This window comes from Bidens hawaiensis, unplaced genomic scaffold (assembly GCF_021521415.1).
Source record: "Bidens hawaiensis isolate Kalapana, Puna unplaced genomic scaffold, B.hawaiensis_p1.1 tig00002123_1, whole genome shotgun sequence".
In the NCBI taxonomy this organism is placed as follows: Eukaryota; Viridiplantae; Streptophyta; class Magnoliopsida; order Asterales; family Asteraceae; genus Bidens; species Bidens hawaiensis.
Window position 1 is genome coordinate 2,910,827 of NW_027491112.1, and position 72,089 is coordinate 2,982,915.

A 72,089-nucleotide genomic window follows, 5' to 3' on the forward strand; every position below is an offset into this window, starting at 1 on the left:
AACTTTAAAATGTTATGTAACCCTTGTTCTGTTTGTCTAGATTTTTTGTGGACGATGTGCCGATAAGAAGGTATCCAAGGAAAAGTGACGCAACGTTTCCACTAAGACCGATGTGGTTATACGGGTCAATATGGGACGCATCTTCTTGGGCAACTGAAAACGGTAGATACAAAGCAGACTACAAATACCAACCCTTTGTAGGAAGGTTCACCAATTTTAAAGCAACGGGTTGCACTGCCTATTCACCACCGCGGTGCCACCCAGTCACTGCATCTCCAGGACGATCGGGTGGCCTAAGCAGGAGGCAGTACATGATCATGAATTGGGTGCAAAGCCGGTACATGGTCTATAACTATTGCAGAGACAACAAAAGGGACCATTCCTTGACACCAGAATGCTGGATATAATAAGTTTTGACTGTTTTATTTACTATTTACCCAACACATTTAAGGTCACATGGGGAGCCCTTTAAGTTTAAGTTAAGGGCACTTTTTTTTTATTATTAAGGGTATGTTGTGATGGACCCACAAAAGTTGGTTCAGCATCCAAAGCCCTACAGAAGAGCAAAGAGATTTATTTCTATTGTGCATTTGTGTGTAATTTTAATCAAAGGTTTAAGAAAACTAGTGGTCTTTTAATAAAACTTGGTAAGCATTTATAGATTTATTATAGAAAAAAAAATATCGTTATTTCTCTATTTTGGATGTAATGATGGTTATTCTGGAAGATGTTAAAACTTTTTCCGTAGTGTTTGAAACTTGTATCGTTTTTAACTTCTAATAAAAAAAACTATATGATTTGTCACTTATTACTCTACATTAATCGGATTAATGTATTTAATAGCTGAATAATAATAAATTTCTAAAAATTTATGTGGATAAAATTTAGTCATCATAAATTTTAAAAATATATTATTATGTAGTTATTAAATACATATAATGCATCGCCGCTACCCTACGTTAGCAACATAACGCATCGTCAACCCTATGTTATACACAACAAGTCGTCGGCCATGAGATCCGGCAGGTCGTCGCCGCGATGTGAACACGGGTGTCAGGTATGGCAGTCCGTCGTTGACGTCGTTAACAAGAACACATCGTCTGTGATTAAATGGGCCGAAGAACACATCGTCGACGACCTATTTCGGCAGATTCCGGCCACATGTCGTTATCCTATTTGTTTCAGTAACGCATCGTCGGTGTTCAATATCATGTCGTCGGCGACGAGATACCAAATGGACAAAGTTGGAAACTTGAATTAGTGGGGATAAACTTGGAAACACATTCTCTAAATGAGTCATTTAGGGAATTTTCCCAATTTAAAAACTCCCACTGATTTGGGTTTCCTTATATTTAATTTTTAACAAAATTCGAAATATTAACATTATATATGTCTTTTTGTTTATATGTTATGTTTTTAGAAAACTCGTGTAGTTTCAAAAAACACTATAACATATAAGGTCAATTAATCAACTAATTGTTTATTTCTAAATTATTGTAAATACTATATGATGTCTTCGTATTACCATTGTATAATTCTCAAGCTAGTAGTGTGTGAATCTAGTTAGATTCTCCGTATAACGCAGAATTACTAAAATAATATATATACTAAAGAAATAGTTTATCTACCTATACTATTAAAACATCATTTTTCACATATCATTATTCAATTAGACTTTTCACATACAAGTTCTTATTCACAATTTCCCTTCATGAATGATAAATTAAAAAATATGTTGTTGATGAGAATTAAACTCACTACCTTGATTTTATAAAATGTTTGCGGCCTACCAACTCAACTAGAATGAATTAATATTAATCTTCATTTTTATTAATTTAAATAGATTCACAACCTTTCATTTTGATTTTTTTAGAAAGTAAATACAAATTATTCTTACTAATATATGTATTTTAAGAAATTATTTATAATCTTATGAATTCATATGTTATTATGTATATTATTAAATTTAATTTTTTTTATTTTATTTCTTAATTACTCGTGTATCACACAAGCTATATCTTAATTTATTAAATATGTTAGTGTAAATTTATTGAAAACACAAAAGTTTATATCCACCTTTATGTCTATGTCTCTAGGTTTGTTTTCATTGGTACATATGTAACATTTATTTAGGAGTCATAAACATTGGTTAATGAGCCCATAAGCCAACTAAATTATTCTGAAACATTGTCTCTAAATTTGTTCGTTGTCTAGACAGTAGTGGGGGCTAGAGGTGCACAAACCGGTTTTTTTAAAAAAACCGGTTCGGTTATTAACCGGACCGGTTTTTTTGGCCCGGAAAAAAACCGGTTCGGTTAATAACCGGACCGGTTAATAACCGGTTTTTTGCTGTCAAAACCCTAACCGGTCTAACCGGTTAGGACCGGTTAATAAACCGGTTTTTTTTATTAACCGGTTTTTTTTATTAACCGGTTTTTTTTTTTTTTTTTTTTTTTTTTAAATTTCGCGGTTTCAAATACGAATATTTGTTTTTTATATTTTGTACTTAATGAAGACAATTATTTTTTCACAGTATAAACAAACCGGTAACTACAAGGCAAAACGGTAACTACAAGGCAAAACGGACTGACCGAAGCCATTCTTTGCTTTCGTTGTTAGGGTTCTTTGCTTGGAAGATGAGTATGAGTGTGTGTTGGTGAATGTGTTTTCAACAAACCAAAGATTAAAAACACATAACTTTCATTTATAGTTTTTACATTAAAAATACAAACATTAAATCGTTATCGCATAATCGCGTATGAAATAAACGTTTAGAGCGTTTGGAGTTGTATAATCGAGTGTGATCTAACCAATACCCAACCTAAACTATATATAGATGTTTGTGGGGGTAAAATGGTAAAAAAAAAAAAACGGTCCAAAAACAAAAAAAACGGGCATATAGCCGTTATAAACCGGTTTTTTTATAAACCGGTTAACCGGTTTTTTATAAACCGGTTAACCGGTTTTTACATAACCGGTTAATAAAAAAAACTGGTTTTTCCATTAACCGGTTCGTTAACCGGTTTTGGATCTAGAACTTGTAACCGAAAGACGAACCGGCGGTTTCTAAACCGGTCAAACCGGTTTTTAAAAAACCGGTTTTCGTAAAAACCGGTTTCCGGTTTAAACCGGTAAACCGGTTCCCCAACCGGTTTTTTTGGCCATCTCTAGTGGGGGCCCTTTTCCCTCCAAAGCGCCTCAAAGCGTCAGGAGCACAGTCCCAAGGCGCTTTGAAGGAAGGGCGCTTATCACATAGTGCCGGATAGAGGAAGAAACGTATCAGTGATTGGTGGGTTGCCTTCACTCTCACTTCTAGAAAGATTAAAAAGAGTTTTTATTTATTGTAGTTTCTCTTTTAAATTTTAACGTGGGGTGTTACTTTTAATGTATTTTATTTATTTATTTTATTTTATTAAATTTTATTTATTTTGTTTTTATTAAAAAATGAAAAAAACAATAATAAGGTAATGATTGATAGGACTCCATCCACTACACCTTTTTTTTACTATTAAAAAGCCTATATAAATGACGTGGTGCTACATGGTGCAAAACGTCTTATATGAGCTTTATCAATTACACACGATCTTAGTACTCCTCTTCTAGTTTGCTACTTTACTATAACCTATAAGAAAATAATCCTAAAACATGACAACATATTACATTATTACTTGGAGAGTGTTTAATTAGGTGATCAACTGATCATCATGCTTATAACCGACCAAATATCGTTAGAATTCACATGACAACGTACGTATTGACTTGTCGACGGACAACATGTCAGATTTTAGGTAATGTTAATGTTCATCGACAATTCTAGTAACTCATAGTTTCCCATATATGTGTATAAAAACAGGGAGATTCCTATGGTTGTACACTAAGCATTAACTAGAATTACTTTTTGTATCATGCATGCATACAATCATGTAACGATACAAAGACTTAGAGCATCTGCATCAACAAACCTCCACAAACCGCCACATCATCACCTACCTATACAATTTATATGTAATTAAATTACTTTATAACAAATTCAACTTTTATATTTCGTATATATTCAAATGATACATTAAACATTTAAAAAAATATAACTTTCAAAAAATAAAACATTAAAATTATAAAAATAACTAAGCATTTAAAAAATAAAACACAATAAACAATAAAATAAAACATGCATTAACTTAAAATGAAACGTACATTAACTAAATATAAAAACATACATCAACTTAAAATTAAAGATTACATAAAATATGAAATTAAATTCAAATGTTATGTTTTTTCTTGATTTTTTCACATAACGCTACGCGCGTTTCCAATGTGTCCGGATCCATATTTGAGCGATCCATAAATAGAATGTTCATATCTTGATTAAACAAAATTTGACCCATTTGCTCGTGATATTTATCAAAAGATGTCGTTTTCTTGGTCACATATTCTTGCATTAGCTCGGTGACTTTGTCGACAACTGGTTCATTTTTTACTTTGCTTTTCGTCCGTGCCTTTGCCTTCTTTTGTTTGATTGGTCGTTGCAACTCTTCAAATTCGTCCACCACATTGAACGCTACCTCGTCATTCGAGTCACCGAGATTGACGTTGACGCTTGTATGCGTGTTTGAAGCCGATGTGGTGTACTCCCCCGAAGTTGATGTTTTCGTCCTTTTAGTGTGAACTGGCTCGGCCCACTTTGGCTCATGTCTAACAACATTCCACACATGCTCATACTTAAAAACGCCTTTCGCCTCTTCATTAAACTCATTTTTTGTGTGACTAATGACTTGATCGTCAGACCACCCGCTTCTCTTTTGTTGTCGGTTATGCTTGAATAATTCACAAAACTTGTTAACCGGACCTGCCATCATGTACCAATGCGACTTTACATTTTCGGCAGATCGAGGGGTGTCACTGACTTCATTACAAAAATACTTATGCACCCGAGCCCAGAAATCATTGCTTCTTTGGCTGTTACCAATCTTTGAGTCGACGGAAATTTCAATGTAAGCACGAGCTAAAATTGTTTCTTCGGCAATACTCCACTTATGTATCGTGACTTTTGGCTTAGAAGGTTGTTCGACAGCGGTTTTATCTTTCTTCTTTTTACTCGACTGAGCTATCGGGGATGGAGATGACGTTCCAGACATTTGAGTAGATGGAGGTGATGGATTCATTGCATACGGCTTAAAGCCGGGATGAAAGTGTGGTGGAAACTGAATTTGTGGTATATTGTGATAATTTTGCATCATATAGTTTGGGTGTTGGATTGGTGGGTAAAGGGAATTTTGAAATTGACCATATCCCATGATAGGATTTTGGAATTGGGTCGGGATGGGTTGGCTCGGGTTTTGATTCAGGATGGGTTGGCTCGGGTTAGGAGTTGAGTTACCGAGTAAAAATTGTTGAAACGTAGTGTTATCATCCATTTTTTTGGTTGAAAGTGTGCAAATTTTGGTGAAAGAATTTGAATTTTAATGTTCGTTGTGGGTGTGTGTTAATTTATAGAGTTTGTTACCTCTTAATTTTTTTTATCCTTGACCGGTAAAAGTTGGTTTGGTGCATTCAGTTTAACATATTGTAGTTGGTGGAGTATTGATTCAAGTCATTCAACGTTATCATTATATTCTTCTGGCATATTAAAGTTGAGTACATAACTTTATATTTCATATAAAATAGAACATAGCATAAATAAAATAATAAAACATTACATAAAGAATTACAAAATTAACCCTATTGTTTAATCGACCATAAATGTTCAACTAAATCGTTTCGAAGCGCGTTATGTAGTGTTTTACTACGTAAATCCCTTAACCTTTGTAAGCGTTCTATGAAATCCAATGGCGCTCCATGAGTTGCCGGATCTATTTCTTCCTCATCATCATCCAACCATTCGGTTACAGCGTGTCCTTCATCTTCAACAATCATGTTGTGCAATATAATACACGCGTACATAATATCAGTAATTATTTTACTACTCCACAATCTTGTTGGCCCTTGTATGATGTGCCATCGAGCTTGGAGGACACCAAACGCCCTCTCAACATCCTTTCTTGCCGATTCATGACGTGTTTTGAATTCTTGCTTCTTTGGGTCTTGTGGATACGAGTAGCTTTTTACAAGTGTGGCCCATTCAGGATAAATTCCATCTGCTTGATAGTATCCCTTTTCGTATACATTTCCATTCACACATGGGGGTGCGTTACCGTCTAAGACTTCGTTGAATATTGGTGACTGATTTAAAACATTAATGTCATTGTTTGATCCTGCAACTCCAAAATAGGCATGCCAAATCCAAAGGTCATGCGATGCAACCGCCTCAAGCATTATGGTAGGACGGCCTTGGTCACCTCGTGTATATTGCCCTTTCCATGCAACTGGACAATTTTTCCAAATCCAGTGCATACAATCAATGCTTCCTAGCATTCCGGGAAACCCGTGTCGGGCTGAATGTGCTTCCAATAAACGTTGGATGTCATTTTCATTTCGGCCTTCTAAGATATTGTTTAGAATATAATTCTATAACATATTTGCAAAAATTTCGTAGACACTCATTGGCAGTACTTTCACCGATACGTATGTATTCATCGGTTTGGTCAGCTGACGTGCCGTACGCCAACTGGCATGGCGCATTTGCATTTCTGGATAGTTGAAAGACCCTTTCGACCAGCAGCATCTACTCTTTGTTGAAAGTATGGATAATTCGCTGACATATCGTTCACAATTCTAAGAAACAGTGTACGATGCATCCGAAAGCGATGTCTAAAGTAGCTATCAGGGAACACTGGATTCTGAGAAAAGTAGTCGTTCCATAGACGAATATCGCCATCTTCACGATCCTTGTTTATTTCTCTACGTTTACTCGTTGCTTGTCTACTAGAACTTGACTCTTGTTGTTGTTGTTGTTGTTGCTTCCACAACAGGTACATATTCTCAACGTCGTCGGACATCAACTCTTGGTAAAAACTCGTGGCGACGTTAACTATATGAGATTCATTTGTGGGATGAATACCAAAAGGTGGCGACGGAGATTGAGGGGTTTCATCTTCACTAGAGCTCATTTTTTAAGTTTGTAGGAGTGATTTAAAGAACAAAGGATTATGTGTGTGAGTTTGATGTAGGTTTGAGTGTGTATTTGTAGAAATATTAAATTTTGTATTAATTATTATCATTTAATGTGACACTTGTTGGGTAGATATTTTGTTTATTATTATTATTATTATTATCTTATTTGACAAATTAACATTTGGATTGATGGATATGGTTATTGATTTGTTTATTATTTACTTGCTTTTTTGTTTGATTGTATCCAGGTGGAGGAGTCTGCAGGTTGTTTGATTCCAAGGACATATCCATCAAAAACTTTTATCCACATCAAAGGAGATTGATTTACTTGCAGCCATGTGTATCCAGACCTAGGGGACTATTCCCTGATGCAGATGCTCTTATAAATGTAGATAAAGATGCTTTTGGAAACTAAACAAAAGGTAAACTACTACCATTCCCAAATGATGAGACAAGATGATAATGATGGGGTCATTGATATGGAAGTTTGTGAACTTTATGTATGTGCAATGGAACTACTTGGAATGACTACAAACAAATGGATATGGTGAGGCTTAAGTCCAAATCTCCCAACTTTCTACTCTAGTTTGGCATTTACATCTCCTACTTTGATTGATATGCCTGTGTTGAGAGTTGAGACACATAACCAAGCACTACCCTTTGTAATAAAGTTGAGTACAAAATTTGGCATACTGATTCATAAAGTTTGATGGGACTATTCAAATATCCATTACAAAACTACCTTGAGATGTATTGATATATTTTGATTCTTTGATTTGTATGTTTGTTATTTTAAGCAAATCCCACTCTTTATATTAGGAAAATGGTCATTATGTATGTTGTCACACAAAAATATTGTGCAGAATATTTGTTAAACAGTTTCTCAAATACATATTCGTAAAGGCCGGTGCAACTGTAAAAGGCTTAAAATGTTGAGGACTCAAAAAAATAAAATTTCTCGTTTTACACATTTAAAAAGTTAATTAGGATACCCGGAATTTAAACACGAAGGTAATGATGCGAGATCTAGTAAGACTCTTGATCTCCACACCACATGGGAGGTCGCAGGTTTGAGACATGGCTACTCTACTTTCTTTTTCACTCACTTTATCTACCTTTTGTTTCATTTGTGATTTACTCACTCATTTCTTTTGTTCTTATATATCTCTGTCTCACATTGCCCAAACAACAAACCTAAGAGATAGCTTCTCTTTGTAAATTGAGAACTTGAGAATCTCCCTCAGTACTAGAAAATTGATCGACTTCCTACGCCATTTTTTTTTAAAACGCGTAGGAAATCATCGTTTAGGGTTTTCTTTTCTCAGGAATTTCGTTGGAACGTGTATTGGAATAGCGTGTTGGACGTAATTTCGAACTCCAAGTCATAAGTTGGTAAACTTGAGGGATCAATAATGACAAGTCGGTCATACTTGGTTATGTTTCCTAATTGTATTGTAATTATATTAGGTAATGTATTGGCTAGCGAGTTAGGTTAGTCTATATAAGCGCGAGAACGTGTGGATGTAACCGAGTTAGGGTAGAGAAACACGAGTTATTTGTAATAGGGGTTTTGGAGTTATATTTTCTCTATATAATATTGAGAGTTATTCAATATTAATTATTGTGTGTTTACGTTTTGGTGAGTTATATCAATTTGTCTCTTAGAGCGCTCGTAAGAAAGGCGTTAGAAATTTTTATATGAAACATTACTCTTTTATAGTAGTGACTCAAGTACTATTCGTACCCGATTGAAGAGGGCAAACAAGTTTGATTAATACTTGAAACCGTGACAAGCGATCCAAGCCAGGCTCAAATTTTTCAGTTCGGTTTATACTCAAGGCGAGCCAAGCTAGCCAGATTACACTTTGAGATCGATGAGCCCGAGCTATTGGATTATTATTTGAGTGGTTAAAGATGTCATGTTACTCGTTGATATCATTTTGTTGTTCTTCATGCATTCCATTATGCATGATGTAAGTGATGTTTATGGTTGTGGGCCATGGAGATGTGGAGTCATGTCCAAGATGTACATCAACTGATCAAAGTTATATGATCGTCTCCATGTATATCATCATAATGCAAGTGGGCCCAACATTTATTTCATTTAACTTATGCAAAGAAAATGCGAATAATCTAAACTATGTAACAAAACTCGTCTTATTGCGACGATGCAGCGAAACGAATTCAGTCAAAATCAGGTAAGCATTTAAGTTTAGTACAAAACCGACACTAAATCCAAATACTAAATTTGTAAAATGGCCAAAACGATATCAACACACGTACAACCTATGATCAAAGTGACACGAATTTGAATAGTCGACGTGAATTTGGTCAGTATTGATAAATTCGTTACGTTTTCGAAACTAAAAATAAATTCGTAAAATAAACATATTTAAAACGAAAAATAACAACAAAAATGGGTAATACGTAAAATGAATATATTTATAAAAAAACATCTTTGAAAAAAAAAATCAAATAAGTATTTAAAAGGCTTCTTTATGGCAGCAAATCATGAATTTTAATATATGGTATGATATAAAATGGGTATACATTGTTTTTTAATCAGGTACATAAGATATAAGATTTCTTAAAAGAAGGGTACTTGTGGAGTAAATATAATCGACATGGTTGGTTGCATCGGTTAAACCGGTTAAACTGTTTGGTTTTACAGTTGAAATCAATTTCTTTGCTTTTTTTTTATTGATAGTTGTTTAAATCTTTTTTTTAAGGTCTAATAAACAAAGAATTGCATAAATACTCCGTATGAAATAAATAAAGGCTAACTGGTTGTTTCCAGATTGAACTGACCAAATCATTAAAACCCCATTAATTCCTGAAATAGGACCGAACCATATAAATCTAAAACGACTAATCTACGCGTGCTAGTGTACAAATACACAGGCATGTATCTATCATTGTATAACACAAAATTATGTTTAATACTTTTTAAGTACTTGTTAGAAATTTCAAAAAATCATCTTTTTTCATAATTTACTACATGGAAATTAGGTATATAAATGAACACCACCTTACTGTAATATCATTGATACATGATAGTGTGACGAGGTACCACATTATAGCGGGGGTTACAGTTTGACCAGTCACGATAAGTTATGACAATATAAACCTGATAAAATGTTTAATGTTATAAGAGGTTATAATTTTGACACATTACAGCCAGTGCAAAACACCTGTCCTCACTTTAAACCGTCAGCTTAGCATGTCAATCAGATTTCAAACCAACCTACAACACTTTTATTTTTCATCCAGTGCTTAGACCATACGCAGTGTTGGCAAGGGAAGCACGACCAACACAAGTATCTGACCCCACCATCGTGCACAACGAACCCGGCCAGAACGAACCAAAAAACGAGGGAGGGCTGGGCGGTGTGTGGCGCGTTTTGGACTCACAACAAGCCCACTACGTATGGTCTTATTATGTGTCATTGTTTCAAACTATCACCTTATTACATATTTTTCCCTTTATTTAATTGATATTGGTTTAAATGTGTATTATGGAATAAGACAAATGTGAGTTGGAATTCGGATGGACCCACTCTCAGTGGTTCTTCAAGTCTTTTTGCCCACAAACTATTATTGTCAAACACTACCACTATAATGGGCCAAGAGTATGTTGTTTCTGTTTTTAATTTCAAAAGATGTCAACAGATAATATTGCTCTACTGGAGATGCTCTTATAAACGAAGACAACAAGACCGCATCCTATTCAATCAAACTAACATATGCTTCTTGTCCATGTTAATGGATTTTCCAATTTAGCATCATTGATGTAAGTGGGGGATCCCCTTTTGACAAAATGGCTAAAATGCACATAGCACCATTGTTGGGATAATCTTCTTTATCTCATCATTTTCTAAAATGATTGCTTTCATTCACTTGCATAATTGATCAACAATCAGTTTGTTAATTCTTCACTGAGTAAAGTGTCAATATCGTTTCTAAAGTTTTATGACTTTTGTTTAAAATTTGTTTTTGCAGTTAGACCCTTAAGATTTCCCAATTGTTGCCAATATCATCCATATCATTAACCCCGACTATTATTATTATAACGTGTCAATTGCTTTAAATGACTTGTTACCCAAACATTTTTTATAAAGTTACATTCTACGAGTAAAAAAATGTTAACCGGGATAAAGTTTGTATATTATATGAGGTAGCTAGTATGAACTTACGTTTTAAGTAAAATAATTAACCCACCATACAAATACCCAAAATACTTGTGGATTTGAACTCTAGAGATTGTTTGTAAGATGAACAAAAGACACTTTGAGATATATGTGATTAATGAGTTTAAATGAAACCGAATCCAAATATACGTGTTGCGTTAAGCCTTTAAACATTTTTCCGCCGTTGAATAGGAGACCACGATGACAATAGCCCTTGGTAATTAAAAATAGACAAAAATGATCAAAGTAAATTTTGATGATTCAAGAATATAATTACTTGAATTCGAAGTTGATAATAATTTCGATTGTATAAATAGTAGATTTTTTAAATTATCCACTTAGGTAATCTAGTTGATGACTTGGTTCACTGCACCTTAGTAGAGGTGCACAAATCGGGTTTTTTTAAATACCTGGGTTTAGGTATGGAATCGGGTTGGGTATTGGTAATAACCGGGTTGGGTTCGGGTCCGGGTATCGTCTCTAAAAACCATACCATATGCATCGGATTCAGGTCGGGTATAGAACCCGATATTCTAAAACCGGGGTATTTGAATACCCCATTTTCGGTTTTTTTTTGGCTTTTTTCCGGGTATTTTTTTGTATAGATTGGAGTTTTTAAAAGGTTGCACTTTTTAGGGGTATTTTTCGGGTATTTTTAAGGTATTTTTCGGGTATACATCGGTATTGGAAAAACCCGGTTCCGGGTATGGAACCGATTCGGGTTTTCGGGTATTACCGGGTACAAATCGGGTCCACTTCGGGTTTTACTACCGAAATGCATACCCTATCCATACCCTACGGGTAGGGTCGGGCATGAGTTCGGGTATTAAAAACCAGAGTATTAAGAAAACAAGTTTTGGGTTTTTATTTTGGGTCCGGTTTCGGGTTCGGGTTTTTTTTTCACCTTTGCACCTTATTAGTTTTGAGTTTTGACTTTTGAGGCCTATTGGGTCGGGTTACAAAAGCCTTGGCCTTGATAGTTTGTTTGTTTTTGGGCTTGAGAATGACAAAAAGACATTGAGCTCTACAATGTAACCGTGTAGGTTCTCATAAAACTTCAAAAACCCCATTATTTCAGAATCTATATTCTAACCTTTATAGAAACACTTATTTTCTATTTCATTTCCACATTATGATGATTAAACTATTTATTACAATTAGCTATTTATTTCTTTACTAGCACACGGGTAATTCTTGAAAATACAATATTTAATAAATAATCAGTATACAAGAAACAATAAGCCCGTTAAACACTATTAATGCAGTCGTTGTACAATTGTCTTTAAAACAATTTTAAAGTAAGAGATAAATATCAAATTTTTGAAAAAAAAGAAATAAATATTAAATTAACAATTTTTGAAGCATAAATTTTAAATATGGTAACTATCATTTTACAATTATAAATTTATTGTAAAGGGTGAGGTTTAATGTGAGAGTGACAAGTGGCAAAATTTGTAGTTATTTATTAGAGAGTATAGATATCGTATAATTAAGTTTAATAACGTTTAATATTGCATTTCTGAAATAATTAAATATATATTTAAATATTATACAATCATAGGAAATATAGTGGTTTCATTTGTTTACAAATTATTAACATTAGAAAATTTGATATTATATAAGCTAAATTAACTTAATGACTTTTGAAGAAATGTGGATCGACTTACTAGTAGACGATCAACTTTCCTCGGGTATGAGTATGCTATATCACCGATGGTTTCCCGGAGTATGTCTTCTTCCACCTACAAAACGAGCAACACCGTGAACTTACCCCTCAGAAAGGGACAGAGGGATCCTCTTTGGGGTAACCCTCCGGTGTGAGAATAAGATATTGTAGGAGAAGATAATAATAATCTGAAAGTGAGTAAGAATTTAGAATGTATTTTCTTGCTTGCCTCCCCTTGTGGAGGTGGTGTGGTATTTATAGTGTTAGGGTTTCCAATGATTGGGCTCAGATCCCATTAGGGCATTTTTGGTCTCCTCCTATTGCTTCGCGCCACGTGTCCTTAGGACACCTGGTGCTTTTTTATTGATTATTCTCTGACCAAGGTATTTCACCTGACCCATGTGCAATCACGTGGTAGCACATGGGTTTTGCTGAGTTGTCCACCTTTCATTGGCAGCTGTCAACATCATCATATTCTTTATTCCTTAAAGGATACCTTCTGGAAGGTTGTCTGATGAGCACAATCATGGTTTTCCTTATCCTGATTTGGATAAGGACGTGGTTGATTATGTGCATGTGTGATATGCGCCTATCCTGGGGATGCGCGAGGTCTTCTCTTTATTCTCACGCGCAGATGTTTCATGCGTAGATGTGATATGCGCAAGCATATGTAATATGCGTGAGCATATGTGATATGCGCCACGCGCAGATGTGATATGCGTGAGCATATGTGATATGCGCCACACGCAGATGCGCCACGCGCAGATGTGATATGCGTGAGCATATGTGATGCGTGAGCATATGTGATACGCGTGAGCATATGTGATGCGTGAGCATATGTGATATGCGCCATGCGCATAGGTTTTGGCTTTGTGTCTTCATGACATCCTGATTTCAAGCCTCTTGTCTATATCTTGTGGGTTGACCCGCCCCGCTCGATGTTAAGGCGGGTGCATACCTCTTCAAGCCCCCCCAGTCTAATGTGTGTCTTGTCTCGCGCGAGCGAGGTAAGACAGATATTAGACTTAATAGTTTGCTCTTTTAATAGGGTTTGCCTTTTCTTTTTTATTTCTCATATGTGCGTTGCGCGAAATTCTATCCTTTTGGTTGAAATGAATCGTCCATGTACGTGGTTGGTTGGTGCTGGCATGCGTCAGAGATGGAGACGTTATGTGTCAGACTTTTCGTGTGCTCGAGGTGCTACAGTGGCCTTTCATGTCTCCTCATACAGTGTCAGGAACACGTGTCGCGCTCATGTTAGCCTGCACCTGCGAGTGGGGGCGCGTGAGCGTAACTCTGATCAGTACCTGTTTTTTTCTCTCTCCTGGGCCTATAAAAGCAAGCCTTTTGAGTGGTTTTTCTTCATCTTCATTGTTATTTCAGAGCTCTTTCTCCTTCAATTTTCATTCCGATTAAGAGCCTTTGTCTTTTGCTTCCAGATTTCCGTGCTTAAAGTAACCGCTATTTGATTCACCATTGTATGTCTGATAACCCAGACACCACAATTTCCCCCAGCAAGCACCGTGTAAAATCATTAGTTATGTCCACTTTGAAGAAGATCGGCAAGGGTAAACGGGCTGCCGAGGCCTCGTCGGAGGAGGTGGGGAAGAACAAAACAGTGAAGAGATGGGATGAGATTCCCTGCAAATTGAAACAGTCTGATTTCGACAATCTCGTCGCCTCTCAGGGTTTTCTCCCTGAGTACGGCTGTCTGCTCCCGGCGGCCGGGCAAACGGCGGCAGATCCGCCCACCGGCTATATCTCTTTATACTCTCACTTTTTCACTCACTGTAACCTTCGTCTCCCGATGACAAGGTTTATGGGTGCGCTCCTTTAGTTTTATGGGATTCACATATCCCAAGTCCATCCTTGTGGATTAGTGCGCATGACTCATTTTGAGTTCATGTGCAAAGCTCAGCGCGAGGAGCCCACCCCTCGGCGCTTTCAATATTTTTACAAGCCAAAAATCCAAGATTCTTGGTTCTCATTCATACCGCGCAGTCAGAAGGTTAAGTGCTGCATTGTTTCCTTCAAAAGCCTTCATGACTGGTCTGAAAATTTTTTTTATATTAAGGCTGGTGTGATTCCCATCCGCATGACCATGCGCGCGATCACTTCTGCGCCCGCGGATGAGAATGTTCTTAAGAACCCAACGGGCACATGGGTTAACAAGTTAACTGCTGAACCATCCCCCGCCAAGAATATTTGCGAGGAGGCGCTGGTGGGGGTTGGTATGAGCAAGAGGTGGCCCGATAGCGCGACTGAGCCTGTCATCCAAGTTGATGGCTCAGGTGAGTTATTAGCTCACTGCATTATTTCTGCGCGAATATAATTCGTTTTGCTGATCTCATTTGTCTTGTTTTATGCAGTAAGTAAGGAATACGTCCACGCCGCCTATGACGAGCATATGGAGGGTGGCTCTGTTGCGCTGAGCGCTGGGGAAGTTGCTTTCCCCGATCGCTTCGATGATATGTTCATCCCTGTCGATTTAGAGTTTTGCTTTGACAGCGATGCGCCTGGTAAGCCTTTGTACTTATGCTTATGCCTTTAGAATACCAAATTTGGTTAACATTTCTGTTGCACGTATTGTAGATGCGCTCGAGAATTATGAGTTGGAGCTTGCGGAAGAGGAGGTGGAGGAAGAAGCTGAGGCGCCACAACTCAAGCGCAAAGCTAAAGGCAAAACTGGCGCAGGGGCCAGTAAAAAACAGAAGAAAAATGATGCCTCTGTTGCCCAGGATCCTCCTACCCAAGCAAAGGGACTTGAGAAAACCAAGGGATTTACCTCCAAGTTTTCCTCGTCTTCTTTGCCTCGAGGTGTGGGTAACCCCCCTGTCCACACGAGGTATGGTGCTGCCACCTCATCTCTTCGCGCGGCGGACAAGGGAAGCGGCGCTGCGCCTGCTGTTTCATCTTCTCCAATAGGTATACTTTGTTTATATTTTGTGGTTTTATGAGCGTGATTCCGATAGAGTTATTAATGAAGCTTTGCTCACTCAAATGTTTGCAGAGCCGGCGACTTTGGTGGCTCAACCTCAGGCGCAGCAAGGTACCGAGTCTGCGCCGAAGGTTGCTTTGAAGTCCCCTGTTTTACCCTCGAAAAGGGGGAAAATGGACTTCATGGCGATGCTCAATTCGCGGACGGCGGTGCGCCAAGGTATTTATTGCGCTTTGATTTTCTGATTTTTTCCTTTAGATCAAGTCATGAATCATTTCTCCTTGTTGGTTTTTTCATAGGAATTATAGCTGGCACACAAGCTGCTGGTGGCACTGCTGGCGCCGGCGCCGGCGCCGTTAGTTCTGCTCCTGCTCCAACAAGCACTGAATCTCCTCTCATTGGGATTACTAAGGAGCAGGAGACTATTTTACGCGCTGATCTAACGGCGTCAAGACCTCCCTCACCTCCTCCTGCGCGCAGCCCTCCTCGTGAGACTGTTTTTTATTTTTCCAAGTCGCAGGAGAAAAGACCTGTTACAGAGGATGATGAGGAGGTTAATTTTGAAGATTCCGATGGCGGCCGCGCAAGCCTTGTAGCGCCACGAGATTTCGTGGCGCAGCCTTCTTCTCGTGGGGCTAGCGCTGACTTTTCTGCCGGCTCTCCGCAGGTATAAGTTTGTTTTGCTCCGCTGTGCGAACTTCCAGATTAGTGTTTAGATGACTAAAACGTTGCTTTTGCGTTGCTTTGTGTTTGCAGGAAGCCGATCACATATACCGCCCGAGATGGAATATTACTGAGGATAGCTCATTTCAATCCATGGGCGTGTGTGAATACTTCTGGGCTCACTCTGTGCCTCCGGCTGAAAAGAGGTTTCAGGAGGACCGCGCTCGCGTGGACTTGCTCAACGACCACCTTTTTGCTGGGTCTGCATTCTTTGCTGCCTCCCAAGAGCTTCGCAATGATTATATAAAAGTGCGTGATGCCCTTGCGGAGGCCAAGCAAGAGGCTAAGATTTCTGCTTGGAATCTTTCTGACGCTCGAGAGAGAGCTGAGAAACTCCAAGCAGAACTTAGCGAGAACCGAGCAAGTGCCAATGCTGCCTTTGTGAAGCGCGGGCATGAGCTGCAGGCGGCAGAAGCGGATGCGGCCAGGTACGCGCGCCGAGCGCGTGACTTGGAGTTGGAGGCAGAGGCGCGTGATCAAACTCTTGTGCAGGCTAACACAGACAAATCTTTATTAGAGAGTGAGGTTGCGCGCCTGAAGAAAGAGCTCGATGCTGTGCGAGCAGAAAAGGATGAAGCCTTGGCGGCGGCGGCGTCTAACAGAGAAGAGCTCGATGCTGCGCGAGCGGAAAGGAATGAAGCCTTGGCGGCAGCAGCGTCCGACAGAGAAGAACTAAAACAAACCAAGGAAACTGTTGAGTTGTTAAACTCTCAGATTCCTGTTCTTGAGACGTCTGTTTCTTCCCTCGCGCAGGATCGTCAATGGCTAGTTTCACAAGGTGTGACTCGTTGCGCTTATGCGATGAAATACTCAGACGAGTTTCAGACCCTTGTGATGGATTGCAATGCTGCGTCGCGCTTGGTGGGTCGAGCTGAAGGGTTTAAGGATGGCTATGAATATGGCATGCTGAAGAAGAATCCATCCGACTACCCTTATCAGCTCGACGTTGTCTGCGCTGACATGGCCGAGGTGGGGGAGAAGTACTTGAATACTCCAATTCCCATCCTTGAGCAGGTATTTTAACCTTAATGAGTTTACCTTGATTTATTTTCTTAATCTTTTGTACTCATACTTTTCCTTGTGACTTGCAGATAGCCGCGCTTGCTGACCAGCCCGATCTTGGCGCGCTAAAGAAATTACTTGACGAATGTGAAGGGACTGGTGGCAGCGATGATGGCGCGGGCAATGCTGCCTCTGCTAGCGGCTCTGGCGTGGCCAAAGGACCTACTCCTGACACTATCGTGATAGAAGACGACTCCATTCAAGACGAACAGCTTGATTATGGTAAGTTTGAAGATGACGAGGAGCGGGCTGCGCCAGATGCTGAGGGAGGAGGTAATGATGAGGGCGATGAAGAGACTGATGTTGATATAGAGACTTGAAAAGCCCTTCATGTTTTTTTTTTTTTTTTTTTTGTAGTTTTTATCTCATCATTTTGTAAATTTGTAAACTTCTATGTTTTGGAATGAAATTTTGTTTTTCCCTTATTCGCATCTTGCGCATTCCCAATTCATCTCTTTATATTGCATGTGTTTGCTTGTTGAATATAAGATATGCTTGCACATTGAAACTTGAACAAGGTTGTAAGGAAATTATTTTACTTAATCCTTGTCATATTTCAAGTTATTTTGCAATATTCTGACTATGCTGACGCGTGCCTTGGCATTTCATTATTCCTCTTTTGCGCGACGTTATCGCGCATTTATTATAGGGAATTATGAATGAGTTTTTTAGCCTTTACGTGTCAGTATGTGTTACTCTGATATCCATTACAGTCCCATGCGTGACCTCGACCTGAGACCTTAACAACTATGTTTTGGCATGTGCTTTGCATTAGCTGTGCTTAGGTATTTTTATGGTCTAGCTGCGCAGCATGTAGGATGGATGTTGTGAGTAATTTGAGCTAAGGCTCATATTATTGGGCTAAGGCCCTGAGCTAAGGCTCATATTATTGGGCTAAGGCCCTGACGTTTTAGAGTTAAAACTCGTTAACGCGTTTGAGCTTGAAGCTCGCGCATGTATGTTTTACTTCGTTTTATTTTTAGTTTTGATGTCAATACAATGTTGTCATATTGCTCAAAATTAATAAAGGGAAGTGTGAAACATGTATGCAAAAGGTAATAGAACACACATTAAGAGAAAATACCGCGTATCATTATTCATAGTGGCTTAAAAAGCCTTGATTACAAACTTGACAATTTTTACATGAAACATTTTCTAAGCTGTGCTGCGTTCCATGTGCGCGGGATCTTTTTTCCATTCAAATCTTTTAAAGCGTATGCGCCTTTTCCTAATTCTTCCGAGACTTGATAAGGTCCCTCCCAGTTGGGGGACATCTTTCCCGGGGGTATCGCGCGACTAGCTTCATTGTTCCGAAGGACAAAATCATTCTTCTTGAAGTGGCATTATTTCACGCGCTGATTGTAATATTTTTCTAGTTTTTTCTTGTATTTGGCTTCACTGATGATAGCCGCCTCTCTGCGCCCTTCAAGTAAGTTGAGATCCAACCTCCATTCTTGCTCGTTGTCTTTTTTACTCATCATGAGCACTCTATAGGATGGGCATCCAATCTCTGCTGGAATCATAGCCTCCGTCCATAGGTTAGGCTGAACGGGGACTCGCCATTGCTGGTTTTGCTTAATGTCCTGTGCGCCCACAGGACATTAGGTAACTCCTCGACCCATGAATGGGATTCTCCCTCCAACCTTTTCTTCAGCCCATTCAGCAAGCTTTGGTTCGCGTGCTCCACTTGGCCATTCCCTTGAGGGTGGTATACTGAAGTGAAGACTTGGTTGATGCGCAATTCCTTGAGCCAACTGGATATCTTTCTGTCAGTGAATTGTTTGCCATTGTCGCTCACAATTTCCATTGGCAGGCCAAAACGGCATATGATGTGGCTCTAAATAAATTGCTTCATTGCCTCGGCTGTGATTTTTTCTAGTGGCTTGGCTTCAACCCATTTTGTGAAATAGTCTACTGCCACTACCAAAAAAACTTTACTCGCCCTTGCGCTTGTGGTAAGGGACCCACAATATCGATTGCCCATTTGTGGAAAGGCCATGCGGAGGTCACCGAAATCAAGTTGTTCTTTGGCCGCATGTTGTTTGGCGCATAGCTCTGACACGCTTTGCATTTTTGGATCTCTTTTAACGCGTCCAAGTACATGCCTGGCCAATAGTAACCTGCGTTCATTGGCAACCACCATGCGCGGGCCAGCATGTATTCCACAGATTCCTTCGTGTATCTCTCTGATCACATAGCTTGCTTCCTCAGCATCCAGGCATTTCATGAGCGGTCCAAGATAAGAGCGTCGATATAACGTACCATCAAGCAGTTCGTAGTTCTGCGACTTGTGTCTTATCTTCCTCGCCTGTGCGCGATTGTCTGGTACCTTTCCCTCCTTCAAGAATTCCATTAATGGAGTTATCCATGATGAAGGTGTTGTATGGATTACAAGGACAGACTTCGCTCCCACCGACGGGTTGCTCATTACTTCCACCCTGACATCTTTGCCAAAGTGATCGAAGCTGGTTGATGCCATCTTGCTCAGCGCGTCGGCAGACTTGTTTTCACTGCGCGGAATATGTATGATTCTGAAGGAGTCAAATTGCTCGGTGAGTTTCTTCGCCTGCTCTAAATACAGAGGCATAGTGTTCTCCTTGGCATCATAAAGGCCATTGATCTGTGCTGCTACCAAGTATGAATCGACATGCGCCTCTAGCTTTTTAACTCCGAACTTGTGCGCGATGCGCAGACCTGCCAGCAGGGCTTCATACTCAGCTTCATTGTTGGTGCTCTTGAAATCCAACCTGATTGCGTAAGTATACTCATGATTTTCTGGATCCACCAGTTTGAGGCCTGCGCCGGACCCTTCGTTGTTTGAAGCTCCATCAGTGAATAATCTCCAAACATTTTCTTCATTATTGGCTTGCGGAGGGTCTACTTCGCGCTGAGCCTCTTCGACTTTTCCTTCAGGGATTTCTGCAATGAAATCAGCTAAAACTTGTCCCTTGATTGCTGGACGAGGTTTGTAGGTGATCGTGTGCTCCCCTAATTCCAGCGCCCATTTTGTCAGCCTTCCTGAGAGCGCGGGACGTCGCAAGACTTGCTGGATGTTGTAATCAGTCAGGACTTCAATGGGATGACCATTGAAATATCAATGAAGCTTGCGCGACGCATGTGTTAGTGATAAAACTAACTTTTCTATGATGGTGTAGCGCGTCTCAGAATCTGTCAGCACCCGACTTACATAATAGATTGGTGTTTGGATTCCCTTGCGATCCACCAACAACACTGCGCCAATGGCGTGCTCTCCTGCTGACAGGTACAACGTTAGAGTTTCGCCAGGTAGTGGAGCTGTGAGCGCAGGCAGATTTATCAGACATTCTTTTATCTCACTGAAAGCTTGCTCGGCCTCAGGCGTCCACTTGAATTGGCTTTTCTTTAAGCAATTTCTCAATGTGTTAACGAATGGGGTAGATTTGCTTGCATGGTTCGCTAGGAACCTGTTAATTGATACCAATCTACCATTCAACTTTTGAACTTCCTTCATGGTGGATGGTGAGGGCATGTCAAGGATAGCCTTCACCTTCTCTGGGATCACCTTGAAACCATCCTTGGTGACCATTACATCGAGAAATTTCCCTTCTTCTACGCCGAATGTGCATTTGCTCGGGTTGAGCTTCATGTTCACTTCCTTTAGGCGCCAAAGGGTTTCTTCGATGTCTTTGAGCATTTGTTTTTCCTCCCTGCTTTTAATCACCAAATCATCCACGTAGACTTCTAAGTTTCTTCCAATTTGCTCGTTGAAAACCGCATCCATGAGTCTTTGGTAAGTGGCTCCTGCATTCTTCAAACCAAAGGGCATTTTTGTGTAACAGAAAACACCCTTGTCAGTTCTGAAGGCAGTCTTGTCCTCATCTTGTGGTGCCATTTGAATTTGGTGATAGCCCTTATAGGCATCCAGGAAACATTTGAGCTTGAATGGTGCCACAGAGTCCACCTTCGCGTCAATGTTTGGGAGGGGGTAACAATCTTTTGGACATGCTTTGTTGAGGTCCTTGAAATCAATGCACATTCTCCATGACCCATTGCTCTTCTTTACCATCACAGGATTGGCTACCCATGTTTGGTATCGTATTGGGCGGATGATATTTGCGCGCAGTAGATCTTCTACTTGCTCATTCATGGCCTTTGCCTTCTCATCCCCCGTGACTCTTTTCTTTTGAGCAATTGGCTCTACAGACTTGAATGTGTTGAGAGAATGCTGCGCCAAGTCTCGCGGAACCCCAGTCATATCAGAATGTTGTCACGCGAAGACCGATGTATACGCTGTGAGCAATCTTTTCATTCTCACCCTTGTGTCATCTGATATCGTAGCTCCAATTGTGATTGTTTGTTCTGGGAATTTTGGGTTGAGAATCCATTCCTCTGGCGCGTTGTTTGCCATTGGAAACTTCATTCTCCCTTCTCGCGGTATACTTGTTACTGCGCACAAATGATCTCGGTATACAAATGTTACTCCTGTTGGTGTTGGGAACCCCAACGCGCCGTGCGCTGGTGACGGTATGGCGTTGAATTGGGCAATCGTTCCTCTACCCAAGATCATATTATGGCATGAAGTAGTGGGCAAGACCAAGAAGTTGACAATTTCAGCTCGCTTGTGTTTCTCATCCCCCATAGTTAGTTCGAATTGTATCTGACCTAGGGGGTGAATAATTTCGTTTGAGACGCCCGAGATTGGTGCATTCACAATTTCGAGCCTTGCTTGGTCTGCTGGATCCAACTTCCTGAAACATTGCTCATACATGATGTCTGATTCACTGCCGGTGTCCACCATGACTTTTGACACCTCATAATGAGCGATGTGTGCAGTGATGACTAGAGGACTGCTGATAGACAGGCCTCCTCTGATTCTTAGGAAAATTACTTGTTGCTCGCGCCAATCCCTTGGACTTGCGCGCTTCTCTTCCTCGATTTTTGCCCTTGCCTTCCTCCTTCAGCTACACAGATTCTTTTGAATTTTTTACTGGCTGAGGCTCCGTCTGGTTGTTCATTCTCTGGTCTTGGGTTTTTCACCAGGTGAGCCAACTTGCCTGATTTCACATCTCTTTCAATTGCATCATTCAAATGGTGGCATGCATCGGTGTTGTGCCCTGTGGACTTGTGAAACTCACAATACTTGCCACTGTTTGGTGGTCCCTTATGGAGTAATGGCTTGGGGCTTTTAAACTGGACATTCTCTGTGCTTAACACTTGCGAAGGCGTTTTGGTGAGGGGAGTCCATATTCTTGGTAGAGGTCTGTTAGGCTCTCTGCCGCCTTCCCTCTTGTCACCTTCTCCGCGATTACGAATGTCTTTTTGGGGCTGGGGTGAACTTTGTTGCGCCTGCTTTTCTGCGGGAGAATAACTGGTTTGTTGCAACCTGGACCATACGGAGTTTTGTTTGCCCCTCCTTTCATTGTTGCGTGGTGTTTCTGTTTGATGCCCTCTATCTCTTGCTCTATCTTGGGCAATTTGTTTTTCATTTCGCGCGAAGACTCGCGATGCTTCCATAAGCTTAGCCCAAGTGGTTGGCATGCCATCTCTGCTCACGAGAGCTCTGCGGAGTTGATCACTGCGCGCACCTTGTATAAAGGCCACGCGCAAGAGTTGTTCAGTGATACCTCCAATTGCAAGAGATTCCTGATTGAAACGGGTTATGTAGTCTTCAATGGTTTCATCATTCCTGCGCACGCAGTGCATGATGTCATCGGGGTCGCGCGTATGTCTGCGCTGCTGTACAAAATGAGCCTGGAACTTCTCCAATAGATCTTCGAACCCATCGATTTGTCCTGTCGGCAAGCTTTCGAACCAGACACGCGCTGCGCCCGTGAGGCAGCGAGCAAACATGTGACACCATGTTGGCATCGTCCAGCTTTCTAGGTTTCCAGTGTTGTAAAAACCTTGTAAGAAATCATCTGGATCTGTTGTACCATCGTACTTGCCTAGACCACTTGGCATCTTGGTTTTGTGTTGAATGGGAGCCTTCGCAATGCGCTCAGTGAATTTTGAATGCTTCACCAAGATGGCTGGCCTATATGGTGTGGTTACGTCCACTTGCCCTCTCGCTTGTGGGTTGTACGGTGTGTATAGATCCATATCAACTTTGGCTCTAGGCGCTATGTTCATGTGCGCGCGGAGCTGTGAACCTCCTGCATGAGTATCTCGCGTCTTCCTCATGCTGTGCACCTCTTCCTCATCACTAACATCAGCGTGTTCGGTGTGAACAGAGTGACCATCTTCCGGCGCGCGCGCCCTTTTTGTTGTTCCCTGAATGGTTTGTTTATCAAATGCGAGCCTTTGTGTTAAGTCGACTAACTTTTTGTGTTTGACCAGCTCATTGTATTTGTCCATTAAACGCCGTTTTTCGTTTATGAGCCATTCTTTAGGGTCATTGGTTTCAACTTCCGGACCCATTGGTCCTTTTTGTTTTGCACCAGTCAGATTTTGGAACGTGAGATCGTCTGGAGGAGTTTCAGTCTGGCTATGAGGTGTTGTGATGAAGGGATGGTTACTGGTGGTGCGCGCAGTATCGCGCGGCGCCCTCAGAAACTGCTGTCCCTCATTAACATCCTCAAGCTCATTATCCTCCAGAACTTGATCGCTGTTTCGAACACCGGAAACTATGGTGAAGATTTTCAGAGAAAACTGATGAGATAGTGATTTTGTTGCCGTTGTAACAGGTGATGGCGCCAATGAAGAAACGTGGATCGACTTACTGGTAGACGATCAACTTTCCTCGGGTATGAGTATGCTATATCACCGATGGTTTCCCGGAGTATGTCTTCTTCCACCTACAAAACGAGCAGCACCGTGAACTTACCCCTCAGAAAGGGACAGAGGGGTCCTCTTTGGGGTAACCCTCCGGTGTGAGAATAAGATATTGTAGGAGAAGATAATAATAATCTGAAAGTGAGTAAGGTTTAGAATGTATTTTCTTGCTTGCCTCCCCTTGTGGAGGTGGTGTGGTATTTATAGTGTTAGGGTTTCCAATGATTGGGCTCAGATCCCATTAGGGCCTTTTTGGTCTCCTCCTATTGCTTCGCGCCACGTGTCCTTAGGACACCTGGTGCTTTTTTATTGATTATTCTCTGACCAAGGTATTTCACCTGACCCATGTGCAATCACGTGGTAGCACATGGGTTTTGCTGAGTTGTCCACCTTTCATTGGCAGCTGTCAACATCAGCATATTCTTTATTCCTTAAAGGATACCTTCTGGAAGGTTGTCTGATGAGCACAATCATGGTTGTCCTTATCCTGATTTGGATAAGGACGTGGTTGATTATGTGCATGTGTGATATGCGCCTATCCTGGGGATGCGTGAGGTCTTCTCTTTATTCTCACGTGCAGATGTTTCATGCGCAGATGTGATATGCGCAAGCATATGTAATATGCGTGAGCATATGTGATATGCGTGAGCATATGTGATATGCGCCACGCGCAGATGTGATATGCGTGAGCATATATGATGCGTGAGCATATGTGATATGCGCCACACGCAGATGCGCCACGCGCAGATGTGATATGCGTGAGCATATGTGATACGCGTGAGCATATGTGATACGCGTGAGCATATGTGATATGCGCTATGCGCATAGGTTTTGGCTTTGTGTCTTCATGACATCCTGATTTCAAGCCTCTTGTCTATATCTTGTGGGTTGACCCGCCCCGCTCGATGTTAAGGCGGGTGCATACCTCTTCAACTTTCATTTATAAAAGCTTAAAAATAGATAAATTCTTATAATGAGTTTATAAATTTATATAGAGTGACATCTATTAAGGGTTTCAATTTTAACTTTAAGAATAACAAATCAGAAACACTTACAGCTTTACCTGTGAATTTAAAAATGGGTTATTATTCATATATAAAACGAATGACAAAATCGACATCATCCAATTAGTAGCTCAAACCGAGCTGAAGACCAAGGGCCGCGTGCACGAGAAACAATGTCATAATCCCGCTACCTAAGATCCCATGAACATTCCTTAGCCCCGGATTTCCCTGCAAGTCGATATCAAAATTACGTCATGCCAATAAAGAAATTATTATTTTAGTAATGTAGGTTGAGATGGTAACATTATTTATATCAAATCCAACGAATTATGTTATTTAATTCAATTTATGTTGTAAAAAAATGTAAATAAATAGGTGAAAATATAGATAAGAGTCGGGTTTACCTCGAATAATGTTGGTAATGCCGTTTGTATGGCTAAAAGTGTTAGACCGATCAAGCCCGTCACAGCATGAGGGCTACAAGAAACAAATGTATAAACAATTATCGCATAACTTCTTAAAACACCCGTGTACTTGACAACATTATATGCAGACACTATAACGGTTACCTTTCTAGGATGGGCCTGTCGGAAGTAAGTAGAGAGGTCACGCCACCGGTGGCTCCAAGAGCAAAGAAGAAGAACATCCCGGCTAGGAGTTTAGGATGCAAATCTTTAGCCTTTGCTTTTTCCTCCTGAATTCATTCATTCATTCAATGTCACTCACTCATGTTTTTGTTTTCTGTTTTACATTTATGAACTAATACTATAAAAAAAACAACATAACTTCTAATTTCGCACAAAAAAAGTCGCTTAACCAAGCTTTTGCTAAAGTCTCTAAACTTGTCTAAAATGCAAGCGCAAATGAGAAATGTTTAACATGGATGGTTCTATTTATCACATAAGAGTGTATAAATTTGTATATAAAGGGATGAAAAAGATAAGGAACATTGTTTAACGCTGACAAAAGAGTCTACATGACATCCACGTCAACAAAAGAACACCATCTACATAGCCTCCGTATACATATAGGTATCCTCATAGACGATAATTACCATTATTGATTTAACGAGACTTAATACAACAAAATTGGGTTTAAAACTTTTTCACGCAGGACTGTAAGTATTTTGTTACTTATTTTCTCATTATTTTATAGAGTAAGTTAAAGTTTTCGTCTTTTAGATTTATACCAATTTACACGACAGTCCTCAAACTAAGGAAATTACAAAAATAACCCCTTATAGTCATTTTCCGTCACACTTTTTGTCATTTCTTTTAACAGCGTTAATGCATTTTGGTCGTTTACTCTTTTTATCCCATTTAGTTTTAAAAAAAACATTAATACTAGGTAAAATGTTGCAGTAAAGATTCATACCACATCATCAGAAAACCGAATTCGAAAGCCTAAATAAGTCCCATAACCACCCATGGCGAAGAGCACGACCGCCTACAATATTTATAAGATCGATCGAGTCAGTTTAAAAATAAAATAAAATAAGATAAACCAGGAATCTAGGATTTTCAGATGAAACTTAAAAGCATACCATGTTACCAGGATGGCCCCAATGGACAAGCCAATCAGGAAGATTCCATGATTTAACTTGATCAACGAAAGGTCCAAACACCGATCTAATCGTTCCAGCTGAGATTCACACAATCAAACATTGCACATTTCAACATATAATCAGCATTCTCAATCCTGACTTGATCGAACTAAGCAGAGGTCTCTCGATTCTTTTAACTTTGTTTTGTTTATTGTTATTGCGATTATCGTTGATCTTTGAAAAGAAAAAAATAAACTATATATAAGGGATCATTTTTAGTTAATTCTCTCAAAAAATTGAATATTAACTTAGATTCTTAAATATATTAATTTGACTAACTCTGATTCTTAGATAAACTAATTTGATTAACTTTGACTTTTAAATAAATTAATTTGATTAACTTTGATTATTAAATAAAATAACAACAATTAGTATTCAGAAAAATAATAATCATTTTTAACAAAACAGGGCATTTTGAAACTATTTTTATCTATATATCGACATAAATTTATTCAATGTGGCGAGCATTTTATTATTTAACTAGATAATTTTTAAAAATAAATATTAAGTTGTCTCTTGAAATGTCAAACTAGATAAGTTGCATACATTGTATGTTACTTAACAAACCGAACAAGGGCTGTAAACGAACATGAACAAGGCCATGTTCATGTCCATCCGTTAAGGAAAGAATGTGTTCATGTTCGTTTGTTAAGGAAAGAATGTGTTCACGGACATTTACCGAATGAGATTTTATGTTCATGCTCGTTCATTAAGAAAATGAATGTGTTCACGAACACTAATAAAATCGGCAAAGCCTAGAGATTGAGACCAATGTATTCATTAATGTGAATAATGAAAGCCTGTAAATGAATCCAATAAACACGAACAAGGGCATGTTCGTGTTCGTTTAAACGAACACGAACACTTAATTGAACAAATACTTATGTTCATGTTGTTTTATTTAAAAAATGAACATTTGTGTTTGTTTATGTTCGTTTGTTCAAAATCTAAACGAATATAACTGAACAAAGATAAACGAAAATAAATGAAAAAAGGTAAATGAACACAAACAAAAAAACGACCATAAATTAACAACTAGATAAGTTGTCCACATTGCTTGTTACTTAACAAACCGAGCCGTTATTGTTAAACATTAGAGAAGAAACATGAATGTGTTAATTAATAAATAATTACCTCCGGGAAGTGCAGCAAGTAAGAGAAGAGGGAGAGGTGATACCGAGTACAACACACTTACACTTTCATTTTCATTATCAATTGCTTCATCATCATCTTCTTGTTGTGGCTTTATGGTTACCGGTTCAAGTGGTTTTTGAATGGCAAAAGATGTGAAGTAAGTCTTATTATTCCTGTATCTGCTTGTGGTGGTTGAACATTTGAATAACCATGAAGCAGTGGGAGGTACAATTAGTGGAGTTGAAATGTAAGGATATGAACAAGTGGTGAGTAGTCTGTGAAACGAAGCACTAGTACTCAACATTGCCATTTTTGAATAATGTGTGTGTGTGTGTGTTTTTTCAGAAATTGAAGGAACGGGAAAGGTGAAGAACGAGACACGTTTTATTATTATTTGTTTATATGATAAAAAGTGGTTATGTGGTACGTGGACTCCACAAGTTCGTTCGTTCTAGTAACTATTATCTTTTGGTTTTTTCTTTTTCTTTTTTACAGAAAAGATGTTAATTCTACTTACTTTAGATATTTGCATATCCATATGTATGCAAAGATAATCTTTTTCTTTTATCGTCTTTTTCATTCTCTGTTGTATTCAACAAACCAGGTATTCATTGGCTAAAACGTGTGGATGTCATCTCGCTTCTCACTTTACAGCGCCACATCAAACATCACTACATTACATTATCATCCATAATATCATGCAAAATAATCACCAATTTACCACTTTCCTCCATTTTCAAATAATATAATGATAATTAATTTAAAATATTAACATTTTACTAACTAATTAACTAAAAATATTCATTTATAACTAAAAAAAATATTCATTTATAACTAAAACAATATTTATATAACTAAAAGGTTCAACCCATTTGTCTGATACGTTAAAACCCGCTTCTTTTATCTAACACATTTCTTTTATATCTCTAAAAAAACCTAACACTTTATCATCTTTCTCATTCTCTACTATATTCAACGAACTAGGTATTCATCCACAATCCGGCCTCACGTAACCATCTCTTCAACCAAATATAATTTTGTGTTTTAAATATATCTAAAATCTTCAAGTTCGACGGCACTTTCAGCAGTGAAAATTCCACAACAAACTCACCGCTTAGCGGCACCAAGATGGCTGGGGCGGTGTTTGCCGCTGGCACCGCCAGCCACGTCATCTCTTCAGCAACATATTGAGCTCCCCATCGTTTAGTCTAAGATCTTATGGATATTAGCTTTTGGAGAACGCAAAATAAAAGGGTTTTGAAAAGTTAGGAATATGTAACTTATTAACTTAATGGATTTGATTTACCTATTACACCTTTCTAATCCTCAAATCTCATTACACTCATTTTAAAAGAGAGTGTTTTTTTAGTCATTTTTTAAAAACTTCTTTTAAAAATTTATAAGTTAATAAATCCTTGTAACAAAAAGTTCTTTTTCACTTAAATAAGTGATCCCAAACACACCCTAAATGACTTATTTATTTTCGTCACGCAGGTTATACATATAGTCATTGTACTAAACCCTACATTGTATCACAAGCTGCATATATGAGATTTAAAAGACCACACATTAAATGTATGGCATGCATCATGCAATGATGCACTCCTCTTAGTCACTACAGTGAACAAAACTAAACAAAGAACAGTCTATCCTCTCAGGTATTTACACTATATAGTATATATATATATATATATACTAACTCTCTTTAAAGAATGAAGATTACATGATCAACTCACTTGAACCAGATCTTGATTACGACGACAATTGACAAGGCTAACATTCTTCGGTACAGCACTCTCATCAATTCATGCAATTCAAGAAATCCATCTATTTTAGTTTGTTAATATTTTCGTTCGTTCATGGTTCAATTAATAGTATCCATTTGATATAAATGACTCGAGTTGAGTTGCAACCATATTTTCACTTTTCAGCATTTCTTTGGCAATTATCAAAAGTCCACAAGCATCATCACAAGTGATCGAACCGATCCTCATGTATTTGACCGGCTCACGACGGTTTTATTACTTTATATAGTCCATGAGCCACAAGATCCCACCAATTCGAGGCACAAGGGAAATCCTAACTACATTATGAATACAAAAAACAAGTGCTTGATCATATAAGACCTCCTCTCTTCTCTACATGTTGATTGTACCATATCCATTAACTGTCACCTACCTAATCATCGACATCTGAAAACCGAAAAACTAGCCGTCTCAAAACTATTTCAAAAATCCCACATCAAAAAAAGAAAAAAGAGAATAAAATAAAACTTATGATACCTGAATGGTATGTACACATGATGATATTCATAATCAATCATCTATCCACTCGAAGAACATTATTTTGTATGGATCCTCGGGTTACCACTTCTTTCATGGGATCAAGCATCCATTTGCCATCAACTATAAATTTGATCTGCACTTTTCGCACGCTTTATATTATAATCCATTTATTCAAAGATAATAAACTGATGCTAGTGAAACACGTACCTCATAGATACCGGGATATAGCCATAACATGGACCTCCACAGCCTAGTATTCCTGTTAATAATATCATTCTTCGAAGTTAAAAGTCGTCTTTTAAGCATATAACTGAAAAATAAACAGTCCATAGTTTCCTATGCGGCTAGTTCAATAATTAGTGTCAAATATGATTATATACCTCCGTTCAACAGGGTCTGTGATATTTGAAGAAGGCTGTGGATCCAACGTTACACCATGATGCCACCCGTTAAAGCTCCCTGCCACCTGTACAGTTTCACCTTCACCCCAGTACTCGATTTGAACCTAGAAAAGTGGAAGCTTATGTGAATGTTAAACTTCTATGTTTGTGATTGTTGATTTAAATATTATAAACACTAAAAAATAAATTGGCAATTGTAATGGTAAATGAGAAGAAATTACTTGTTTTAGTCCAGAAAGGCTTTCTTCAGCCTCAAGTAACTCTGCATCTTTATCCAAGAGAAGTTGTTGAGCTTTATTTATCTCTGTTTCAGCTTTAGCTTGTAATTCAGACAAGGCTTGCTGTGGAAGCAAGACGCATTGATAATTTATAACGGTTGCTTCCAAAAGACGGAATGAGCTTATCTTATAATTTGACAAATATATTACATAAGGATTCAGTATGAAACCAGAAAAACTACCTTGTTCTTCTCAATCTGTTCCTTCAGCTGAGACAATTCCAACTCCTTGGTATGCTAAACACAAAAAGAACAGTTAGAAAATTTATATACGTGTGAAGATCTAATAACAGTCTCCTGGTGAATGATATGGGAGATGAATATAATACCAGCATAACTTTGATACGATTGATTTCAGCTTGATCCTCTTCTGTTATTATCTATCTTACACAGAAAGAAGATCATATGAATTTGAGTGTGTGTGTGTGTGAATTGTATGTGAAATGAATCAGTTGATATGTAACGACCTCAGCTTCCAAGTTTTTATCGGTGTTAGCAGCCTCGTCACTTTCTACTTGATCAGTGAAGGTAATATTACTACAAAGGATATCGATGAATATTTAAGAATTATTAAACCATATGATTAAACATGCACGCGGGAATACTTAAAATACACAGACTTGTAAGTAATGTAGCAGAAGTAACAAAACTAACCTCAGTTGAGATGTTGAATTTACAAGCTGGGATGTTAATATACTTCCATTCTCTAAAGTCACCGAGTCAGATTCACAAAGAACTTGACTACTTGGCTCCTCACATCCTGAACATCGAAAAATACCAAGAGGTAAATTAATATTCAAAATATTGATGAAATAAATGTAAGTTAAGTATTATTAAATGTTACTTGCCTAAGCCTTCAATTTCTTCCAGTTCTCCACTCTGAATAAATTTTGCCACTTTTTCCTGCATTGATGCTTTGGTTGAACTTTCACCTAACAGGTCTTCATGTGGTGATAACATGTATTCAGTCAACTCATTTCCATTCTCATCCACACCATTTTAGAATGATTGTTCAGTAAGATTTTTATAATATAAATAAATGAAAAACCTATCAAATCCACCTGTCAATTCATCTTCTGCTATGCTAGCTTCATCCTCAGTCAAGCTCCCTTCTACATGAGAATTAGATACTTTGACCTCTTGTGAGGCTGCAAGAAGCTAACTAATAAGTTTAGTAAGATTTCATAATATAAATAAATGAAAAAAACCAATAAAATCCACCTGTCAATTCATCTTCTGATGTGTTAGCTTCATCCTCAATCAAGCTCCCTTCTACATGAGAATCAGATACTTTAATCTCTTGTGAGGCTGCAAGAAGCATTCTAATAGGTTTAGCAAGATTTTATAATATAAATAAATGAAGGGTGCAGTTACTGTACGCTAATGCCTTAACGTACGGTAGGTACGTGAGACGCTCAAAGGCAAAAAACAAAGGCAAAAACCTAAAACGCTCACAAAAACTTAAACGCTCAAAAACGATCTTTGTGAAAAAAAAGTGAAAAATTGATCGATTAACCATCCAAAACTGTTTTTTTCGGTGAACCAATGATTGATTGGATATGTATTGACGATTCTGAGATGTTTGGATGTGATTTCATGGATCGATTCGTGAAAAAATGGATTCGCGTACGTAATGTACGTGAAGGCATTATTGTATTGGATCTTTTCCCAATAAATGAAAGACACCATTAAAATCCACCTGTCAATTCATCTTCTGATGTATTAGCTTCATTCTCAGTCAAGCTCCCTTCTTCATCAGAATCAGATACTTTAATCTCTTGTGAGGCTGCAAGAAGCATTCTAATAGGTTTAGCAAGAATTTATAATATAAATAAATGAAAAAAACCAATAAAATCCACCTGTCAATTCATCTTCTGATGTATTAGCTTCATCCTCAGTCAACCTCCCTTCTACATGAGACTCAGATACAATGATCTCTTGTGAGTCTGCAAGAAGCATTGCAATACGTTTAGTAAGATTTTATAATATAATAATTGAAAGAAACCAATAAAATCCACCTGTCAATTCAACTTCTGCTGTAGTAGCTTCATTCTCAGTCAAGCTCCCTTCTACATCAGAATCAGATACTTTGATCACTTCTGAGGCTGCAAGAAGCTCTCTAATAACTTTATATCCTCTCCGTCTCACAATGTTTGCAAGATCTTGCCTATACAACGATGTAAGGAACGAAAGGGAAGAATTCAAAAGGAATTGTTAGAAATGGAAATAAGTTCCATTAGCATAAAAATATCTTCATTTTACAAAAAGTATGTTTTTGTAAAGCGTGAGCATACAACTCAAAGCATACAATACATAGATGTCTTTCACATATATCCTTCGATTTATATATCTTCATATTGAAAGTTAATGATAATCTCTTGATTTCAAAGAAAGGATTACATGATAATATATAGAATAGATGCCATAACAACTTTGGCACTATATTAGGAATCCAAATCAATGATAATAACCACTAAATAATATCTATAACTAATATTCCCCCTCAGCTTGAGCGTGCGTAGGAAGAAACGTTCAAGCTGTTCCGAAAAGTTTCAAATAGTTGTCTTGGCAGTCCTTTTGTGAAAATGTCAGCATATTGAAATTCTGATGGCACGTGAAGAACTCGAATATGACCAATTTGAACCTTTTCTCTCACGAAATGAATATCCATCTCTACATGTTTGGTACGTTGATGCTGAACTGGATTCCCGGCAAGATAGACTGCAGAAACGTTGTCGCAGTAGACGACCGTGGCTTTGGTTACTGGGGTGCAAAGCTCAAGAAGCAAATTTCGGATCCAAGTGGCTTCTGCCACCGCGTTGGCCACCCCCCCTATACTCAGCTTCCGCGCTCGATCGCGAGATGGTCGGCTGACGTTTGGAAGACCATGAAATAAGATTATCACCGAGGAAAATACAATACCCTGAGGTGGAGCGACGGGTGTCCGGACACCCACCCCAGTCAGCATCTGTGTAGGCCACGAGAGAGGTGTCCGGTGACGCGGAGATCCAAATACCGTAGTTGACTGTGCCATGAATATACCGTAATACCCGTTTCATGAACAATAAGTGGGACTCCCTGGGGGCATGCATAAACAAACAGATTTGTTGAACCACATAGGGGATATCAGGCCTAGTGAAAGTCAGATACTAGAGAGCCCCGACCATGCTTCGATAAAATGATCCATCAGATAATAATTCCCCCTCAGTTTCACTAAGTTTAGAGGCGGTATCAACGGGGGTGTTGCACGGTTTACAAGCTGTCATGGATGCAAGATGAAGGATGTCACGGGCATACTGAGCCTGAGATAAGAAAAGGTCACCACGGTCCCGAGTGACTGTTATACCTAAAAAATGGTGTAACGGCCCTAGATCTGTCATAGCAAACTCTGCTGAAAGGCAAGAAGTAATGTTATTTAACAAAGCCGGATGATAACCGGTAAGGACAATGTCATCAACATATAAAAGTAAGTAGGCGGTTTGACCCCCGTGTTGATAGACAAATAAAGATGTGTCCGTTAGGCTTCCCCGAAAACCAAGAGATAAAGCAAATGCGGAGAACCGCTGGTACCAAGCCCGAGGTGCCTGTTAAAAACCATAAAGGGATTTTCGAAGCCGACACACATGGTTTGGGGTAGCCGGGTCGACAAATCCTGGTGGTTGTTGCATATAAACGGTTTCCTGAAGAGAGCCATGAAGGAAAGCATTTTTGACATCCAATTGTCTAATGTCCCACTTGCGAGAGGTGGCGAGAGCAAGAACCGTTCGGATAGTAGCCGGTTTAACAACCGGGCTAAAAGTTTCGGTACAATCAATACCGACGGTTTGGGATCTTCCGTTGCATACAAGCCGGGCTTTATATCTGTCAAGTGAACCATCCGATTTGAACTTGTGTTTAAATAACCACATGAACTGAATAACCGGCCAATCAACGGGTCTTGGTACCAGTTCCCATGTACTATTTTCTTGTAATGCACTAAATTCATTGTTCATGGCTTTTAACCAATTAGGGTCCGACAAGGCTTTTGTATATGAGGTGGGGACCGGGGATATATTAGATGTGGCGGCTAAATTGTACCGGGGGTTGGGTTGGCGAATACCTGTTTTCCCACGCGTTTGCATGGAATGGGTGTTGGTTGTAATAGGGCTTTGGTTTGTGATTGTAGTTTGCATGGGAGGGGTAACATGAGGTGAAGTTGGTGTGGGAGAAATGGGTGGGATGGTTGGAGGTGGATTATGGGTGAGGTTGGCAGGTTCGGTAATGGGTGGGTGAGGTGGTGGGTTAGGGATAAGGGTGGCAGGTTCGGAAGTGGCTGGGTGAGTATGTGGTTCGGAGTTAGGTGGCAAGGTAAAAGGTGGATTGGAGTGAAAGATGTGGTCGGTGTTGAAGGTGTCGTCAAGGAACGTGTGTTTGTTGGGTGACGAGGTGGTGATGTCGGAAAAGGGAAAAGCATGTTCGTTGAATGTAACATGTCGGGCGATGTGAACCCGACCGGTTACCGGGTCGTAGCACCGATATCCACGGAAGTCCGAGGGATATCCGAGGAAGATGCAACGAACCGATCGGTGGGCAAGTCTGTGTGGTTTAGTGGCGGAGAGGTTTGGATAGCACTCACACCCGAAAACACGTAAATGTTCGTATGTCGGGTGGCGATGGTAGAGTGCAAAAGCGGGCGGTTGAAAGTGAAGGCGTCTAGAGGGCAAAATATTGTGAAGATATGTGGGAGTGTGTAACGCTTCGACCCAAAAGGTGGAAGGGAGGTGAGCATGGATTAGAAGGGCTCGTATGATGTCATTTAAGCGAAGAATCATACGTTCGGATTTACCGTTTTGTTGAGAGGTTTGAGGGCAAGAGAAGCGAAAGACAAGGCCATTTGAATGAGCAAATTGTTTAAAAGCATGGTTATCGAATTCCCCCCCCCCCCCAAGATCACACTGGAATGTTTTGATTAAGGTATTGAATTGAGTTTGGATTAGTTTATGGAATTTACGAAAGGTGGGAAAGGTGTCGGACTTATATTTAAGTGGGTATACCCAAACGTATTGGGTGTAGTTATCAATCAACACCATGTAGTATTTATAGCCAGAATTGCCAAGTATAGGTGAAGAACATAGGTCACAATGGATAATATCAAAAGGACGAAACGTAACAGAATTAGAATCATGAAAAGGTAACCGTTTACTATTCGAAAGTTGACATGAAGAACAAAAAAATGACTTAATAGTCTTATTACAATTGAAAATTAGAAAACGACTAAGGTAATCCAGCACGTTCGCGCCTGGATGTCCAAGACGATCATGCCATGGGGTGGATGCTGAAGAAGACAGTAGAGCAAAGGCTGGTGGAGTGAATGGATAAAGATCCCCGGAGCTATTGTGACGGGAAAGGTGGCGTCCATCCTTGAGGTCCTTCAAAGTAAAACCAAAAGGATCAAATTCAACAGATACTTGATTATCTATAGTAAAATTACAAACGGATAAAAGGTCTTTAATAACTTGGGGTGAGTGAATGATATGGTTTAATTTGTAGGTCTTGTTTGGTAAGGTATAAAAGCCATTGCCGGAGCCGTTAATTGGTAGACGTTGACCATTACCAACAAAAATAGGATTAGAAGAAAAAGACAGAGGAGAAGAAATTTTACCCGAATCGGATGTGAGGTGTGACGATGCGCCGGTGTCCATGTACCAGTATGGGTCTCGGTAATTTAATTGCATGTTGCTTAGAGTCGCACCAATGTCACTCGGGTTGAGACCGTTAAACGTCGGCGCAGGGGCAGGTTAGGTCGGGCCTGCAAAGTGGACCTGATTGGGGGGCTGTTGGATGTGGGCGGGTGTGTAGGAAATTTGGTGAGATGGGGCGGATGGGTAGGGTGATGGTGGGACATGCCCAAAATGTGAATTGGTGGGGTGAGGGTATGGAAAAGTGGTTTGTTGGCTATTGTAGTGATTATGGGATGGGGTAAATGTGGAGATTGGCCGAGAAGTATTGTGGTTTTGTTGTGAGGAGTTGTTTTGGTATGAGGTAGGATAATTGGTATTATTTCTAGGATTGTAAGTTTGGTTTCGACCCCCGCGCCCCCGGTTGCTTCGACCGCCTCGTCCCATACGAAGGTTGAAATTCGGGTCGTAGTTGTTGCCACGATAATTACTCCCGGAATATGTTTTACCGGATCCCGTGTTTTCATTAGGAGCGTCCGGTTTTTGTTGTCCTTGTGCCGTGTATAGCACGGAATCACCATGTGTACCTGTGGACAGTTCGTTTCATGCCGATATCCGACGCATCTCTAGGTCAATAATGGTGCGGGCTTCATTCCATGTTGGCGTTCCCGTATTAATTATTGTGCCGATCGTGTCGAGTTCCTTTGGGAGGCCGTTAACCAGTTGAATGATATGAGATGATTCGTCAACCGGTTTACCAACATCGGCGAGTTGTCGGGATAGATCTTTGAGTTTCTGGCAGTATGCATCCATAGATGCATAGTCTTTGAGTGTGGTATGAGTGAACTCGTGAAGGAGGGCCGCCGCACGTGCTTTCTTGTTTCTTAAGAACACACCTTCAATTTCAGTCCAAGCATCGCGAGCCGGGATATCGTTTTCAAGGACATGATCAAGGATTTCATCGGATATGGTGCCGAATATCCATTGGAGTATAAGGGCATCTAGCTCCGACCACTCGGCGTATGTGGGATCAGTTTTCGCTGGCGGCGGTGTGCCATCGATGTGGTGAAGGAGTTTGTAAGCTTTTAGGTGAAGTTTGAAGAGCTTCACCCATGATGAATAGGTTGTGTTTTTGCCATCGAGGGTGCGAATTTTTGTTTGAATATTGGTGACACTATAGGCTGGATGGATGTATGGTTTATTTGGGGTGTCGGTTTTGGTGTTTGAAGATGAGTCTTTTCCGTCGGCCATGGTGGTGGCGGCGGTGGGTTTAGGTGTTTAACCTAGGCTCTGATTACCATGAAAGTTAATGATAATCTCTTGATTTCAAAGAAAGGATTACATGATAATATATAGAATAGATGCCATAACAACTTTGGCACTATATTAGGAATCCAAATCAATGATAATAACCACTAAATAATATCTATAACTAATACATATATCGCCATGATTACCAAGGAAATGGGTTGTTGAAAGAGAAGCACACAAGCAACCACATGGTATGTCATACTTGCAAATAACCCTACGAAATGTGCCTACGTGAATATGACAGCTTACGGCTTGCATAAGGCTAGACTGCCCATATATGTGCTACTAGACAACTTGGTCTTTAAGTAACCAAACTGTATGTGTCATTTTGCAAATAGGACAATGTGAGGATGATTGTGTAACCCTTTTCTTTATTAAGGATTTAAGTCATATACATACAGCGTCTCATTATCAATCCACTTGCTATATTTTGTTATATGTTGTCACAAGATTGATGGAAAAATACATTGGTATCATGATCAATGCAACCATGCACGATGGATGGAAATGTAGCATGCATCAAGATACAGGAATATCAACAGAACCTACTATGCTTTAGTGTTATAGTGTTGAATTGTCAAAAGACAGCATATGTACAAGATCATATCTATGGAACATTACTTTTTGAGTAAAATAGCAGCCATATCAGATAGACGATTAATTGATATAATGCGAAATGAATATTTAATAGTATGATTGGGAATACACTGACTTTAGAGACAACAATATCATAGATGGCCATTTGGGCATCTCTAAGAAGAATAAATATGATTAATGTGGAGAGCAGATTTGTACAAAAGAAGCCATATGAAGATGGCGGAATAACCAACTGAAGTCGTCATGAAATATATAACCAATTGAAGTATGAAACGAGAGCCGGCATTCCTAACATGGCAAGATGTTATTTCTTTAATTACAGCTCAATTAGGTAATTAGGTTGCTCCACAGGTTGTAGATTTTAGTTTTCCTAATTTTAGCTTACCTCAAGTAACATATTATGATAGGCTCATCACTGTTGCTAATACTAACTCGAGCTCAATGCAACATCTCAAACTCATATACTGCTATCCTATTGCTGGTACACGCCTCAAAGTTCAATTTCATTTCAGTAATTCATTTCATATAACTAACTAACTAACTAACTAACTGTTTCTAAATTTTCAATCAATTCCTATTACCAGACCTACAATAACACACGGTGATAGACTGATAGGTATTCAACAACTATAACATTCCTATCCACGTATTTTTGCAATTAATCAAACTTAACCTGCCGTGCTGCGAAAGCTCTTTTAACGAAGGCACATGTCCATCAGGAAGTCCAAACTCCGAAACGAACTCGCGTAAATCGTTACAGAGATCCGCATTGTTCCTCGTCTGTTTCCTACCGCCAACACTACCACATCAAATCATAATATCACATTGAATTAAAACTCAATTAACTAACTAATAATAAAACAACACCACAAATAGTCAAATACACAATCAGCTAGCAAACCGTGTTTTACTAGCGGAAACTGCGGTGATGAGGCGGGCGTGACGTGGACGGAACTGAGAGAAGCGAGGCTCGGGAACGGTTACGGAGAAGAAGGTGTATGACGGAAGGAGAGTGAGATGTGACGTCATTGTAGGAGTAAATAATAAATAATAATTTATATGTGGAAGCTGAGCATTGAGATAGATATTTGTTAAGAGTGAGAGAGTGATGATGTGTAATGTACTCTAACTGCTGCTGCAAGTCTACCGGCGGAACCACCGGTTGAGGGATGATGGATGATGGTTTTCTATCTAGTCATGGAAACTTAATTGATATTATTTTTTTTAACAACGTGACTTTTTAGTTATAATGCGGGATTGAAATGAATTATTATTTTTTATTTTTCGGTGAGCTAGAAAAAGCCAGAGTAAAATAAAAATAATAGTGAGTGGCGGTGGGAATGTGGGATGGTGGTGGTGGGCGGCGAGCAGTAATGGTGGTGGTGGGTGGTGGCGGTGGTGGCGATGAGCGGAAGCCGAGAGCGATTGTAGTGGTGGTAGATGGTGGTGGTGGTGGTGGTGGTAAGCGACGGGTGGCGGGGCGGCGGTGGTGGTGGTGGTGGCAGTAGTGGGTGGTGATGGTGGTGGCGGGCGACATGCGGGTGGTGGTCGACGACGGAGGAGGCAGTGGGTGGTGGCGGGCAGCAGAGGCAGTGGTTGTGAGAGGCAATGGGTAGCGGTGGTGGAGATGATATAGTGTGAAAGACGGATAAAAATGAAAGAAAAAAAAACAAAGAGGGTGGATGGAATTAATTTGAGTGATTTAAGGGGGAATAAAATGTACATGGTAATTGGTGATTCCATTCAATCGACCAACCAAACACATATTCTTTCATTCCATCGTAATGGTCCATTTCATTACGTCTCTCATTTGTGTGTACCAAATGCTACCAAATAGTTGTTTGTCCCGCTATGGTTTGACTTTGTTATTTAAATCGGGTATATGTTGGTTTTATAGTTTCACTTTGGCGTTCCTCGAGAAATCATACTGTCTGCTACCACTTGACAGTCGTTATGTCGCCACAAAAGCAGAACTTTTTGCTTAGCACACGGTGGGACGAAAGCCCGGGTGGGCTCAGGATTCAAACTGACAACCAAGGCCTAACTCAAATCTTTCATTGTTATAATCCATCAAAAGTGATACAAGTGAGAATCAAATTTGGGTGTCCACTGAAGAACCCAAGCCTTACTACTAGAAATAAGATCGGTACTGTACCCGTACCGAAAATCGCAAATTTTTGGTAGCGGCACCGAAATGTTCGATTCGGTACAGGTACCGGGCGGTACTGGTATTTAAGGTAAAATTCAGGAAATACTGATACTGGTACCGTAAACTCAAAACTTTGGTACCAATTCAGTACCAGTACCGATGCCGATCTGTACCAATACCGAATTTGCTCATTTTATTTACTACCACTGGGCCACAAGTGGTGGATATATAAACCGAATTGATATTATCATAGATTAATGGGAATGTTGCAATTACTGTTTAAATTAAGTATCCTAAGTAGTCGTGGATGAGAAAAAAGTAATGGTTTAATTGTTCTAAGAAAATATCTTAAATCAGTAAATCATCTATTTTTTTTAGCAGTTAATGAATCTGTCAAATGAGCTACTGATTGCATTCATCACATCGGGATACACGTCATTCGATAAGGGAAAAACATTCACCTAAGGCTAACGTATGTGAACACTCACCCGAGGCACAACAAACGATGAGATAAAACTCGTTCATATCAAGAATCCAACTAATAAACTAAATCACCTAATTACTTTTGTCTTTTTTTTAGTATATTTTTTTAATATTAAAGAACATAAAACTATTTTTGTTTTTTACAGCGTTAGCTTGACGGTAGTAATGTCTTTCCTAAAAAATCATAACACTTACCAACCTATCCTTACTAAAGTTCGATCATAAGACAATGATGTTCTTCCCTTTTTAATGACATACAATTGTCGGATTTTAGCATCCAACAACAAGAAACACTAAACATTATACTTCCTCCAAATCCTCAATACCACAAAACACGTGCTTCTAGCATAACAAGAAACACCCGTTTTACCGAACTAATGACACCACGATAGGCACCTTTCTAGATTTTTAAAAAAAAAGTAAACAAAGTAGACGACTCTAGCATTCTAGTTAGCAAGGAAAAAAAAGTAGACAACTCTGTCATTCTAGTCAGCAACGAACACTTTACATTTGAGGTAACTCGTCTTCAAGTACCTGAAACATATAACACAATAAATGAGGAAGACAAGCTTAGAATTGAGTCACTATTAAAATGACGCAATAACACTTGGTGTAATCCATATATTAAAATTTACAACAAAATAACAAGATATATCGCAACTTAATACGAGTTAGCACGTTAACTTGAGATAATTTTTAACTAAAAATGTTACCAGGTTAACAGTAAGATCATATATGTAATTTTCAAAACAAGAACCTATAGTCAAAGTCAAAGGTATATCTTAAACATAAACGACACGCTTCCAATATTCAGTCGAAAAATAAAGAACCTAAAATAAACTAACATAAATTCAAATACAAAAAAAAAAAAAAAAATTATAATCCATATACGAAGCACAAATCCGCCAATAGCAAAGCAGAATATGCACACACACAATATACAAGATACAGCAAAGGTCGTATCCGACTAATTCTCATACTTAACACGCCCCTTTAGTATACCAGGAAGTGGCGGCGACGGTGATGGCGGCAGTCTGGTTGCCCTTGGCGGCGGCAAGGGAACACGAGGCTCAAACATGGCAGACATGCTGGACCCCACACCTCCATCTGTACAGACATTGTTTGACTCATCGCCTAACTTCATCGCCTTGAGGACATAATTGTCATCATGCAACTCAAATGGTGTGCTGCAGTTAAACCAAGAATCAAAGTTATTAATCATTATGCTAAATTATTAAATTCTTATATCAAGTTATTATTAAATTAAATAATTCAAAAACACGTGTTACGAGCTAACCTGTTGAAGTCAAAATGAACAAGCTGCATATCTTCTGATATTTCCACCTCAACGGTAGCGTGAGGGCGGGTCTAAAATTACGAGACAGTAAAACAGTTAAATGTTGCCAAAAGACAATAATACCCTTTTTGGGTAAGCAGCTAACTGTACCTGAACCAGTATAAACGGTAAAGCGACTCCACCACTTGGTGTGTTTCCTGAACCGTATAGCTGCTCGTTCTGTTTAATTAAATTTTGAAGACCTACATGCTTTATAATATAAAACACACACACTTTAGCGTAATTTATTAAACAATATAAATATAATATAAACAGGTTCGATTCTCACTTGATCTTCCAGTTCCCGTAAATAAGCAGTTTTCTTCTCGATTCTGTTCTTGAGAGCAAGACGCTCACTCTGTGACATTTACATAACACAATAAACAAATAACCAAACCACGATAAATTGATAAATAATCAAAAGAATAAACTGAGACCTTTAGTTCTTCGATATCGTTCAAGCTAGTTCGAGGTAGGCCCCGCCACTGTATTTCCTTTTTATCTTTGGAAATAATGTCCATCGCCATGAGAACGTTTAGTGCATCGTATACACGTCTACGTATATTCTTCTCATCATATTGTTGCTGTCATGAATATTAAAAGGTTGCAGATAAAAGATATATATAAAAAACAATAATTGTAAAGTACATATAAAGTTGTTAAAGTGACATGAACCTGGTCTGGAGCTTGATCACCATTGACGGGATCTGAAAACTCAGCTACAAGTTCATCTGCAACCTGAAAATCAAAATTTCTGTTTCAGTTTTCTGAACACGGCAATCAGCTAATAATAACTAGAAACTGTTAACCAGTATCTTATGAAAAAAGGGTATATTGGAAATTTTAATAGCCCTTAAGATGAATCCACTGACCTCATTATAAGTGGTTCTTCCCTTGCTTTCAACTTTCTCACAGACTAATCATGACCAAATCAAAGAAATCATTAGCTCACAAAGACAGCAAAAAAAAAGGTGAGTTTAATAACTGGTCAACACAGGTTCAGGCGCGTGTAATTTTTTTAGCATGGGTCAAAACATAAGCAGAATAACGTTTTTTCTTTTTTGAAATTCATATGTTATTAAAGGGCTTGGAGACGTAGGATTAATGTTAAAAACTTTTAGGGGCAGGGTATAGTTTTTTGTTAGAAATATGTCCTATGGACGTAACTTTACCTACTTAGTACTCTTTATTTATTTATTATTATTATTATTATTTTATTTTTATTACCTATTTATTTATTTTGTGCTGTATTTTTTTCTTTCTTTTCTTCTTCCATTTATTTCGTTAGTACTAAATATTACACCTTTTTAAACTCTACTTTATAGTTTACTTGTTTTACTGCTATGTTGTTTGCTTTGAAGCAATAGTGTAAGTTGTAATAATAATAATCTAGTTCTTTTCATAATAAGATATTGAAAGTTTCAGAAATTTTGAATAATATTTGGGCAACTTTCAACCAATTTGACCCGTTTTTGCGTTAGTTGACTTTTCAAATATGATATCTGCTTGACCCGTTAGATACAAAGTATAACCCAAATCGACCCATTTACACATAAGCGAGAGAAATAAAAAATCATTTTTTAGTATAAAAGAAATGAAAATATGCAAAGATTAAACCTTTCATGCTAAACTGACGAAGTCCTCTACCACCTTTATCTCCTCCCGTTGCACGTTGAGCTCGTTTTTTCTTCTTATTTCTGTTTAAAGCAATAACAAAATTATTCTACTAACAAAGTTAAAAGTAAAAAATAAAAATTTATATCTTACATTACCCACCCGTTTGTGTTAAAGATATTAAAAGAAAACATTGACAAACTATAACTTAAAAGTTAAAACCTATGCAGATTCTAGAAACTGGCTAATACAGACAGACACCTGTTTTTGTTAGACATAACAATTCACAGCACGGTCGTCATGAAATGATGATGATTCAAGCCCAAAAACATCAAATTATTTGACACTTCCTGGTAAATACAATGGGTCCCGCTATCAGTACACCGTCTTGCCTATCACATCATATGACCCGTATGGCTTTTATTAATGGTCACATCATGTATTTCTTTGTTGGTCAGAAAAACACCCAGCCCCTATAATTTGTCCTTCATACGACCCGTATGACCTTTTCATATATGAACTATCAAAACGACCCGTTTAACCACTTTCCGTCCTACCATGTCCTATCATACAGGCCATATGACATGTCACTGGTGTCCGGATGGTACATCAGTAGTGTTTGTATAGCCGGTCCCACCTATAATAATCATGTATGAATAATTTGTGTTCCTTTGAGTTATATCATCTATAAAAAAAATAAAATAGCCTACATTCTAACTAAACAAACCCTACATCTTCAAGATTGATAATTTAATGTATTAATCTCCATTTTTCTTCAAAAAGTCAACGAATTGGCCAATATAATAATAATAATAATAATAATAATAATAATAATAATAATAATAATCCTCACCCAGCAGACCCTTGAGATCCAGCATCATCAGCTTGAATCTCAAGATGATTCAGCCTCAAGAACGTGTTGTCACTCGCAGGCGTAGCTGCCATTGCTTCCATACTCCGACCCGACGGCGACCCGGCACTGCCACTTGTTGAAACGGACTGACCCGACCCGACTCCTCTCGAACCACCCGGAAACCCATTCTCCAAATTATCATTCGATCCCATCGTCAAATCAAAAATTCATCGAATTGGGCGAACACCCAGATGAAATTGACCCGAACTGAATCTGGGTTTAGGGATTAAAGTGAAATTGATGAGAAATTAGGGGAAAAAGATTATGGGTTTGTGAAATTGTGGTCTTTTTAGGGTATAAAACTGAAATTGGAAAGACACCCAGATGAAATTGACCCGAATAAGATATGGGTTTTCAGATTAAAGTGAAATTGATGGGAAAGAAAGATTCTGGGTTTAGTGAATTTGGGGTGTTTTTAGGTTATAGAACTGAAATCGAAGAGACACCCAGATGAAATTGACCCGAATTGGATCTGGGTTTGTGGATTAAAGTGAAATTGATGAGAAATTGGGGGTGTTTTAGGGTATAAAGTGATAATAAAGAGATGGAATTTGCAGGTGGGTTTTGACTAGAAGAAGAGAAGAGTGGAGAAGGTGAGAGGCGTTGGTTCGAGAATGGGGAAATTGAGGAAGGAGGGAAATCTAACGAGGGTTTGTACGAATGTCTTTTTTTTATATTATTATTAATATTATTAAGTTAAATTATAATATGACATTATAATTACTACTACCCTACAAATTGGTTGTGGCTTAATGGCAGAGCACTTACTCTACTAGTGAGAGGTAGGAGGTTCAAACATCACTATAACCGATTTATATGGAAGATATGAGGGATGACCCTGACTTGCCAGGGTTCGAGTCCTGATCTTATCCGGTTTTACCGGCTCCTCGCTGTCGTGCCATTTGGCGGGCGTGGAGGTCGGGTTTTATCCGGTGAATCCCTCAATAGGTGGACCGGGTAGGGGCTCTGTCTGTCTGGACTAGTGGCCGGCTCGGGCTACCTTTAGCCAATGGGGGCCGCGTACGGAGTATCCGGTGTTACTTAGTTGGTCGTTCAAAAAAAAAATTACTGCTACGCTATATAAATGAGAACTTTGTGCCCCAAGTGTCTTATTATTGGACTATTTGACGGCACCGTATTATTCCGTGAATTTTTGTTTATTTACTTCAATTATCATAAGGAACGTAAGTGAAATCGACTACATGTGAACTTTTTTTTTTAATTCCAGTTTCACAACGAAGCTGATTGAAACTGACCAAATTCTCGTAAACTCGTCTCTTCAACGCTTGTGAATGACAACGCTCGGGTTTTACCAGCACGCAACTACGCAAGTATATTGTTCGACCCCCCCCCCCCACCCCCACTCCCACCCCCACCACCGGGTTGGCCATTGGTCCACCTTCATATATATATATATATACACACACATATTTCATTTTTAGCAACCGAATTCGTTTCGAACAATGACCGAGACAGACAACGCTTGTATTTCCCATAGCTCGGGATTGCCGCCAATATAAACTTCATTTAAATATTTTGTTTTTTTATATGTTACTTTTTTTATATGTTAAATTGACGAATTATTCTTTTGGGCTTTAACGCTCAAACTTTACCAACAATGTCGATACTCTAACGAGTGTAACCATTACTGACAAAATTCACGCCAACTCATCATCGTAACGCTCGGGTTTTTATCAACGCTTGAGTTTTGTCAGCCGTCCCAGCGTAACGCGTCGAGTTGAAGGACTAGTTGTGCTTAACTAGGAAATTTGGTTCGTGTTTCACGGCGGGTTTGTGTTTCATGAGCAAGTATGAAGGCCAGAGGTTGTGCTGTTTAACTTGTCTATTGCGATGGGGATGCGACGAGAATTAAGTTGATATTGTTTCGGTTTGTTATGATGTGTTAAAATTGAAAACGAAAGAAACACTTGAAAATTTATTCACAGACATTTGGTTGAATTCAGTTGGTACTGATTTGGTTAGTTACGATGCGTAAAAAATGAAAACAAAGAAACACTTGAAAATTTATTCAAAAACATTTGGTTGAATTTTACTTAAATTGGGGGGGGGGGGGGGGGGGGTAAATGTTTTATTTCGATGTACTCATTATAGCAAGTTAAAGAGAAAGTCCAAAAATATAGTCATGTAAACAAAACGGTATTGAAAGGCATTTGTTTCATTTTTTCTAATTATTATGTAACGTCGAAAACTCATGCTATCAAACCTGTGTGTTACGAAGATACCAGAGGAATGATAAAACCTAAAAAGTATAACGTATTCAGTTAATTGGTTAATTAAACATGATTTAGCTATAATAAAATTTAAAAAAAAAATTAAAAGTCTGGCACATGGACCAAATGGTAAATATACACCAAGTTTCTAATTGTTATAGTATTAATCTTATATTAGGTGAAAATCACTATATTGTATAATGTATCAAGTACACGAGTGTTCCCAATACATAACCAATATTAAATAGAATATCACGAAAGCTCCGTAAAATTTATATATGTTGATTGACATATATCATGAGAGTGATAAAGATGTTAAGGTAAAATGTTACATAATCATCTTACATATTACATATGTTTTTCTTATGTGGGTTTTAAATTGATTATTTGAAAAATAAGAATAGAACGGTGTAACATATAAGCATAAAAAGAGAGATGTTACAATTGTACGTATGGTAAAACATATATATGATGAATGTTAGAAAGAGAGTGAGATACGCGGTTACATAGTCGTCATATGTATCAAAGCTAAACCAAAACATATAATTGTTTATGTGGTCCTTATAAAATCTGTTAAAATAAGTGTGTTATGTAATTACAAAAATATGATGATATTTTATATGTTTATACAACTAACCAAGGCTTTTGTTATGTTAATGACTATTTAGAATAGTTGGTATGGATGACTTTGAATTTGTTTACATTGTTACTTTATTTATACTAATCAGTAGGTGTTCTTAACCATAAGTCAAAACATAGTTATTAAATCTCCAATAAATCATGACGAAGGTCGAAATGTGAAGAGGTAGGTCCCAGCAGAGCCCAGTTGGTCCCGCAAGACTCACCTTGAACAGGGACGTCTGCGCAAAGGCCATCTGCTCCCGCAGGACCCACCATGCTCAGAGAACCTTACGCGCAGTACGCAAGCTGTACACGCAGGGAAAGCCTCCCAATGGTGAAGTACCCCGCCTGTTCCCGCAGTTGCGGATACAAGCCATCAGGGAAGGCTACCCGCAGACAGCAGGGCTACACGCACAAGACAATAGCTACTTCAGTAGTCACATGAAGGAATGAGCAAGGCGGGAACAATCCCGCCAAAATGAGCCAGTCCGTATGATTCTGAAAGATCTTTTGTACTATACCTACCAAGGTATGGATAGGACAGACAATCTGACCAGAACAGCCCATGAGCCAATCACAGGGTGACAGCTCACCGACAACAGTACGAGGAGGAGCACCCTCTAGTACTGTTTGTCACTATTAGCCGCTGCCTACTCACCAACTCTTACTGAGGGGCATGCGCAGCCTACAGTTGGTAGAATAGTGTTACTGTTGGCCGTAACCTATTCACCAACCAGCATGGCCTGCGTATAATCCACAGTAGGTGGGACGTGCATAATCTACAGTTGGTGGAATAGTGCAGCCGACTTTGTTACTGTTGGCCGTAATCTATCCACCAACCAGTATGGCCTGTGCATAAGTCCACTGTTGGTAGAACAGGAATACTATTCAGCCGGCTGTACCTTCTAGGAAACCTACCTTCGGCTATAAATACTCCAACATCTTGGAATGGTAAGGGCATCTGATATCTCAATCTTATCTAGCAATCTCTTAATATACTCTTATATTCAGAGCAACCTAGTCTGATTCTCACGCCGGAGGGTGGTCACAAGGAGGAACCCCCCCCTTCTCAGTGACGAGCTTACGGTGTCTGTTTTGCAGGTCTCCTGAAGAACAACCTTCTCAGCTAGATCTCATCCGTGGGAAACATTACTTAACCCCCAGATTATCTATAATCTGTCCAGGGTTCACCTAGTGTTTCTTCATTGGCGCCATCCGTGCATAGAAGCTAGAACTAATTTAGTTTTCTCAAATTTTCTGAAGAAATGGTTAACGTTACTCCGGTCCAAAGGCCAGTAACCGACCAAGAAACCCCGGTAACAACCCCAGCAACTGGGGGGAACACCGGCGGTTATACAATCCTTACGAACACTACCCCGACTACCCAAGCCGGGGCAAGTGCAGTAAATATTCCACTGGGGTTCACCGATACCCAGCTGGAAAAACGAACGAGGGTCCCTCGCCAAACACTAGATCAAGTGAAGGCGTGGGCCGAAGCACGTCAGAAAGAGTTCCAAGCTGAATTGGACGAACGCTTGCGTTCAGTTCAACAGGCTGACGAATTCGGCAGTACTCGCCAACACCTCATTATGAACAGCGAGGGCGAGTACTCAGACGACGAGAGGGAGGAGTCCGATACCGACGCAAACCCTCGCCATAAGGCGAAAGGGAAGCGTAAGGAAACGGACTCCCAGCCAAAAAGGAATTTTGGGGAAGCCTTTAAACCAACAAATGCGGAGAGAAACCCGCGTGACTTCTCCAAAACCTTTAGACCAACTGCTACGAATGCAGGAAAGTCAAAATTTGCAAGGGACATTGCGGAAGCAATCGCCCCGAGAAGTGCCAAACAAATGTCCAACATTGGCACTTATGATGGTCTATCCGACCCAGACGACCATTTGAACAGGTTCATTGCGGGGGCTACCGTCAGTAACTGGACGGAACCCACGTGGTGTTACATGTTCCAGATGACTCTGGTCGGAGCAGCCAGGGCATGGTTCGATCGTTTACCGGTCCACCACATATATGACTGGGCGGACTTTCAGAACAAGTTCAGCCAGCACTTCAGCCAGCAGAGGAAGTATACTGAAGAGCAGTGGACGATCCTCAACTGCGTTAGAGAGGAGGATGAATCTTTACTAGACTTCATCACCCGCTTCAACTCCAAGAAGCTGAGTCTGGGCAACATAAGTGAAGATCTTGTTCGCGCCGCTTTCATCCAGGGCGCCGAATACCCAGAGCTTATCCGCACATTGACGGGTAAGGACGGCATGCCATCCACATGGGATGCCATCATGACGGCAGCCAAGCGCTTTGCCGAGACGGAGAAGCAGTTGGGAAGAGATCTTCCCCAGAGTACACACCTCTACACGCAGAGGACAAGGGAGAACAACGTTAGAACCGCCCGGCAGAACAAAAAGAGGCGGCTAGGTATTTGGCAGTCAAGGATAAACTTTGACACCTCATCCAGCTCTCGCCCTCTTGTTGGCGGAAGGGACAACACACACCCTTCAAACCGAAAACACCGGTGGACGCCACTCACCAAGAGCGTCACGGAGATATTTGCCACGGAAAAATTGCCATGGCCAAAAGCCCCATTGATCCGGCAGAAACCTAATGCGGATCAAAGCAAATCCTGTGATTTCCACGGGACAAAGGGTCATGGTACTGAAGAGTGCACATCCTTGAAGGATATTGTTGAGACATTTGTCAAGGATGGAAGACTTGCACATCTCGTGGCATCAATCAGGAAGGGAGGAAGGAATGACAACCGGTACAGAGGTAACGGACGAAAGCCCGTCGACATCAGCATCAACATGGTTCATGGCAAGGTCAGAGGAAGAAAAAGACGAGTGACAGAACCATGCGCGTGGAAGGAAGCTGAGGTGCGCTTCTTGCGAGTGCCAGGAGGCCCCAGCAAAGAAGGCCCCATCGTCATCAGAAGCCAGCTGGGGCATTACATCACTTCCCGCACTCTTGCTGACAACGGCGCTTCGTCGACAGTGATGTACAGGCAGTTCTTTGATAAGCTGGATGATGAAGACAAAGAACGCTTGGAAACGGTCTACGCTTCAATGGAAGGGTTTGACGGCAGTACAGAAACCCCCCTGGGTATCCTATCTTTCCCCGTTACTCTTACCGATGGGAATCATTCACGCACAGAAGACGTGGATTTTGTCGTGATGAAAAAGCCACACCACACATACGACATCCTATTCGGAAGAGACGGGATGGCAAGATTCAACGCCGTGGTATCTTCAGTCCACGGCATGATGGGATGGCCAACAGCTGAGGGTGTAGCGATGATCACTGGCATTCCCCAGGTATGCATCGCATCTGTCTCATCTAAACCCAAACCGAAAATGGCTAAACCAACCATCACCGAACCGGAAAAATGGGCCTTCAATGGCAAATACCCCGACCAGGCCGTTACCATTGGACCAACAATCGTTGATCCCACCCGCACCCTACTCAAACGCTTACTGCAGAAAAACGCTGACATCTTTGCGTGGGCACCAGCTGACATGACTGGTGTACCCCGAAGTAAGGCGGAGCATAAGCTCAAGTGCGATCCGGCTGTTACGCCAGTCGTACAAAAGCGCAGAGTAATGGGGCCTGAACAAACTAACGCGTGTAGAACCCAAGTCAAGGAACTCCTTGACGCAGGCATCGTACGCGTTAGTAGATATCAAACATGGGTTGCAAATCCCGTAATGGTACCGAAGAATGACAAACAATGGCGCATGTGCATAGATTTCAATGATTTGAACAAAGCATGCCCCAAAGATTGTTATCCGTTACCAGAAATTGATCTTAAGGTGGATTCGTTGGCACCATTTCGCCTTAAATGCTTCTTGGATGCGTATAAGGGGTACCATCAAATCCACATGGCCGTAGATGACCAGGACAAAACCGCATTTCGGACGCCCGATGGTACATTTTGTTATAAAATGATGCCATTCGGACTTAAGAATGCAGGGTCCACGTACCAACGACTGATGGACAAAGAGTTTCATGCCCAAATCGGGAGAAACTTGGAAGTCTATATGGATGATTTGGTCATCAAAAGCCCCGAGCCAGAAGCGATGTTGAAAGACATTGAAGAAACTTTCAACACGCTCAGAAAGATAAACATGAAGCTCAACCCGAGCAAGTGTTCATTTGGGATGGAAGAAGGGAAGTTCTTGGGAGTCATTGTAACTAAAGATGGCTTCAGAGCGAACCCTGAAAAGGTCGAAGCCATTGTTAAAATGGAATCACCTACCACCATCAAACAGGCTCAGACACTGAATGGACGACTAGTCGCACTTAATCGCTTTTTGGCAAACCATGCGGATAAGTCGTTTCCTTTCGTGTCAACATTGAGAAACTGCTTAAAGAAAACGCACTTCCGCTGGACACCAGAAGCGGAAGCAGCTTTTCAGGAGATTCGGTCACGCCTGATCGAACTCCCAACACTTACAGCACCACAAGCGGGAGAGGAGTTAATCCTATACCTTTCCGCAACAGATAGAGCAACCGGGGCAGTCCTGCTAATAGAACGAAAAGGCATCCAGATGCCAATCTATTATGTTAGCCGTGTACTAACAGACGTAGAAACCCGATACTCTACCCTCGAAAAATTGGTCTTAGCACTTATACACGCTTCACGCAGGTTAAGACGATATTTCCAGGGCCACCCAATCACCATTCTCACCAACTTCAAACTCTCAAACGTTCTAGGCAAACCCGAATTATCGGGACGTCTAGCCAAATGGGCAATTGAATTGGGAGAATATGCAATTAAGTACAAGCCAAGACCAGCCATAAAAGGCCAGGTCCTGGCCGATTTTATTGCAGAAGTCCCCGCTTCGCGGGAGAAAGAGTGCCAGGAGGAGGCTCAACCTTCCCCAGCACAGAACATCAATGATGTCTGGCGACTCTACACTGATGGAGCAGCCAGTAACGAGGGTTCAGGCGCAGGGTTAAAATTAACCAACCCAGCAGGCCAAGAATATACTTACGCTATTCGGTTGGATTTTCCAAGTATGAATAACGAAGCCGAATATGAAGCATTCTTGGCCGGATTGAGAATTGCGCGTAAGATGGGAGTGAAAAACTTGGAAGCCCACGTGGATTCCATGCTGGTGGCCAACCAAATAAATGGGACGTACACGGCTGTGAACGACACAATGGCCCTGTACCTCGCCCAGGCAAAAACCCTTATGCGTGATTTTAATGATTGTAAAGTCATACACGTCAAGCGCAGCGAAAACAAATCTGCGGATGCGTTAAGCAAGCTTGCATCACTAGCCTTCACCCACTTGGGAAAGGACATCCGCATTGAACTCCTCGAAGCACCATCAGTCCCGCACAAGGAAATTTGTGTCATCCAAACCGGTACAGAAACGTGGATGACACCAATAATAAATTACCTTGCAGCAGGAACACTACCAGAGTAAAAAACACAGGCAAGAAAACTACGCTGTAAAGCACTGAATTATCAACTCGTCAATGACATCCTTTACAGACGTAACTTTCTTGGCCCACTCTTAAGATGCGTGGACAACCAAGATGCTGACTACCTCCTAAGGGAAGTACACGAAGGCATCTGTGGAGTACACGCAGGTCCCCGCGCTGTTGTAGCCAAGCTAAACAACGCGGGATACTTTTGGCCGGGGATGCATACGGATGCACTGGCATACATCAGAAAATGCAGGTCTTGCCAGCTTTACGCACCCAACACGCACCGCCCGAAGAATGAACTGGTTCCAGTCACTTCTTCATGGCCATTTCAGAAGTGGGCCATCGATGTGACAGGCCCATTTCCTACAGCAGCAGGAAATGTTCAGTTCCTAGTGGTAGCCATCGACTACTTCACCAAGTGGATAGAAGCAAAACCTTTAGCCCAAACAACCGCGAAACATATCAAAAAATTTATTATTTGTCGTTTTGGACTTCCACAGAATTTGGTGAGCAATAACGGCACCAACTTTGCTGACAAGAAGCTACAACAGTGGCTAAAAGAACTTCAAATCACCCACACCTTTACCTCAGTGGCACACCCGCAAGGTAATGGTGAGGTGGAAAGAGCAAATAAGAGCATTGTCGAAGGCATCAAGAAGAGACTATCGGAACACAGATCCGGCTGGGTGGACGAGCTTCCGCACGTCCTTTGGGCAAACAGAACGCTGAAGAAGGCCAGTACGGGAGAAACCCCGTTCAGCCTCACTTATGGCACTGAAGCCATGGTCCCGGTCGAAATTGGTCTACCCTCACCAAGGGTCTTGAGTCAGCCAGAAGATAATGATGCGGAAAGACAGTTGGATCATATGCTAACCGAGGAACGCAGAGACTTAGCCGCAGTGCGTGAAGAGAACTACAAACGACAAATGCAAAAGTACTACAACACGCGGGTAAAACTCTGCAACTTCAATATAGGAGACTACATACTGCGTAACAACGAGGCTTCAAACCAAGAGCGCCCGGGAAAGCTGGCCCCGGTCTGGGAAGGGCCATACATTATCAAAGAAGTCCTGGGAAAGGGCGCATACCGGCTCGAAAGGCTCGATGGCACTCCCATCCCAAGAACATGGAATGGAGCTCAATTACGCAAATGTTATATGTAGATCAATTCCAAAACTTGTAAAGAAAAGGCCTAGAGCCACTTCTAATGGAAATGATTCTCCTTTCATAATGTGTTTACCTTTATACTTATGAACTTCCCACTGGTGCCGGTATTTACCGCATCAACGGGAAGAAGTAAGTCGTTACGTGTGGAAGGCGGCAAAACCCGCATAAACACAACGTTAAAAATAAGGGAAACCTACACGCAGGTCAGATGTAAGTAAAGTTTAGCCATCCTTGTAAGTGCAAGTGACGGTCTTACCCGCACAATCACGAACAAGGAAGCAAAACTTCAACCTATCATCTACCACGTTCAAAGGTTATCCTAAAAAAAAAAAAAAAAAAAAAAAAAAAAAAAAAAAAGATGAGGAAAACCTACACGCAGGTCAGATATGGGTAAAGTTTAGCCATCCTACTAAGTGCAAGTGACGGTCATACCCGCACAATCACGAAAGAGGAAGCAAAACTTCACACCTATTATCTACCACGTTCAAAGGTTAACTTATCCTCAAAGATGAGGAAAACCTACACGCAGGTCAGATATGGGTAAAGTTTAGCCATCCTACTAAGTGCAAGTGACGGTCATACCCGCGCAATCACGAAAGAGGAAGCAAAACTTCACACCTATTATTTACCACGTTCAAAGGTTAACTTATCTTCAAAGATAAGGTAAACCTACACGCAGGTCAGATGGTAAAGTTTAGCCATCCTACTACGTGCAAGTGACGGTCCTACCCGCACAATCACGAAAGAGAAAGCAAAACTTCACACCTATCTACCACGTTCAAAGGTTAACTTATTCTAAACACTTGGAAAATTGCTAATTTAAACTAAAGTATGTGTCATATAACGTTTATAAAGCAAGGAATCCAATGAATCAAGCGGTCTTAGCCGCGCAAAGATTTACATTTCATAAATATTCGTTACAAGAATGGCCGGGTAACTACCCGCCTACAAGAAAGTAAATCTATACAAACTAAATCTATCCTAGCAGTGGGAAGGGATCTTCAGGATCAGGCTTCAGGGCCACTTCCACTTGGACCAGTGCCGTCAGTAGAGCGTGGCTGTTCAAGGTAAGCCTTAAGGATAGGTAGCCCATCATCAGCAGCAGCAATTTCATTCACCTTCTCCACCACCGGATGCAGGAAGGCGGCGTATTGATTTACTGCTTGGTCATATATGGCTTCGGTATCTACATTGTACAAAGGGAAGTTGGATGGCGGGACGCCTTTCTCAACAAACCCTAGACCAAGCAGGAAGCCGACCCGTTCCCCATCCTCGTGAGAAGCGTTGAGGGCTGCGCTCATTGCATCGTCGTAAGATGTCTCTGAGAAGACCCGATGCACAACCTACATAAGAAAATATACAAGTGTCAACACCCTATTTACGAAGAAAAGCGTGAAGACATGAAGATAGACTTACCTGAGACAACGCTTCTCGAAGAAGCCATTCCTTGGCAACCAGAGCTTCTTGAAGGGCGGCTTGAGCTTGGGTGCAGGCGCGTTCGGCTTCGCTTTTGTTAAGGTTGGCAAGTAGAACTTCCTTTGCGGCAGCCTCTTCGACGCCCTTAAGCTTCCGCTCGGTATGGTCAAGCACGCCCCTCTGGTCCAAGATCTCCTGGAGCTTCTTGGCATCTTCCATCGCCAAGGCATCATGAGCACGTTGGAGAGCCTCTAATTTGGCCTTGAGCTCCTCATTCTCCACGCGTAAAGGCTCAGCAACGGCTTCAGCCTTGGTGGCCCTCTCGGTTGCGTTCCTCGCAGTCTCCTTAGCCAGCCGAAGCTGTTCGTTAACAGCTTGGGCAGCCTTGGAGCGGGCCTCGAGTCGCGCTTGAACCTCAACCTCGAGGGCCTTGAAGGCCTTCTCCTTCTCCGCAGCAGCTGCGGACAGCTTTTGGTTCTCCTCCCGAAGAGCCCGCGCTTGAGATACTTCCTTGGTTCGAGCTGCTTTCAACTTGTCGTTTTCACGACAAAACAGCTCGACGCGCGGCTGCATCCGGGCTTGGAGAACCCGAAGCTCGTTGGTTAGCCTACCCTCCTGGTAGCTAGCCATGGCTTCCCCCAACGCACCATGGGGAGCAGCGTGGCGAGCCCATTCCACGCACTCCACAGGGGTACGAAGGGTTGTTCCTCGGCGTATGTTCCATCGCGGAACATACACTTCATTGGAATCCGACACTGCAGAAAACAAAAAGCAGTTAGGAAAAGATGATAAAAAAATATATGTAGAAAAATGGGCCAAAAGAACCCTACGCACCTGTAGGGTCAATTACAGGCCGATAGCCGCCGAACCCATCACCTGAACCCAATGGAAATCCATCCAAGAGGTCAGGCAGATGGGAAGGTGGCGGAGAGATGCGAGAAGCCCCACGCGTACCTGATGGGCCGGTCGTCGTTGCCGGTGGCGGAGGCATAGTAGCGGCCGCCGTGGTCGCCGTCGCGGTCGCCGCCGCAGAATCTGCGGCAATCGTAACCGCCGGCTCGGTGAAAGATGCTGTAAAAATTGCACTTACCACCGGCGGCGACGTCATCTCGGCTGGAACAGTCGGCTCAAAGGAGTGAGCAACTGAACCAGCGGAAGCAGGCGCAGGCGCCTGGGTCGACGCCTCAGGTAGGCTGACCAAGCCTACCGTCATTGGCGGAGAGGTAATACTCGGCCCCTGACCCTGGAATGCGCCAACATCCACGCCTGCGTAAAGAAGAAAAGTGTTAAAAGACGGATTAAACTACGAAGATAAAAGCTAAGAGAGTTGTACTTACGGGTTTTCTTGAGCTTGAACGTACGGACGGGCGGGGACGAACCCGATGGAGCCGGTCTCTTGATGCCGGTCACCGTCGTCGTCATTTGTTCTCCGGAGGTGACAGTCGTAGCCTCCGGAACAGTGGTCTTCTCACCACCGGGGTTCCCCGCCACCTCTTCACTATCTGACTCAGTGTCAGATAGGAGCACTGGATCGGCTGTGGAGGCCGCCTTCTCCTTCCCTTTCCCGCCGGCAGCCCTCTTCTTCCGCACTAACGGAGGACCATCTGCGGATTCCTCAGAAGAAGACAGGATGTCAGGAATTCCAGCAGCGGGTACAGCACTGAGGGGTGGAGGAGAGAATAACGCCTTACCTGGCCGCCGGTGGCTCAGGATCTCGTGGCCCAGCGGATAGACCTCCACAAACCGATCCGCTGTTTGCTCCAGGATGGGCAACTCGTTCTCGTCAAGAGCACGAGTACCCACCCGCACTGGACCGTCAGCTTCCCGCGGGTACAGGAGCGACTCCAAATCGTTCCCCTCTGAAAGAAAAGAAACAGTTAGAAGACAAACTCATATCAGCAAGAAAGACAAGACATACCATAAGGAGTAGAGTTCAAACCGTATTCGAGAAGGATGGGAACCTGAGACGCCTCCTTCCATACCCGGCTCATCCCCAGCATCACCATCCCGGACACCGCAAACCGGTAAACCGGAGATTGGACCCGGGATATCTTCGCAAACCACTCCGCCTCCTGGTAGTTGGTGGCGTGGTGGCTCAGAATTGCTTGGCCATTTTTAAACTTCATGGCAATGGGGATGGCGCGGGCAGAAATGTAGAAGAACTCCCGCTTCCACGATCGGAGACTGCGCTCGGTCGCGCAAATCTTCAAACCCTTGATCCGGGTTGTCAGGGTGTACCACCCCTGGATGCACCTCCAAGTATAGAAGGTCATCAGGCGGTCCACATAGGGCTCAATGCCCAGAATCCGGCATACCCACTCGAAATGGCGAATCTTGGCGATCGCCATGGGGTGCAACTCGGTCAGATGAACACCGTGCCTCTCAAGGACACGGTAAATAAACTTTGTCAATGGGAACCTAAGATTCCCATAGACAAAGAATGCTGCATAAACCCCGATCTTGCCTCTGGGGGCATCGTACACGGTCTGATGGGGTTCAGGAAACTCAGGCTCGAAAGGATCGAGCATGAACTTCCTAACAACATACCGGTACTGATCGCCGGGCAGAGCACACTGGCACTCACCAGCAGTACTCTTATCATCGGCCGAAGACTCAAGATCACGAGAAGGCATTTTGCAGAAAGAAAGCGATTTCGGGAAAATGCTTGCCTGAAAAGGGGAGTATTTGCCGGAAATCGCTAAGAAGAAGAAGAGAAGGGTGAAGGTGTGGATTGCAAAGAGCCCTCTCCCCCTTTATATACTAATCGCAATTAATGCGATGAATTTAATGCGGAGGAGAGAGAAATCGAAGGTGCAATGAAACTATGACACGTGGCAAAGAGCAGGCTGGCAACAGCTGTTGACAGGACGCGTACCATTAATTTCGCGGCCACGCGCCCGAAAAATCGCGCCCACGCGCCTGAAAAAGCGTCTGGAATGACCATGTACTGTCACGTCACCATAACTTCCTGCACGTCCTGACACAGTCAGAAGAAACCGTCGCACGACGTTTCAGATGTTTGGACTGTTCCTATCTTTCCACCAACTCTTCGTATTTCGAAATTCAAAATTCAAAATTCAAAAAAGATTCAAAAGTAAGCGGGAAAATACCCCTTACCTTGGCAACCAAGTAACCGTAAGACGGATGCGGGTACAGTGTTAAGGCAAAACCCTTCACATACCTAGCACCCGCAGGGAATTGAAGCCAAGAATAACTTGGCAACCAAGTAACCATAAGACGGATGCGGGTACAGTGTTAAGGCAAAACCCTTCACATACCTAGTACCCGCAGGGAATTGAAGCCAAGAATACCCCGGCAACAAAGTAACTATAAGACGGGTGCGGGTACAGTGTTAAGGCAAAACCCTTCACATACCTAGCACCCGCAGGGAATTGACGCCAGGGGTACCTTGAAAGTAAAGTAACTGTAAGACGAGCGCGGGTACAGTGTTAAGGCAAAACCCTTCACATACCTAGCGCTCCGCAGGGAATTGAAACCAAGAAGGATCTTCTGGGCAATGCTTGTGGAAACGGAAATAACATCCCCGCATAGCGGGAACGTCGAGAACTACATTGTTTGAGGCTCCAGGATGGAATTGGTGGTTTTAACATAATTGATCACTATGTTCAAAACTACCAAAACCTCAGGGAGAATCCACACAAGTGGGACTCAACGCTCCTGACTTGCGAGGAGGTTACATATCTACCCGCATCATACCCAAAGATCAAGCAAAAAAATCGGGAATTTTTGCAAGTGACATTAGGAAACCCGCGGGAAGAATCCCCACGGAGAACCTTAAAACTAAAAACCTTTTTCAAAACCCCTTGCTTAAAGTCCAAAAGTTCACCTCACTTTATTAAACATTCATGAGAAGAACATTGGACTGGGGGGACTTGAAGAGGTAGGTCCCAGCAGAGCCCAGTTGGTCCCGCAAGACTCACCTTGAACAGGGACGTCTGCGCAAAGGCCATCTGCTCCCGCAGGACCCACCATGCTCAGAGAACCTTACGCGCAGTACGCAAGCTGTACACGCAGGGAAAGCCTCCCAATGGTGAAGTACCCCGCCTGTTCCCGCAGTTGCGGATACAAGCCATCAGGGAAGGCTACCCGCAGACAGCAGGGCTACACGCACAAGACAATAGCTACTTCAGTAGTCACATGAAGGAATGAGCAAGGCGGGAACAATCCCGCCAAAATGAGCCAGTCCGTATGATTCTGAAAGATCTTTTGTACTATACCTACCAAGGTATGGATAGGACAGACAATCTGACCAGAACAGCCCATGAGCCAATCACAGGGTGACAGCTCACCGACAACAGTACGAGGAGGAGCACCCTCTAGTACTGTTTGTCACTATTAGCCGCTGCCTACTCACCAACTCTTACTGAGGGGCATGCGCAGCCTACAGTTGGTAGAATAGTGTTACTGTTGGCCGTAACCTATTCACCAACCAGCATGGCCTGCGTATAATCCACAGTAGGTGGGACGTGCATAATCTACAGTTGGTGGAATAGTGCAGCCGACTTTGTTACTGTTGGCCGTAATCTATCCACCAACCAGTATGGCCTGTGCATAAGTCCACTGTTGGTAGAACAGGAATACTATTCAGCCGGCTGTACCTTCTAGGAAACCTACCTTCGGCTATAAATACTCCAACATCTTGGAATGGTAAGGGCATCTGATATCTCAATCTTATCTAGCAATCTCTTAATATACTCTTATATTCAGAGCAACCTAGTCTGATTCTCACGCCGGAGGATGGTCACAAGGAGGAACCCCCCCCCCTTCTCAGTGACGAGCTTACGGTGTCTGTTTTGCAGGTCTCCTGAAGAACAACCTTCTCAGCTAGATCTCATCCGTGGGAAACATTACTTAACCCCCAGATTATCTATAATCTGTCCAGGGTTCACCTAGTGTTTCTTCAAAATGGGTAAAAGTATCACACTATTACGAAATAGCATTCAAAGTTGTCAATCATAAATCAATCAATCATGCCCAGTAAAAATCCCACCGACAGCAAAACTATAAGTAGGGTCTGGGGAGGGTGGGATGTAGGCACACCGTACCTCTATCCAAAGGAATAAAGAGGTGGCTTCCAGAGAGACCCTCGGCTCTAAGTACATGTGTATGAAGCAAAATAAAGGAAAATAAAGCAAAATAAAGGAAATCAAAGTTTAACAGTTATATAAAAACTACTACTAATTATAATAATATTAATAATAAGATCAAAGTTTAACAGCTATATAAAAGCTAATAATAATTATAATAATAATAATATATGTAAGGGAAATACCATTATGGTATGTGACCTAAATAAGTTAAGTCTAAGCCCTAAGGTATTCAATTCTTTCTAAAAATCCTTAACTTTAATTCTACTTCTCCACGAATTCATATCCTCAACCATGTCCTCGGAGAGGTTTAGGTCTATCAAATCATGCCTAATCCTCTCATCCCAAGTCAATTTCGGTCGTCCTCTACCCCTCCTCCCCTCTATAGTAATGTTTTCTACGGATCTAACAGGATTCGTCGTCTGTCTTCTCTTTACATGTCCAAACCATCTCAATCTCCACTCTCTTATCTTGTCTGCTATGTTCGCCACCCCTAATCTCTCGCGAAACACAACGTTTCTTATTCGGTCTAGCCTTGTGTGCCCACACATCCAACGTAACATTCTCATTTCTGCTACCTCCATCTTCCGCATTTGTGCCTTCTTGATGGCCCAACAATCTGTTCCATATAGCATTGCAGGTCTAACTGCCACCCTATAGAATTTTCCCTTTAGTTTAGTCGGGAAACTCTTGTCGCACAATATACCGATGGCTGCTTTCCATCTACACCATCCTACCTGAACTCGGTGGGTCACATCACTGTCTAATTCCCCATCGCTCTGTACAAATGATCCTAAATACTTGAACTTCGTTACCTGCAGGACCACCTGCCCTTCAATTGTGATATGTGCGTCTTCATTGTCGTTTATCCCACCAAAATCACAGTGGAGGTACTCCGTCTTAGATCGGCTAATCTTTAAACCTTTTGTCTCTAAGGTTGTTCGCCACTCCTCAAGCCTCATGTTTAGATCTTGTTTTTTCTCAGCAAGTAACACAATATCGTCTGCGAACATTATGCACCACGGGAGAGTCCCCTGAATCGACTTTGACAACTCATCCAAGACTACTGCAAAAAGAAACGGGCTCAACGCTGACCCCTGGTGAAGACCTACCTCTACAGGAAAGAAATCAGTATCCCCCACTGGCGCACGGACACTTGTTTCACTCCTGGTATACATATCCATAATTATCTCTATGTATTTCCTGGGCACTCTTCTACCCTCCAAGCACTCCCAGAGCACCTGTCGTGGCACACTGTCGTAGGCCTTTTCTAGGTCAATAAACACCATATGTAGATCACGCTTCTTCTCCCTATACTTTTCCATTAATCTTCTTATAAGGTGTATTGCCTCTGTGGTGGAACGCCCCGGCATGAAGCCAAATTGGTTGACCGTAACCTGAGTTTCTCGTCTAAGTCTACCCTCAATCACTCTTTCCCATAGCTTCATAGTATGACTTAGTAGTTTGATTCCTCGGTAGTTACCACAACATTGGGCGTCTCCTTTGTTCTTATAGATAGGAACTACAACGCTGCTCCTCCACTGGTCTGGCATCTTACCTGATTTGAGAATACTATTGAACATAGTAGTTAACCACATGACTCCTTCCTCCCCCAGACACTTCCACACCTCGATGGGTATGTTGTCTGGGCCAACCGCCTTAGACCTTCCCATCCTCCTAAGTGCATCCTTCACCTCTTCTCGTGTGATCCGTCGGCAGTAGCAGTTATTCGATTGTTGTCGTTGAAAGTTTGTGTTGTCATGTTCTTCTTGGAAAGCTCTCCCATTGTTAAAAAGATTGTGGAAGTAGGTTTGCCATCTTAGCTTGATGTCCTGCTCCTTGACCAGTACATGCCCATCTGTATCCTTTATGAACTTCACCGGTCCTAGATCTTGCCTTCTACGCTCCCTGGCTTTGGCAATCTTAAACATAGCATGTTCCCCCTCTTTTGTTTCTAGACTTTCATACATCAGTTTAAAGGCCGCCTTCTTTGCTTCCGCCACTGCCTTCTTCGCCTCTATCTTGGCCGTTTTGTAGTTGTCCCTCAATTCCACTCGCTCCTCCTCATTCGTGCACCTCATTAGCTCCCTAAAACATCCTTGTTTGTCCCTTATCTTGTCTTGCACTGCGTCATTCCACCACCAAGACTCCTTATGCCCACTTGTCTTTCCTGTTGTGACCCCGAGAGTCTCCTTTGCTACTTGGATGATCTTTGTCTCCATAGCTTCCCATATATGAGTTGAGTCCCCATTTAGTCGAGCCCGCGTATACAGCATGAGTTTATGCAGCATGAGTTTATCCTCAATCATAAATACTGACTGATATTACTTTTGGATGGATGAAGTGTTATATTTTGATATGAATTATTGAACATTTGAATCAATAAAATATTAATATAATGATAGATTGATTCGATGTAAAAAACAGTCAAATATGTTTTCCTAAGATATTTTCAATAGAAATATATAGAGTTTTTAAATGATACATTTTAAGACTCAACTCACATAGGCACCTTAACATATAATTTTGAGTTAAGTGTCATTTTAGTATATGTGGTTTGACTAACTACACAACTTTAGTACATATTCTTTATTTTGTGCAAATGGCTACCTTAGTTTCAAAAAACTTGCATTTTTAGTACTTTTTTCTAACCCCGTCTATTTTTCCGTTAAGTCATGGATAATTTGGTAATTTCGTTATTTTCTTTGTTTTTTTCTTTTCTTTTAAATGCTTATATATTGTAAACCATAAATCCCCAAATCATAACATCAAAATTCAAATCCTAAATCCTCAAATATCGTAAAAATTCAAACCCTATGATGATATGAAGAAATGGTTTGGGGATTTAGGATTTGGATTTTGATGGTATGATTTGGGGATTTATGATTTACAATATATAAGCGTTTAAAAGAAAAGAAAAAAACAAAGAAAATAACAAAATTACCAAATTATGCATGACTTAACGGAAAAAATAGACGGGGTTAGAAAAAAAGTACTAAAAATGCAAGTTTTTTGAAACTGGGGTAGCCATTTGCACAAAATAAAGAATATGTACTAAAGTTGCGTAGTTGACCAAACCACAGATACTAAAATGGCACTTAACTCTATAATTTTTTTAGTCAAATTATTTTAAATATTTAAAAGATAAAACTAAAACTGTAAACTTAAAATCATTAAAATGGTAACAAAGATAGACATAATTATTTTATCAATCAGTACAAAATAACTATCAACTACGAAACGCAACTATTAAATTAACACATCTACTTCATGTTTTTAGTTATGATACACACAACAACTATAATATACCCTTTTTTGTTACATATATAATTAACATGATTCTCATCAAACAAGCCTCAAGTTCTTTCATACTAATCATCTCCAATTTTATTATTATTTTTTTTATTATACCAAGGATATGTTGGTCTATTTCTTTCAACTTCAGCCCTTTAATTCCTCATGTGGTCCTTGTGGATGTATGGGAAATGCCTAACGTTATCCAACTTTCTTTTGTGAAGTTTAAGATTGTCAAAGCTTAAATGTTTTATCTTATTTTAGTAAATTAATAACTACCAATATATTTAGTTATCTATCATCAAAATTACTACAATTTATATATAAAAATAATGAGTGATTGCCTTTTATGGTTATATATGTTTTCTCCTCTCTCTGCACAATATAGATGGTTTTTGTAAATCTATACTCTTTCGGGGTGCTAAAATATAAAGTTACAACTTGCGGTGCGCGCATATGATGTATATATGTGAACCCTCGGGTGGGTAAAAGTGAAATTGCACTAATTTGACGTTATTTTACTAATCTCGTGAAAATAACGTTAAAAGTGGCGGAAGGTTAATCAGGCATCATGTGATGGCGTTGATAGTCGAAAGACAAGGGTACATGCACCAATCGGCTGGTGTCCCGATCTTTGAGTGTTATGTGCCTCATGTCCAAAGCTTGATGCAAAACTAATATCGAGCCGGGGATCTCACCGGAAGCAGCCTCTCTATTCCTACGGGGTAGAAGTAAGGCTGTCTACATCTTACCCTACTCAGACCCTACCATAGCTTTGCTATTGGTGGGATATACTAAGTATGATAATGATGATGAAAATATAAAGTTACACACATTGTTTCTTGAAAATAGAATATAAACAAAAAGAAAGATAAATGCTTGTAATTCAAGTAAAGAATACTCAACACCCTTCTTTTTAATCAACACATGCTTTAAGAAGAACAAAAACAAATAAATATAAACAACCGAAAGCTAGACCTAATTAGACAACCCTCTAGCCCTTAGAAAAGGATAACCAATATAAATCCCTTGGTTTTTTTAATGTTAAGTTGGTGTTAGGCTATGAAAATGATGTTGAGATGAATTTATGGTTTTAGATATTTAGAGTAAACAATTCTCATACCAATCTCTATTTACTCACAAGAAGCTTGTGATTATGTTTATAGGTTATAGAATATCTAATAGAATAGTATCCAGCTTTCAAAAGTGTTTCAATTAGGTCACTCATGTATATTTTTTTCAAATTGGGTCACTAAATCTTCAAATCAAGTCTCACTGATTTTTTTGTGCGTCAAAAAAGAAATGGAGGATAAGATATGTGGATTGGAATTTGCAATATACGTGGTTATATTAAAAAAAAATAAAAAACGTTAATTATTTTAAAATTCAAAAATAAAAAATAAAAAACGTTAATTATTTTAAAATTCAAAAGTAAAAAATAAAATTCACGTCGCCACTCAACGTCAACATAAAAAAAGATAAAAAAAATTCTTATGTGAAACAAAAAAGAAAAACGCTAAAAAAACATTAACCTTTAATTTAATAAAATATGAAAATTGAATGATTTAATTGGAACACTTTTTAAAGTTGAGTGACCTAATTAAAACACTTTTAAAACTTAGTTACTATTCTATAAAGTTGCCCCGTGTGGGAATTGGAAAGTTAGCCCATGACTTTATGCTTGTTTGTCTGAGTAGAGACTTACATACGACCGATCACACATCCTTGAATTACTCCTACCTGAACAGTCGAACACACTTAAATGTGAAACTCTCCTTTTATCCACAATCAATGAACAGTAACACGTTGATAGTATTTTAGACGGGATATTTCTTATGAACTTATTATCTTTTTGTTCACAATTGATGTTTGAATGTTTGATCTGCCTATAGTATTACATATTTTGTCCTGTATTAGCTTTCTCACCCTTCACCAAACATGTCCCTTTGTACACAAAATATCATTTCATCACTTTATTTAAGATTAATCATGGACGCATGAAGCTACGAGACGGGCAACAAGAAACAAATTAAGGGTGTTTTTAACAAGTTTTGAAAGTTAAAATGTAAATTGTTTCTCTTATTTTACTACCAATGCACATAAGTTGCATGCTGAAAATAAAATCCTACTTGCACTCTCTACCATGAGTTACCCGATATCCAATTGTTAAAAGTTTAAAAAACATCTAACTTAAATGAGCACTAGCCTAAAAATAAGCCTATTTAATAAACGAGTCCGAGTAGAATCACGAGCCTAAGCAAGTCTATCATTTACATAATTTTTATATAATATAGTAAATATACACTTAAGTAATGATATTATTATATCTAAAATTTTTTTATGTTATATATATAATATTATAATTATGAGTATATAACCTATTATAGTCTAATATAAATAAATTTATAAAATGATTAATAAAGGGGTTGAGCCCAATCCGAGCTCGAGATTTAGAACCTGAGCTTGAAATGAGGCCCAGCTCTCGTAAGTTAGATGAATCAAGCTCGCTCGTAGACAAGCTCGGGCTCGAGTCAGCCATTTACACCCGTAGTTAGAACAAAACTAACTTTAAGCAATGAACATGCATACAACACTAACACTGTAGTATATAAAAGCTTCTAACAAGCAGAGCTCAAATCCAAAATTTAAGCTTTTCAAACAAACGAGCCAAGCCAAGGCTGAGCTGTCTTGGCTCGGCTCATTTACAACCTAATTGCCTTCATAACATAAATCCAAACACCCCTTGTATCCGTAACCCGAACAAACGAACCCATTATCACTAAGAAAATAAATGTTGATTAAATAAAGAACTCTAGTAATGGAACCTCCATATGGAGACCAACAAACATCAAGCTACAGAGTCAACTGAAGAAACAAAAAACCGACAATTTGACCGAAAATACGGTCAAAATAATGCATAAACAGAGTGACTTAGCAGAGAGAAAACTTGAAACCATTCAAAGCTACCAACTTTACATAAACTTTGTAGTAACTTGACAGTTCAACAAATGATAACAGATTTTTTTTAACTTTGAGTGATTTTAGTGGAACAGTCAAGAAACTTAGTTACTATTGGGTGAATGTTTCCTGATATATAAAAATGCACCAAAAACAAATCTGACAAAATTTATATGTGTGTTCATGTCAATGGTGAGAGGACATCATGTGTTTTCAAAGACAAAAGCAAAGCTGTAGAAAGACAAAATAATGTTACAAGTACAAGATGGAGAGAAACTGCAGCAATGACCATACCACTCTCTTGTCTTTGCCTTCAAATAAATTACCAAAATATTTATTAAAAAAAATCAATAATATAGTTTTTGTAATTGTATTTAATATGTTAGGTGTTCATAAAATGAATGAGAAAACAGTGTTTGTGGATTTGCCCAACCTGACCCGACTTGTCTCGACCCATACTTAAAATAAACGTTTTTGACCCGTACAAATTTTGACTTGCTAGTTGTCACCTAACCTATATATGACCCGTCCATCCTACCTCCGGTTGGTCGAATTGGGTAATGGTGTTTTTCTAATGAGTTGACGGGGCGTGCATTGGTAGGTTTTTGGCTCAAACTGAAAATTCGATTTTTGAATTTTTGAAAACAGTTCGGTTTTGGTTTTTTTCAGTTTGAAAACATTTGGGCTTGAGTTTTTTGGGCCAAAAGAAAAATGGCAAAAAATAATGAACTTGGACTAAAAAACTTTTGGGCCTAAATGTTTTTGTTAGTTAATAATTAATTGATTATTATAATTCGAGCTAAACTATTTGGGTTATGCTATGTCTTAAAATCTTATGAAGTAATTAAAATTCAAAATTAAAAATGAAAATTCATATATTTGGTTGGGTTTCGTTTTTCTGGTTGTAATTACAGACAAAACCAAAAGTTTGGTTTTTACAAAAGCATAAAACCAAACCGCCAGTTTTTGTTTGGGTTCAATTTTTCGACTACTGATAAGTATTTCCAGTTTCATGCACACCCCTAGGTTGAGTTAAAATAAGCAAACAAATAAGTGTACCCGGTATAATCCCACTTCCCACTCGTAGCTGAGCTGCATAGCAATTGGTACAGGCTGCTCTCGCTAAGACCACCCTCGGCTCCAAAAACCTTTTTTTTCCTGGAAAGTAAACAGGTTAAATGGGTTGAGCGGGTTGCAAGTCATCCAAAATGTGTTCAATGCATTGAACCTATGAAGCTTTATTTAATAAAAAAAACTTAAATAACTACTTTAACAATATAGTTTTTGTCATAAAAATGAATTACATAAAAGTGTATGTGAATTTGGCCCTACCAGACCTGACATGTTTCGACCCATACTTTTAGACCCGAACCATACTTTTGTAAATTGTATCTAGAAAGAATCAAGACAACTCAGTTCACTTGAGCAGAGACAAAACTCCAAACTGTTCAACGCTACCAACTTTACATAAACGTTGTAATAACCTGACAGTTCAAAAAATGATTACAGGTTTTAACTTCGAGTAACTTTAGTGGAAAAGCCAGGAAACTTAGTTACTATTTGGACCGATGAATAATGATACGCGAAAAACAAATCGGACAAATTTTTAATGTGTATCCATGTCAATGGTGAGTGGACATCAAGTGTTTTATCAAAGGCAAAAGCAAAGCTGTAGAAAAACAGAATAATGTCACAAGTACAACATGGGGAGGAAGTGCAGCAATGGCCATACCACTCTCTTGTCTTTGTCTGAAAATGAAGTTTCAAAATCAAAAAATATAAAACAAACATTTTCAATAATATAGTTTCTGTAATTGTATTGAACACATTAAATGGGTTTTCGTCCTACTGTGTGTTACGCCAGAGAGTTCTACTCTTCTGGCAGTACAATGACTATCAAGTGGCAGCGGGCGGTATTGTTTCCCTGGGGAACGCCGAAGCCAAACTCTGAAGCCAACATAGGACCGGTTAAGACAACATAGTCTGGCTAGAGTGGGGCGACGAGGCTCTCAAAATTTGGGGAGTGCGGTAGCCTAAATACAAGAAAAGTCGTCCTAAAAAAATGTTCATAAAATAAATGTAAAAACAAAGTGTGTTGATTGGCCCATCATGACCCGACATGCTTCGACCCATACTTAAAATTAACTTTTTTTGACCCAAACGAGTTTGGACTTGTTAGTTACCTAATCTTTTGGACCGCCCATCCCACCCCAAGTCAATCGATCAGGGTAATGTTGCATCTCTAATAGGCTGAACTAATTGAAAAGGTAAACAGGTAATGGACCGAACAGGTTGCTAGTCATCTGAAATCCTCCTAATTCACGTTATTTAAAAAAGGAATATTGGTTTTAAATAATCCAAACTATGCTCTATTGGTAAATAACAGTCCCAATTTCACACTTGGCTGGCGGCGGTCCCAACCAAAGGTGTATTTAATTCGAACAGTCCGCGACTAACGGATAACTAACTCCCTATTGGTAAATAACAGTCCCAATTTCACACTTGGGAGTTAGTCATGTAATCAAGTTATTGACAACAAAGCGCGCCACACAGGCATCAGACTAACGGAGTTAGTCATCCGTTAGTCGCGGACCGTTCGAAATAAAGACACCTTTAGTTGGGACCGCCGCCAGCCAAGTGTGAATAGTTGGGATTATTTAAAACCAATATTCCTTTAAAAAACAACTTAGGTATCTATTTCAACAATAAGCGTATGTGAATGGCCCTATCTGACCTGACATGTTTTGACACATACTTAAAAATCAGCCTATAATCATATGGCAAGAAGACTAGAAAGTAAGTGAAGACAGAGCAAATGTGCAAGAAATTATAGCTAATCTGATTATGTAGAAAACAAAGGAATGAAATGCAGAACGAAAACAGAAATTACTATTAAAACGAGTAAATGACATAAAATCCTTTATTCTTCACATCTTAAGTTAATTAAATGAATTCAAATATAATTTGGCTTTACAATTTTCTACGTAGTAGCCTGTATGGGTCTCAGTGGGAGCAATCGCTTTATTCCTTAGGGTGGGGTATGAAGCATATTTTACCCAAATCCTATCAATAGCCCTGCTTCGGGGGGATTTTATTTGGTATGTTTGTTTGTTTGCTTGCTAATTAGTAGCCTATATGTATGTCTATAGTCAATCAAGGATAGTATCGCACTTCTGTACGTGTTCTTAAGAAATGCTTCACTTCCAATATAAAGCATCACATATTCGTGGTCTTAAGACACGCATGGCATTCCAATGCACTTTGATACCAAAAGCCAATGCACGATGTGTGAGGCGTGCGTGTGTGTATGCGAGGCGTTTGTTATTGAAAAGAAAATATACTAGAGAAACAATTTATACATAATAATTTAACTTGTTAACTTTTAAACACTATAATATGAGATATTATCATTAACACCCATCAAATTTGTTCAATTGATGGTTTAATTTGTTCAAATACTCAAACCCATTGCTCAATCGATGGTCATATTTGTTCAAAAAGATTTGAAAGACTTGGGCATGCATAATACGCGATGTGGTAATGGAAATGCATCATTGTAGTTGATGCGAATCCATGATGCGCATGTGATGCGGTCTATGAGTGCATCTTTTAACCAAGCCCGTAATTACATATTAATCTTCTAAAATAACTTCAAAATCAAATAAACTTTTGGTTTGAGAAAGATGCATGCAGGATACTTATCACCTCTTCGGTCCAAGATGAGGATCATAGTAATCGGTGACGGTGAGACAGACAGCTGGTAAACAATATGTAAAATTAGGCATTTGATGGCGTTATCAAACTTAAATGCAAACTAATCGTGACTCCCACCTAAATTTCAAACCAAAAATAGATGTTGTCTACTTAAAAACTTTCTATTTATAATCTCACTATCAAGTTCATCCCCTTATCCACCATTAAACTAATTAACATGTATATGCCACTAACATGCACAAATAAACCATGTTCTATTAACAATAAAGAGATTTATAGATTTATCACCTTAATCAGAAGTAAGTGATTTGACTACTGAAAGTTAACGTCATTAACTGTTCATAAAATTAATGAAAAAACAAAGTGTGTGTGGATTGGCGGCCCATCATGACCCGGCATGTTTCGACCCATACTTATAATTAACTTTTTTAACTCGAACAGGTTTGGACTTGTTAATTGTTACCTAACCTTTCTGACCCGTCCATCCCACCCCTGGTTAATGTTGTCTCTCTAATAGGCTGAGCTAATTGAAAAGGTAAACGGGTTAAATGGGTCAAACGGGTTGCAAGTCATCTGAAAATGATTTAATATACTTCAGCTTAAATTTCATTAATAATACTATTACAATTCAAAAAGAAAAATTTACCCAAACTTTAAACTCAGATGATGAGTTTGATGAAAATTATCTTTCAGATGAAGACTTTAATCATAGTGGATACGAATTCACAAACTTTGGATATTTTAACAATAGGTGTAGATGAATTGGACCTACCCAACCGACATGTTTTGACACATGCTTAAAATTCAACCTATGATCATATGGAAAGAAGATTAGAACGTAAGTGAAGACAGAGCAAATGTGCAAGAAATTATAGGTAATCTGATTATGTAGAAAACAAAGGAATAAAAAGTATACCGAAAACACAAATTACTATAAAAATGAATAAATGGCATTAAATCCTTTATTCTTCACATATTAAGAGCATATGTCAAAC

At 40.1% G+C, this 72,089-nt stretch overlaps 3 protein-coding genes and 2 pseudogenes across 4 annotated transcripts in view; 1 reads left to right on the forward strand and 4 right to left on the reverse strand.

Moving 5' to 3' along the window:
• LOC143605759 (putative xyloglucan endotransglucosylase/hydrolase protein 32) overlaps positions 1-666 on the forward strand; it is a 2,891-nt gene extending 2,225 nt beyond the window's left edge. The window contains exon 4 of the mRNA XM_077081756.1: positions 41-666. Coding sequence (XP_076937871.1) covers positions 41-407 — 367 coding nt within the window. The 3' untranslated portion in view covers positions 408-666. The remainder of the gene's footprint in view (positions 1-40) is intronic.
• Positions 667-5,700: 5,034 nt separating this feature from the next.
• LOC143605769 (protein ANTAGONIST OF LIKE HETEROCHROMATIN PROTEIN 1-like) lies at positions 5,701-7,391 on the reverse strand (annotated as a pseudogene).
• A 17,975-nt stretch (positions 7,392-25,366) lies between these two features.
• LOC143606333 (uncharacterized) lies at positions 25,367-28,427 on the reverse strand. Its single transcript, XM_077082137.1, has 6 exons — positions 28,118-28,427; positions 26,924-27,021; positions 26,755-26,826; positions 25,950-26,074; positions 25,785-25,857; positions 25,367-25,608 (listed from the first exon to the last, which is right to left on the reverse strand). The coding sequence occupies exons 1-6, from the start codon at positions 28,425-28,427 to the stop codon at positions 25,504-25,506; spliced, it is 783 nt and encodes a 260-aa protein (XP_076938252.1). The 3' UTR covers positions 25,367-25,503.
• Positions 28,428-30,015: 1,588 nt separating this feature from the next.
• On the reverse strand, positions 30,016-39,674 carry LOC143606344 (protein PTST homolog 3, chloroplastic-like; annotated as a pseudogene). The gene is made up of 16 exons (XR_013148736.1): positions 39,547-39,674; positions 39,319-39,453; positions 33,099-33,247; positions 32,940-33,026; positions 32,780-32,866; positions 32,302-32,388; positions 32,142-32,228; positions 31,735-32,021; positions 31,548-31,617; positions 31,410-31,460; positions 31,264-31,317; positions 31,025-31,144; positions 30,783-30,907; positions 30,610-30,661; positions 30,400-30,535; positions 30,016-30,309 (listed from the first exon to the last, which is right to left on the reverse strand). The product of XR_013148736.1 is annotated as a protein PTST homolog 3, chloroplastic-like (transcript).
• A 2,388-nt stretch (positions 39,675-42,062) lies between these two features.
• On the reverse strand, positions 42,063-45,754 carry LOC143605777 (transcription factor-like protein DPB). Its single transcript, XM_077081771.1, has 9 exons — positions 45,081-45,754; positions 44,231-44,310; positions 43,486-43,529; positions 43,289-43,351; positions 43,051-43,197; positions 42,903-42,971; positions 42,725-42,823; positions 42,575-42,645; positions 42,063-42,464 (listed from the first exon to the last, which is right to left on the reverse strand). The coding sequence occupies exons 1-9, from the start codon at positions 45,290-45,292 to the stop codon at positions 42,245-42,247; spliced, it is 1,005 nt and encodes a 334-aa protein (XP_076937886.1). The 5' UTR covers positions 45,293-45,754; the 3' UTR covers positions 42,063-42,244.
• Positions 45,755-72,089: the final 26,335 nt, after the last annotated feature.

What these genes read in the sequence shown, in the direction of transcription:
- LOC143606333 (XM_077082137.1), bottom strand. Translation starts at nt 28,427, where the DNA reads ATGGCAATGTTGAGTACTAGTGCTTCGTTTCACAGACTACTCACCACT. An exon ending in ACTTGCTGCACTTCCCGGAG is followed by an intron (nt 27,022 to 28,117) that starts GTAATTATTTAT and finishes TGTGAATCTCAG; the next exon opens with CTGGAACGATTAGATCGGTG. An exon ending in GACAGGCCCATCCTAGAAAG is followed by an intron (nt 25,858 to 25,949) that starts GTAACCGTTATA and finishes TGTTTCTTGTAG; the next exon opens with CCCTCATGCTGTGACGGGCT.
- LOC143605777 (XM_077081771.1), bottom strand. Translation starts at nt 45,292, where the DNA reads ATGGGATCGAATGATAATTTGGAGAATGGGTTTCCGGGTGGTTCGAGA. An exon ending in GAAGAACCACTTATAATGAG is followed by an intron (nt 43,352 to 43,485) that starts GTCAGTGGATTC and finishes TTTGATTTTCAG; the next exon opens with GTTGCAGATGAACTTGTAGC. An exon ending in GTGATCAAGCTCCAGACCAG is followed by an intron (nt 43,198 to 43,288) that starts GTTCATGTCACT and finishes TATTCATGACAG; the next exon opens with CAACAATATGATGAGAAGAA.